This window comes from Magnolia sinica, chromosome 12 (assembly GCF_029962835.1).
Source record: "Magnolia sinica isolate HGM2019 chromosome 12, MsV1, whole genome shotgun sequence".
Classification (NCBI taxonomy): domain Eukaryota; kingdom Viridiplantae; phylum Streptophyta; class Magnoliopsida; order Magnoliales; family Magnoliaceae; genus Magnolia; species Magnolia sinica.
This window is the reverse complement of record NC_080584.1, coordinates 6,520,705-6,592,793: the sequence shown is the minus strand read 5'-3', so window position 1 is coordinate 6,592,793 and position 72,089 is coordinate 6,520,705. Positions and strand designations below refer to the sequence as shown.

Here is a 72,089-nt window from a genome sequence, read left to right as displayed (position 1 = left end):
ATATGAGAATATGCTAACTTATTATTGACATGATCTCTATGTAGCCCACAAAACCTGATAACCTGTAACAATGTCTATTCGATACAATCTATTTTCTTGTAATGTAGTTCATGTGACTGGTGAATGTTGATGATACTTTTAACCATGGCCTTCCATGAAATTCCAAGATTATTGGATGGAGTGGATTCTACACATATGTGATAGTGGACCCCACAGACGGTGTACGAATTTCTAGTGGTGTGGTCCATTTAAGAAGTTTCCGACGGTAAGAGTTCAATCATCATTGTTTCTTGTGGTATAGTTCATTTAAGCCTTTAGTCTGTTTCCTTTCAAGGTTCATGCTTTAAATTGTTCTATTAAGATATATCCGCATAGATAAATTATATACATCACGATGACCCATAACAACCAATAATAATGGCCGGTGGCCATTCACTCCTTACTATTTCCTTATGCTGAGGTCCACCTTATTTGTAGATGTAACCCATTCTTTGCCCATAGAAAGCATTGAGATTAAAAACCTACCATTGAAAACTTCTCGAGAGCCACAATTTTTTTATACAACTTATTCTTTGGCCGACCCATGACATTAAATTAAATTTTAAATCCAATTAATGAAGTATATCTTCGACACATATCCCATGATGGCCCCACAACCATTAACACATGATAACCTAAACCCCTGACATATGACAATCTCGACCCTTAAAACATACTCGATAGTGGGTCTCATAGAAGACGTCCTTATAGTGTTGAGGGTCGAGGTTGTCATGCATTAAGGGTCAAGGTTATTAGGGTCGAGGTTCTCATGTATTAAGGGTTGAGATTATCATTGGTTAAGGGTCGAGGTTGTCATGTGTTAAGAGTATAGGTTACTATGTGTCAACCTCGACCCTTAACACATGACAACCTCAACCCGTAACATATGACAACCATGACCCAAGCCCCTAGAACATGATAACTTAGACCAACACATGACAACATAGACCCTTAAGACATGACAACACAACTCAAACCCTTAACACATGATAACCTATACCCTTAACACATGACAACCAAGACTCTTAACATATGACAACTCATATCCAAATCTTTAACACATGACAACCTAGACCCTTAGCATAGACAACCCATACCCTTAACGCATAACAACCACTTCAACCAAGGCAATAAATTACAAAATCTAAATTTTATCTCATTTATTGTCTTTCACATGGCAACCGTAATCATCCTTATCTACCTCAATTCCCTTCTGACAATTACTTTTCCGTACAATAATCACAACCACAATCATTCCTTTATATTCACAACAAAAAGTAGCTTTCATCTCTAAGAAAATGCTATTAGGGCTTTAGAAGTTGTTGGCAGTGCACATACATTGGAGATGTTGATGGTGATGATCGTACACCAGAAAATGCAATCGAAAAGGGTGATGGTGGGTCCCTGGAAAACATGTTTGAAAATGAAGAAGAAGCCCTAGGAAAACAATAAAGAAAGAATAAAAATAAGCTCTGTATGGGAACTAGGTTCTAAAGTAGGGGCATTTTCGTCCACTAATTCTTTAAAAAATGATCAGAATGCCAACCAAGGGATATATTTGAGAGGTCAGATTTATGGGGCTTTTCGCAATACCATAAGGCTAGTACGGTGAAAATTCCATTATGTTATCTCTTTCTTCCATTTGCTACGTAAGTAGTGAACTATGCATCATATAGGGTGTATTTGTGATTATTTAAGGAGAGGATTTCGTACTTCTTAAAAAAATTCTTAGATGGATTTTGCTTATTTTTTGATGATTTTGCTTCTAACTTGGATTTTTGGAGAGAAGGCATTAGCTGGTATAAGAAGGGAAGGTTCGATCTACCATTTTAGATACTCTAGGAATTGGAGAATGGAGAAACTTGAAGAGAGAGAGAGAGAGAGAGAGGGAGAGAGAGAGAGAGAGATGAAGGGAGAGATCTGAGAGAAGGAGGGAGGGAGTGTTTAGGGCTGTTTCTCAGTTTCTTTGTCCTTATCAAACATGTACTTGAGCAGACAATATATGCCCATGGCTTGTTTCGTTGTTACTTGTGCTAACTTGAAGTTGTTTTAGGTTGTGTTTGGATGTAATATGGAATTGAATTGTAAGTAATTCTACTAGAGTAAAAGCATAGAAATGTTCGAATCGTAGTTGTCCCTCTTTACATCATGTTGAGTTATTGGCCTTCAAATCACAATGACATTCGATCCTTTCAAGTTAAAAGGATTTTTAACTACAATTTGTCTGCTAGTTCCTCATTATAAATACTAAAAAATATTGTCAATTTTTGTTGTTTTCTAGTGGTAAAAATAAATTTTCGCAATTCAGTTCATCTATATGTCCATGCCAGTGCTTGGCATGGAGGAATTGAAATACAAGAAGTGGATGTTGGTGTGTATAGTTTTCTAAAAATAAAATAAAGCAGACACCCTAATCTATATGAAGCCTCTATAAGGGATAGAACTCCTTTTTGTAACTTATAGAGAATATCATTGAGCTTGTATCTGTTATTAATAGTGAATACAAAGCAGTTATATCTTAATAAGTTGTTCACTTGTAGCTATTGAGTGATTTATACAATAGAATTTAGTAGCTATGAGTTGATCATTTGATTAGGTTGATGAATCTTATTATTTCCAAGAAAGCTTTAGACCTCTCTAACAACCTCATTCGTGACAATCTGAAGTTTAGACTTCTCTAACAACCTCGTTAATGATAATCTGAAGTTTAGACCTCTCTAAGTTTTTACGTGCTAATAGAATTACTCTTTTCAAAGTATAAGTGGATAATTTTTTTGAAAGATAACAAGATTTATTTAAAAGACATGGCCAATAAGCTAATAAAAAATACAATAGTGTACAATAACTCTACCCAGGTACTAGAAGACTCAAACACAACAAATTTCATACATCCTAACCCTTGAGCCATATATATAAGGATTACAACTATAGATTATTTCAACATGAGCAATTCAAATTGTTGTCCTTCAGCGAGGACAAAGAGGTTGCCCACTTAATGACGTGAGATTTAGCATTTGGAAAAATAACCCCAAAGTAAAAATAGATAGATTGTTAAAACATCTGTTACTTCTTTCCCACCATGATTCCTGCAAAACCACCATCAAAAGTATCTGACAAACACATTTCCTGGTTAGTATGAGAGGAAATTGTCATGTTACTTTGGAAAATTGGAAATGTACTATTTCAGTCCTGAGCATTCACCCTTGACTGAACTAGCTCAAAGCGCACCTAATTGGGCTCTTGATGAGAAGATGAAATTAGGTAACTTTGAAACTATATTCTCTTTATTTATTTGTGTTGATTGTAGGTTTAATAGCTTTAAGGACATGAGTTGTTGAGTTTGTTTGTTTGGAGAAAAAGAATTTGGCATTTTGAGTCATGTTTGCTTATAGGATTGAATTTGGCATCTTGGGTTTTGTTTTTGGGAGGATTTTGAGGGTGCTTGCATGATAAAGGTGAGATTTTTTGTGATTTTATGGGGTGAGATTTTAAGTTTTTGCATCTGGGTTTTGTTCTTGGGAGTATTTTGAATGGGAAGAAAAGGTGGGCAATTTAAATGTTCAAAATGGTGATATGATTGGGTAGAAATTCATTTTCTATTTCTATTTCTTTTTTTTCTTTTTTTCTTTTTAGAGTTTTTGCATGAAGAAGCTAAAAAGGTTCTCTTTTTTGCCGTAGTTCTCATGAAGATGGTGGTTCTGGGGTCAGAATTTCATGTGAGAGGTTTTCTTGTTTTTTTTTTCTTCTTTTTTGGAGTTTTTACATGAAGAAGCTAAAAAGGTTCTCTTTTTTGCCGTAGTTCTCATGAAGATGGTGGTTCTGGGGTCAGAATTTCATGTGAGAGGTTTTCTTGTTTTGATGAAGTTGTTTCTCTTTTAGGCATTTACCTTTGTGTTTATGTTTGTTTCGTGTCTGGAATTTCATGTGGAAATTGCTAGCTTTTGGGTTATGGTGGTTTTTGTTATATTATCTTTGATAGTGAGAGGTTTTTGGAGAGAAACAAATGATGGGAAGGAGAATTTTCTTTTTCTATAAGTGAGTTTGTTGATTTTTATATGGTTAAGAGTATAAACTGCATGTAAAATTGCAAAATAACCTTATTATGCATTGAGTATGAAGATCAGATGAATGGAATAACATACTTTGTTGGGACGTCATTGCTATAAGCTTGATGCCGTAGCCTTCCTTCCCCACTTTAATGCCATAGCCTTCCTTCCTCACTTTGACGCCGTAGCCTTCCTCTCCTTACACCCTTATAGAAGAATCACATCTATTGATGTGTTGGATCGGGGATCTAACCCTATTTTATAGCTGTAGAGGGTTGAGGAGTTTGGAACCCAACGAAACTCATCTCCTTAAGGCTCCATACGAATTTGATAATCCCAATCTCACTAAAACATTGTCTGTGTATACAAATGTAGTACACCACCCCTTACACGATTTTAGATGCATCACAACTTAGTGGGATCCACTAGTACACCTGATCACACTATCCAACCCTTACGATAATCCAAACTGTTGATCAATAAGGCCCACCTTATAGAATTCTTACATATAGAGCTCCAATGCAAGACTTCTCCTTCTAGCATAAACTCAAGGTATTCCGTAATAGCAATGGTGGCCGTAACAACTACCACCGATACCTTTACAATATGGGGTGTAATGGCCATTATGGCCTCTCTCTTTTTTAATTGAAGAAAATTTTAAAAACCTATATCGGCCTCGTAGCCATTACATAGCCAATATGGCCTTTACAGAATGTATAATGGGTTGTAATGGCCTTTACAAGTCATTTTTTTTGTAACATCATTTATGACCCCATAACGTATAACAGTTGCAACTGTTACGTTTATGTAACGGCTTTTACGACACACAATGCATAAACTATAAATGTCAATTGGGTTCCCTCCCCCCTTTCATGTATTATCTATTTGCTAGGTTAGTTGTAGCATAACTTTAACAATAAATTATATATGCTTATTTGGATTGGCATAAAATGATTGAGAGTTTTTCTCTTTCTTCAATTCATTTGTTTCTTTTGAGGTTACTATGAGAATTTGACAGTCAATGCCATGGAGAAAGTCCTTGGTTAAAATAGAGATTCTGTTCACCAAGCACCAAGTTCCATTTAACAACTGGCTCAGATGTGTATATGCACCAATTGAGATCTCAAAAAGAAATTACGAACTATACCCCAAACAATGGTACTGGTTGTTAAAGGGCAATACAAGGCTTTCTACAGATATTTTGTATTGATTTCTTGTATGTGCTAAATTTTCAAACATTTTATGGGAACAAAAGTGATGGTCATAACATTTGCTTTTAAACCTAGAATATATCAGACAATTAAATAGGCCTGAGAGTAATACAACAACTATTTAGCCAATGCCAAGAGCACCATTGGCAGCATTTGATGATGGATTCAATGGGGAGACATCATCATCAGCTCCATTTTAGAACTTGGAGAACTTGTGAACGAAGTGCTTGGAAGCTACAATATATTAGAAGATTTAGAGCAGTTAACCTATGTTAATATCCTTAATTTGATCATGATCTAATGGTCCAAAAGCCATAACTTTAGCAAAGATTGAACAATGATATTTAGCTTAAATTTTTAACAGTTCCAAGGGTATTTGCACATCTCATGCACTCGCCTTGCGAACCTAGGTTGAATGGTTCGAAACGTGATCTCGTCTCAATGTTTGCGATGGACATCAATTCCGCTAAGACGAACGTCTTTTTATAGTTTCGGATTCAGCAGTCCACTGACGAGTGGTCTAAAGCTGATTCAGTTAATCCAGGCATTTCTAAAATAAGTTGAGCAACGAGATTTTTCATGTACGACGATTAAAGTTTGGATTTGCTAAGCTCATAGTGTGACCCATTCATAATTAGCGGATACGGTAATTTGCTCATAATCGACCTAAATTCTTCAATTCTAGGTTAAATAGGGTAATTAATCGAACTTATATGGTTCTCTAATAATAATACTCGCGAACATACTAGGATCTAGTACATAAATTTATAGTCATTATAATGGATGTAAACTAGGGTTGAAAGTTGGGCGGGTTCAACCCGACCCAACATTGGGTTGGGCTTGGGCAGGATGTATCGAGTCCAGTCATGGGGTTGGGGTATACAGACACCAACCCGATAAAACTTGGGTCGGGCTCGGGTTGGGATATTGGGTTGCCCGATCCAACCCGAACTCGATCAATATATAAGTTACTTATAAATTATAATCAAGTGCAGATCATCTGTGTTGAAGACATAAGAAATTCCGGTGCTATGGGGTCTCATTAGTCCACATCATTTTTTTAACACATGCACACACACTCATGCTGTTGTGGGATTTCACCACCTATGGATACTCGAACCCTTGACCGGGTGTTGAAACTCCTGAAAGTCTACCACCAGAGCAAGAGTGGATTTCTCTCTGCCATATAGATTGGTTGCTACACAACATGACTTTTAAATGAGTAGTTGTTCTATATTTTAGCTTGTTTGTTTTTTAAAAAAATTAAGTTCTTCAGAATAAATAACTACATATAAAATTAATAAAATCATAGATATAAAAAATAAGACGTGTATTGAAATATAATAAACTAATGCAATCATGAAAATAGTGTATTGAAATATAATAAACTAATGCAATCATGAAAATATTAGCATGTATCCACCCGACGAACCCAACCGAATCCGCTTGGGTTGGGCTTGGGTTCGGTATGGATCATTGGACCATGTGCTCCTTGTTCATTTCCTTGTTACCGGCGTTCAGGGGTGTCGATGGGCCAGACTCGGGCCTAACAAAACCCAGCCTGAACAGTTCAAAATATGGGCCGAGATCAAACCCAGGCCCTGCCCATTGACATCAATGAAGCTGCTTTCCCTTGTACATTACCAACATGATGTTGTCCTCCGGGAGCACAATAGCTTTTAGCTCTCCTATTTAATACTAGGACACCTACTAAGTTCAATAGATTAATCTGGAGTGTCCATTATGTTCAGTACTCTTTTCATCATAACCCATGGAAAGATCACATGATCGAATGGTTCTGATCATCTGATCAATAACCTATAAAATAGAAGCCAGGATCAATCCTCGTCTACTGTGCTAATTCCCTATATATCGAAACATACTGCGTGGTGTAGCACACACCATCGACGTCCCTGGGGCCGACTGAACTCTGCCATGTCAACACACCACGCAAATCCTTTTCTCTATAAATCCTGGCGCTCTGAACGCTTTGGATCCTTTTTCCCATACGTGCGAAGCCGATCGCATGCCTCTGTGGGGCTTACTGTGATGTACGTATCTTATCCACGCCGTCCATCCGTTTTATCAGTTCATTTTATATCATTGGCATGATATTGAAGCACATCCAAAGCTCAAGTGGACCACACCATAGTAAATAGTGTGAATCTAACGCCTGCCATTGAAAACTTCTTAAGAACCACAGATGTTTTGGATCAAGTTGATATTATTGTTTCCCTCGTTTTTTGGTCAATATTGGGTTTGAGTTAAAATGACCCGGTAAAATGGATGGATGGCATGAATAAGACACATTCTTCACAGTGGGCCCCACAGAGTTTACTCGATACGAAATATGCTACCCACCAGGCGATCAACGCGGACATCTAGCTATCCACGAAGTGACATCACTAGGGCGTGTTTGGGCGGTGGGATTAGAAGGGATTAAGTGGGATGGGATTCAAAAAATATAATTATTACCCATGGCGGGATTGTCTCATGTTGCCATGGGGTAAAATTAATGCCATGCTTTGTTGGTAATACGGTGGTACATTGAATGGATATGCCCTCCATCATTTGAAATTACTGAGAATAACACACGTGTTATATCTAAACTGCTCATTCATTTTCTAACCTCATTTTATGGCATAGGCCTAAAAAAGGTAGATTCAAAACTTATGTGGCGCCAAAGAAGTTTTCAATGGTAAGTATTCAATCCCCATTGCTTTCTATGGTAGGGTCCACTTGAGCTTTAGATTTACCTAATTTCTTGGCCCATGCTCTAAAATAATCTCAAAAAATGGGTGGACAGTGTGGATATAGCCCACAAATCATAGTTAGACCTACACAACTTGCTAACATTGAGTGAAACTAGCACGGGACCCTATGCAATTTCATTCAATCTAATTCCAAGCTTTTCCATTCTTCCCAAATATGGATCAGAATTGGCGGACCAGATGAATCGATCCCACCTAATCCCTTCTAATCCCCCTGCCCAAACACGCCCTAAGTTCCGTGGCCCCTATGATGCATTTGTTGTATCCACACCGTCCATCCGTTTGAAAAAATCATTTTAGGGCATGAGCCAGAGAAGGAAGGAGATTAAAAGCTCAATTGATTCCCATTCCCACCGTAGAAAACGGTGGGGATAGGAAGCCTACCATTAAAAGCTAACTGGGGCAACAGAAGTTTTCAACAAAAGTTCTCAAATATTTGGTGACCTTTGGATCTGCTTCATTTTTGAGATCATGTCCTAACATGATCCCTTCAAATGAATGGACGGTGTGGATACTACACAAACATCCTAACGGGCCCATATAACTTAGTGAAATCACTTGGAAATTGGTAGGTAATGGGAGTCCCATCACTTCTTTACTGGGACACATGAGGGAGCACTTGGCAGCATTAGGTCAAGCGAACTTGTCCCATTGCCAAGTCGTGATCCATCAGTTCCGGGAGTGATGGGACTTCTTTATTTATATAAATAATTATTACACAAGCTGGTTTGGTTCTTACAAATTCAACAACATCATAATACTTGTTTAATAATTATTTAAATATCTCTTATATCACATATCGATATCACACAAGCAGCACTGTTTAATCAGGAGCAGATTAGCTGTTACCCGGGTAACAGCTTGGGTGTTATTCTTACCGTGTTGGGCCCACCTTGATGAATTTATTTTATATCCATGCTACTCATTTATTCTTTCAGCTTATTTAAGGAAGTCTTTCCAAAACTTAAGCAAATCCAAATCTCAGGTGGACCACACTACTAAAAAAAATGATGAATGATAATTAATTAATTTTTGTAAGCCACGAAATTTTGGATAAAACTAATATTTTTGTTTTCCCTTCATCCAATTTTGGTTGAACTTAGCAATGGGTTAGATGAAAAAAAAATAAAAATATAGGAATCTAATTACAATAGCCCTTGAGAAGTTTTTAATGGTGAACGTTTAATCATTACTGTTTCTCGTGTTGTGATCCACCTAACTTTCATATGTGCTTAAATTGTGGGACTGTGCCCTAATATAGTCTGTAAAAATGAATGAACTGAGTGAATATGCCACATATCATCAAGGTGGGTCCTGTCGTAAGGGTAACACCAAGCTGCCACTTAATCCCTGGCCTAATTAAATAATTAGGTGCCTTTTTAAAACCTTTTCTTTTAATTCCTTGATGTCTTTTTTTTTTTTTATTTAAATATCTTATAAGACTTTCAACCAAAATGCCCCTTTTACTTCTTTGTTTTAGAAACCAAAAAAAAAAAAGATAAATAAATTTAAAAAATACTAATAATTATCCTAAATATTTTTTTTTCAACTTTTTCTTTAAAAAAATAAAAAGAGAATGAAAAGAAAAAATATCAAATAAATAAAATAAATTATCTTCTATTTTTGTTGTTGCTCTCGGTAGACTTTCTTTTTTTAAGGATAAATAAATTATAAAAAATATATCTTTAATATTTTTTCTTTAAAAAATAAAAAAAATAAAAAAAATAAAAATATTAAATAAGTAAAATAATCTACCTTATTCTTTTTGTTCTTTTTCATTTTCCCATCCTCCTTTTTTTGAAAAAATAAAAAAGAAATCAGAAAATTAACTAATAAACAAGGAAAAAAAATATTATTATTATTTTTAAATAAATAAAAAAGAAAAAAGATGAAAATAAAAATATCAAATAAATAAAACAATATACCTTCACCTTCCCCTTCCTTTTATTTTTATTCTTTCTTTTCATAAAAACTAAGACCTTAACAATCAACAAAAAACTAAGCCTTAATACTAACAGAAAGTTCAAAAACTAATATTCAATAGGGATTGGAGACTTTAACAGCCAACAGAGAATTGATCAACAGAGAATTGGGACCCTAACATCAATAAAGAATTGAGACATTAACTTTTACCGGTAACTGAAACCCTAACATCAATAAAGAATTGAGACATTAACATCTACCGAATATTAAAACCCTAATATCAATAAAGAATTGAGACATTAACCTTTACCGGTAATTGAAACCCTAACATCCATAAAGAATTGAGACATTAACATCTACCGAATGTTAAAACCCTAATATCAATAAAGAATTGAGACATTAACATCTACCGAATGTTAAAACCCTAATATCAATAAAGAATTGAGACATTAACATCTACAGAATATTAATACTCTAACACTCAATAAAGAATTGAGATCCTAACATTAATAAAGAATTGAGACCTTAACACCTACCAAGTATTAAAACCCTAACACTCAATAGAGAATTGAGATCCTATCACTTAGTGAAAATTTAGGACCCATACATCAATAAGCCCTAACACTCAATATAAAACTAAGACCTTATCACTAATAGAGAACCAATACCTTAACATCAACAGAAGACAAACATGGAGAATGAAAAGATAAAGTATATTATTTTATTTATTTGATTTGTCTTCTTTCATATATATATATATATATTAAAAAAATAAAAAAATAAATTGAAGATATATATATATATATATAAATATATATATATATATATATATATATAGAAGAAGAAGAAAAAGAAGATAAATATTTTTATTTTCATTCTCTATTTATTTTTAAAAGAAGAAGGATAAGATATTGAAGATATATTTTTCTCATTTATTTATCATTTTTTTTAGGAAAAAAAAAAGAGAGAAAATATTTTACTTATTTGATATTTTTATTTTCATTCTCTTTTTATTTCCTAAAATGTAGAAGAAGATATTAAAGGTAATTATTAGTATTATTTCTTATTCATTTATATTTTATTTTATTCATTTATATTTTATTTTATTTTTTTTAAAAAAAAAGAAGATAAAACGAGAAGGAGCAAGGACATTTTGGTCCGAAAAAACGACATACAGCTTTTTGTTACCTACTTAATTAAGGCAGATAAGAGGCTTTTAATTTATACTTAAAGATCCCTCCACTTACGAGGAACCTTCGTTCGTGGAGACTTTCCCAACGACCCCAACTCCCTATAAATGGCGGCGTGCACTTCTCTTCCTCCCATCACCCCCTCCACCCTTCTCAACTCCCTCAAAAAAAACATGTCAGTCACAAAGCTAGCCCAGAAGGATATGTTGAAGGTAGCGGTCCTTTTAATTACAGTTTCTACAATTGAGATGGTTGGTGGTCTATCCATCAGGGTCTATGAAAACCCACATCACGAATTTCTCTTGAAAGCTTATGCCGTTGTGATTCTCGCCACCTTTGAATTGGGTATGGACTGTTTTTGCTCTCAGTGCTACTTCCACGAGTACCTGTATCCATTGTTGTGGTCAAGAAGCTAGTGTGGGTAGCTGTTGTACTGCTTCACGTTGCAGTTGCCCTGAAAATGGCTCTTCATTTCATATATTGATTTTGTGGGGGAGCGTTGGGAGCTATCAAGTAGAATTGCTATTGCTGTAATGGTTGTTGTAGTTGTCACTGATGTAGTTACTCAGTAGTGGAGTGTGTGGAGTGTGGTTGTTGTTGCTGCTGCTGCTGCTTTGTTTGTTATCCGTTGCTGCTTGTGTGATGGGAATACTACCCATTTTCTAATTTTAAAATAATAATAAAAGATATGTTCTCCTATCAAACTCATCTCCCTTTGATGGAAGAGGATTACGGTGACTCTGGTGGTGGCAGGATGTGACGTCAAATGATTGGCTGAGGTAGATTCGTCAGAAACGGGCCCACAATTAAGGGAAGTACCGAATTTGATTCGGTGAGCTTTGGGGAATAGTGAGTTTGGTGAGGACGGCACCATGGGGCCCACCTTGATGTTTGTGTTGTATATCCGAGCCGTTCATCTGTTTTTTTCAGATTATTTGAAGGTATGGGTAAAAAAGTCTCCTGTTGACCAGACTACAGGAAACAGTTGTTGATTGAATGCCCACCATTAAAAACTTCCTAGGGCCACAAAAGGTTTCTGATGGTGAGTGTTCAATAATCAATGTTTCGTGTGGTGTGGTCCACCTGATTTTTTGATTTACTTCATTTTTGAGACCATGCACCAAAAGGATATGGAAAAACGGATGGACGACGTGGATATATAACAATACATCAAGGTGGGCTCCATGGTGCTGGCCTCACAGAACCCGGCTTCGGTAAATACCCCTGTTAGTCGAAATTCTACTCGACCCAACGCGCAAGAACTCAAAAATGCGCTCTCAGATCTCTCTCTCTCTCTCTCTCTCTCTCTAGCAGATCTCGAAAGGTAATTTTCGATTTCTGTTTTACTATTGTATCTTTTAGTTTATCTCATCAAGCCTTCGTTCCTTCCTTCTGCTATGTGAGTAGTATAACTCTGTATCGTATAGGATGCGTTTGTGCTAATTTGAGGAGAGGATTTCGTTCTTTTATCGGAAAATCTCAAATGGGTTTTGCTTATTTTCTGATGATTTTGCTTCTGGCTTGGAATTTCTGGAGAGAAGGCACTTGAAGGCAGTAGAAGAAGGGAAAGGGTTCGAGCTGCCATTTCAGAAACGCTAGGAATTGGAGAATGGAGAATCTTGAAAATATTTCTATCAGAGAGTTTGATGAGAGAGAGACAGAAATGAGATGGGGTTGTTGTTCTGCATTTTCTTTCTCGTGGTTGACCATGTGCTCGGGCAGACAGCGTATACCCATGGTTTGAGTTTTGTTTGCTTCGAGAAAAAAAGGAATTTGGCCTATTGAGTTTTGTTTGGTTGGAGGATTGAATTTGGTATTTTGGGTTTTGTTTTGGGGAGGATTTTGAGGGTGCTTGTATAGCAAAGGTGGGATTTTTGAGATACTGTGGGGTAGGATTTCAAGTTTCTGCAACTTGGTTTTGTTCTTGGGAGGATTTTGAATGGAATGTGAGTTTCACTTCCATTATTCTGTTTCTCATTTTCTTTCTCCTGGTCGAACATGTACTCGAGCAGATGGGGTACGCCCTTGGTTTGTTTGGTTGTGACTTGTGCTAGCTTGAAGCTATTTCAGGGTATGTTTGGATGCAATGTGGAATTGAATTATAATATTCTAGTTACTCAATTAGAGTGTAAGCATGGAAATGATTGAATCATAATTACCTCCCTTTGCATCTTATTGAGAGATTGACCTCCGAATTACAACGACATTCCTTCCAAGCTGGAAGGAATTGTAACGGCAATTTGTGTGCTAGTTCCTCATTATGGTTTCTAAGAACCATCATCATTTTTCGTTGTTTCCTCTTGGTAAAAATAAATTTTCACAATTCAGTTTAGATAGGCGTCCATCTCAGCCCATGGCATAGAGGAATTGAAGTACAAGATGTGGATGTTGGTGTGTATAGATTTTCTGGAAATCAAATAAAGCAGACACCTTAGTCTGTATGAAGCCTCTATAAGGGAGAGAACTCCATTTTGTAAGCCTCTAGCATGGAGAGAACTCCTTTTTGTAACTTATAGTGAATATCATTGAGCCTGTGTCTGTTATTAATCGCAAATACAGAGCAGTTGTGTCCTAATAAGCTGTCCTACTTGTACCTACTGAGTGATTCATACAATAGAATTTAGTAGCTATGAGTTGAGCATTTGATTAGGTTAATGACTCCTGTTATTTGCAAGAAAGCTTTAGACCTCTCTAACAACCTCATGTGTGATAATCGGAGGTTGAGACCTATATTAAGCTATTTTGCGCTTTTGTAAGTACAGTATGACATGAAACATGCTGCTGGGTTCAGAAAAATAACCCTTCACTCCAGGACTATGTTATCTTGTTTTATTTGTTTTACTTAAGTGTTCACTGGAAGCTCTCATGGTTATTGTTAACATCTAGTTCAATTGCGTATCGTGCTTCTCCTTTGTCTTTTGACTTGTGCATCCTATATTCTTATTTACCAGGCTAACTCAAGTTCTTTCTTTTCGATGGTTCCTTTTCCAGTTCAGGTATGGTTAGATGTTAATATTGTTTCTCAACAAACATTCAAGCTCATCTTTCTTTTTTAGTGTTTTTATATCTTTTGTTTGCAAGAATTGGTGTTGCATCTAAGTTTTTACGTGCTAATGGAATTACTCTTTTCAAAGTACGAGAGGAAAATATATACTTTTTTTTAAAAAGATGACTAGATTTATTTAAAAGACGGGACCAAGAGGCCAATAAAAAATACAAGTGTACTACAGCTCTACGCAGGTGCTAGAAGACTCAAATGCAACAGATTTTGTACACCCAAACCCTCAGGCAATCATATAAGGATCACAACTATAGATTTTTCAACAGGAGCAATTAAATTCCTGTCCTTCAGCGAGGACAGAGGCTGCCCACTCAATGATGTGAGATTTGGCCTTGGAAAACACCCCCAGAGCAGAGACAGGTCGTTAAAACATTTGTTATTTCTTTCTTGCATAAATGCCCATGGAAATGCTTGTAAAAGTATCCGCCAGACACGTTTCCTGGTTAGTATCAGAGGAAATTGTCATGTTACCTGGGAAAATTGGACATATACTATTTCAGTCCTGAGCATCCGCCCTTGACTAAACTAGCTCAAATGGTACTCGATTGTGCTCTTGATGAGTCTGGCAATTTTGAAACCATTTTCTCCTCATTTCTTTGTGTTGATTGTAGGTTTAATAGCTTTAAGGACACGATTTCTTGAGGTTTTTTGCTTGGAGGAAAAGAATTTGGCATTTTGAGTTTTTTTTTTTGTTCAAATTAGGCATGTACTTCTATAAGAGAGTTTTCTTTTTCTTTTTTTTTGTCAATAAAATAAAATATAGAGAAATTCTCCACTTTCCATGGTACCAGATATTAGATATATTAAGCTTTCAAAAAAAAAAAAAAAAAGACCAAGAATAGTTTGGCATTTTGAGTTGTGTTTGCTTGGAGGATTGAATTTGGAATTTTGGGAGGATTTTTTAGGGTGTTTGTATGATAAAGGTGAGATTTTGTGATTTTGTCGGGTGAGGTTTCTAGTTTCTACGCATGGGTTTTGTTCTTGGGAGGATTTAAATGGAAAAAAAAAAGGTGGGAAATTTGAATCTTCAAATGGCGGTGAAATGGAGGTATGATTGGGGTAGAATTTCAGGTTTTTTTTTTTTTTTTGGGCAGCTGAATTTTTGCTGAGTAGTTTTCTTATTGAGTTTTTGAATGAATAAGCTACAAAGGTGATCTTTTTTGCTTTAGTTCCCGTGAAAATGGTGGTTCTGGGGTGAGAATTTCAGGTGGGAGGTTTTCTTGTTGTGTTGCAGTTGTTCCTCATCTGGGCTTTTACTTTTGTGTTTATATTGGTTACTTGGTTTTGTGTATGGAATTTAATGTGGAAATCGCTGGCTTTTGGGCTATGGTGGTTTTGGTATATTATCTTTGACAGTGAGAAGAGAGTGAAAGGTTTTTGGAGTGGAAGAGAGGATGGAAAGGAGAGATTTCCTGTTTTGAGAAATGAGTTTGCTAAGTTATCTTAGAACAGCTTTAACAATGAATTATATATGCTTATTTGGATTGGCTTGAAATGTTAGGGAGTTTGCTCTTTCCTCAATTCCTTTGTTCTTTTGAGGTTACTATGAGAGTTTGACAGCCAATTCTATGGAGAAAGTCCTTCTCTAGGCAGATTCTGTTCACATGTCACAAGGTTCCATTTAACAACTGGCTCTGATGTGTATGTGCACCGGTTGGGTACTCAAAAAGAAATTGGGAATTCTACTCAATGCATGGTGCTGGTTGTTGAAGGGCACCACAAGGCCCTCTATAAATTTTCCCATTGACTTCTTCCACGCACTAAATTTCTAAATATTTTATAGGAAAAAAAAATGATGGTCATAACCTTTGTTTTTAAACCCAGAATGTATCAGACAGTTTAATAGGGATTGAGAGCAATACAGCGGCTATTCAGCAAACACCAAGAGCACTACCGGCAGCATTTGATGAAGGATTTGATGGGGAGGTATCATCATCAACTCAGTTTTAGAATTTGGAGAAACTGTGAACGAGGTGCTCGGAAGCTACAATGTATTAGAAGATTTGGAGCAGTCACAGGCCTCTGTGACCCTCGACATGATTTTGAAGGAGGCAGGCAGCAGTAGCTTTTTGCAATACGCAGGAAACATATCCGGTTGGCCCTGCCCCAGTGGAGCTTTGGAGTCTGCCTGCAGCACGGTTCCAAAATGGATCCTGCGGTTTGTTTCAGACCCTTGCACGGTTCCTGTTCTCAGGTGCCCAAATCATCAGATGGGGAAAGCATTGCATTTTCAACCACAAAAGCTGGGAGTCTAAAACTGAATTCCATAAATTCATTAAATATTCAAACTTAAGCAGGCAAAGGAACAACATAGAAAGAGGGCGTTGAGAAAGGAATGCTTGCAGCCAAACTGATACTTCTGAAAGGAACGCCTGAACCAGTGATGGAAGAGATCTGCTTGAGTGCTTGACTGGGGAAGAACTTCAAACAACACCAAAGATGTTGCATTTTAAGTCCATACATGTATTTACTTTTGTAGATTTTCAGTTGATGTCTTTTTTTAGTAGGAAAGGAGGGAAATGGAAGTGTTTAGGCATAGTTGTGATGACAGTTTGAATTGCTGTTATGTAGTGTTTAAGCATAGTATGATGGCTGTTTGAGATGTGTATCAATTCCAAAGTGTGGGGCCCATGGTAAATGGATAGTGAACACAAACTATGTTTTAAGGGATGATCCTACTCCAATTAATGATTGTTTGTGGCATTCAGATTAATAGAACATAGATCACAAATTAGCGAATGCTTACATAGCGTTTCAAAGCACTTTGCAAAATTTTCTTCTCAATTATTTCCGAAAAGGTTATTTCTTTTATGTAAAGTGAGTTCAGTATGCAATGTGGCATACATTGATTAGTGTCTTCCTTGTTACAGTTAAATGCACGGGTGCGGCTTTGGTTGTGCCCTGTGGTGCCTTCCCTGATGTCTGTGCCTTGCATCCACACTGGCCATCTGTTTTTACAACTCATTTTAGGGCATGATCCCAAAAAATGAAGCAGATCCATTTTTTTTTTTGGTGGACCACACCACAGGAAACTGTGGTGATTGATTACCCCAATTAAAAACTTCTTGGGGCCATCGGAATGTTTATTTGCCATCCAACCTGTTGATAAGTTCACAAGGACCTGGATGCCTGGCAACCACCAAAATGTTTATTTGCCATCCAACTTGTTGATAAGGTCACAAAGACGTACATGATGGGACCACACAAACATCAACTTGATCAAAAAATTTGTGGCCCACTTTCAAAATGGATGGGTGCTGCGTATGTAAGGCATATGCATCGAGGTGGGCCCCACAGTCAGGGACTCACACTACCTACATGCATCAAAGTGGGCCCCACAGTCAGGGACTCGCACAACAATGGGTGCTTGAACCCATGACCTCAGTGTTGAAACTTAGGTAGGTTAAGTGAGATTATCAGTTTGTGTCTTTGCTCAGTACTCAGGCTACACAGCTCAAGCCCATGATCTTTTTGGGCTTAAAAGTCCAGCTCGACCCGGGAGAGGAGGAACTAAGAACACAAATGGGTCAGCCATGATGTATGTGTTTCATCCATGCGGTTCATCTATTTTTCTAGATCATTTTATAGTAAAAGACCAAAAATTAGGTATTTCCCGAACTCAACTGGACCACATTACAGGAAACAGTTTTGAATGAACGTTGAGCATTAAAAACTTTTAGGGGGCGATAAAAGTTTTGGATCAAGCTGATATTTGTCAACAGATTGGATGTCAAATAAATAGTACAGTGGGGCTTAGGAGGATTTTAATGGTGGATATCCATTTATTATTGTTTTCCTCTGGTGTGGTCCACCTAAGATTTATATCTTTCTAAGTTTTTGATCCAAACCCTAAAACGATCGGTAAAAATAGATGAACGGAATGGATGAAACACATACATCATGGTGGGGCCACAGAGAACCGACCATCAGCCACCGAGCTGGTGGCAGGCGGAGTAGCCAATCCGTTTCCAGCGCTAGCACTCCTCGAGCTCTGAGTTGTACGAACGGTTCAAAGGAGATCAAAGTTACGTGGGCCCCTCAATGACGTAAATAAAATGGGAACGGATCCCTGACATCAGCCCCGCGTGGTCGGTGCTCTGTGGGCCCCACCATGATGTATGTGTTTCATCCTTTCCGTTCATCCATTTTTACAGATCATTTTATGGGGTGATCCCAAAAAAATGAGAGGTATATAAATCTCAGGTGGACCACACCACATGAAAACAATAGTGATTGGACATCCATCATTAAAATCCTCCTAAGGCCCACTGTACTGTTTATTTGACATCCAATAGGTTGATTAGGTCATACAGCCCCAGATGAAGAGAAAAAACAAAAATCAGCTTGATCCAAAACTTTTATGGCCCCAGAATGTTTTTTAATGGTCGAACTCATTCAACATTGTTTCCTGTAATGTGGTCGACTTAAGATTGGGATATAACTCATTTTTGTTCTAATACCGTAAAATGATCTTTTTAAATAGATGGACCGAATGGATGAAACACATACATCATGGTGGGGCCCACGGAGCACCGACCATCAGCCATTGGCTGGTGTCAGGGGGAGTAGCCAATCCGTTTCCATTTAAAATATCCACGCTGTTCATTCATTTTTTGAGATCATCTTAGAGCATGAGACAAAAAATGAATCATATCCCAAACTCAATTAGACCACACCACAAATAGTAGCGGGGATAGTGATTTTTACGTTAAAACATTCATAAGGCCCACTATAAAGTTTATTTTCCATCCACTCTATTCATAATGTTACAAAGACCTAGATGAAGAGGGAAAAAAATATCATTTTGATCCAAATTTCCTGTGACCCCTAAAAGGGTTTTAATGGTAGACGTTCAATCCCCCACTTCTTTTTGCAGTGTGGTCCACTTGATATTTATATGTCGTATTTTTTGACTCAAGCCTTAAGACGGGCTCGCCAAATAGATAGACAGTTTGGATATAACAAATACCTCATGAAGGGACCCACCGAACTTGCTGACGTCAATACATCAGCTATATCGGTGGTAGACCAGCCAATCGGCTTCATTAATTCGATGCTCCGTACATTTACTTGTTTGATCTGAAATTTAGGCCCCACCACAACAGATCGCCCATAAGTGGGCCAGGATTGAGGCTTGGACCATTCCACGTGGACGCGGATTAGCTACTGACCGGTTCAATAGCAATCTGGCTACTGAAGTGTTCCGTGGGCCAGCATAGTCTGTGTGTCTATGTGTTGTATCCACACCGTCTATCCATTTGGAGAGACCATTTTAAGGAATGAGACAAAGGAGGCAGATCAAAATCTCAAGTGGACCCCACCAGTGAAAACAGTGGGGGGTGTTCGACAGAAGTTTTCGATCAAGCTCGTGTTGTCACTTAGGCTATGCCTTTTTTAACTTATAGATAGGTTGGATCTCAAATAAACATCGTAGTGGCCCTTAGGAAGGTTTCAACGGTGGGCATCACTGTCCCACTGTTTTCTGTGGTGGGTTCACTTGAGCTTTGGATCTGCTCATTCCTTGTCTCCGGCTGAAAAATGATCTCTATAAATGGATGAACGGTGTGGATACAACACATAAATCATAGTGGGCCCACAGAAGCTGATGACGTCACTTCAGTGGTGCATTTGCTACTGAACCAGTCCACAGCTGGTGTGGGTACGTGTCGTCCGAAGACAAGCGCTGATGTATTTATCAAATCTACACCATTCATTCATTTTTTTTCATATCATTTTAGATCTTGATCTCAAAAATAAGTAATTTTCAAGACTCAAGTCGACCATACCACAAATAGCGGTCCGACAATGATTCTTACCGTTAAAACATTAGTAGACCCCCGCTCAAACGTACAGTCGTTCTAAAGCTCAGGGGTGTGAATGGGGGAAACGGATTGGCTACTCTACACCAGCCAATGGCTAGTGGTCGGTGCTCTGTGGGCTCAAAATGATGTATGTGTTTCATCCATGCCGTCCATCTATTTTTACAGATCATTTTACGGTGTGAGACAAAAAATGAGATATATCCCAATCTCAAGTGGACCACATTACAGGAAACAGTGTTGAATGAGCGTCGAACATTAAAAACATTTTGGGGGCCATAAAAGTTTTGGATCAAGCTGATTTTTGTTTTTTCTCTTCATCTGGGCCTGTATAACCTAATAAACATATTGGATGTCAAATAAACAGTACAGTGGGCCTTAGGAGGATTTTAATGGTGGATATCTAATTAATATTGTTTTCAGATGGTGTGGTCCACCTGAGATTTATATCCCTCTCGTTTTTGATATTAAGTTATAAAATGATCTGTAAAAATGTATGAACGGAATGGATGAAACACACAGGGCACCGAACATCAGCCACGGGGCTGGTGGCAGGGGGAGTAGCCAATCCGTTTCCGTGAATGGGCAGGCTCGGGCCAACAAAATCTGAATTTTTATAGGCCTTAAAATCTGGGCCGAGACCAACCTCAGGCGCAGCCCGTTGACAGTATTGAAGCTGCCCGTTGACAATGATTCTCACTTCAGGCTCACTTTGAATGTATTCTATTTATCCACACCGTCTATCCATTTTTAGAGATCATTTTAGTGGTTGATCCCAAAATTGAAGCATATCCAAATCTCAAGTGAACCATACCACAGGAAAGCGTGGAAGTATTGATTTCCATTGTTGATACCTTTCTAAGGCCCCAGTGATGTTTATTTGTCATCCAAGATATTCATAAGATCACACCGACATGGATGAAGGGAAATCACAAATATCAACTTGATCTAATACCGGGACACCTACTAAGTTCAATAGATTGATCTGGAGTGTCCATTATGTTCAATACTCTTTCTTATCATAAACCATGGAAAGATCACATGATCGAATGGTTCTGATCATCTGATCAATATACCTAGCAAATGGAAGGCCAAGATCAATCCTCAACTACTGCACAAATCCCCTATGTATCGGAACATCTTGCATGGTGTAGCACACACCATCGACGTCCGTGGGGCCGACTGAACTCTGCCACGTCAAGACGCCACACAAATCCTTTTCCTATAAATCCTGGCGCTATGAACGGTTTGGATCTTTTTCCCAGGCGTGCAATGTCACTATGGGAATCTGATCGCGTGTTCATTAAACTTTGTGGGGCCTACTGTGATGTAAGTGTCTTATCCACGCTGTCCATCCGTTTTATCAGTTCATTTTATGGCATTATCACAATATTAAAGCACATCCAAAGCTCAAGTGGACCACACCGTAGGAAATAGTGTGAATTGAACGCCTGCCATTGCAAACTTCTAAGGGGCCACAGATGTTTTGGATCAAGTTGATATTTGTGTTTCCCTTCTTCCAAATAAATATCACCGTGGGCCCTAGGAAAGTTTCAATGGTGGACGCCATTATTCCCACTGTTTTCTGTAATGTGGTCCACCTGAGCTTTGGATATCATTTAATTTTGGATTCATGCCGTAAAATGATCAGATAAAATGGATGGATGGAATGGATAACACTCGTTCATCACAGTGGGCCCCACAGAGTTTACTCAGTACGGAACATGCGAACCACCAGGCCATCAACGCGAACATCCGTTTCCCTTCATCAGCTATCCTCTAACGAAGGGAAACGGATTGGTTACTCCCCCGCCACCGGCCAATGGCTGATGGTCGGTGCTCTGTGGGCCCCACCATGATGTATGTGTTTCATCCATGCCGTCTATCTATTTTTCTAGATCATTTTATGGTATGAGGCAGAAAAATGAGGTATATCTCAATCTCAAGTGGCGACATTACAGGAAACAATGTTGAATGAGCATAGACCATTAAAAACTTTTTAGGGGCTTAAAATTTTGGATCAAGCTGATCTTTGTAATTTCCCTTCATCTGGGCCTGTATGACGTAATCAACAGATGGGATGTCAAATAAACAGTGGACCTTAGGAGGATTTTAATGGTGGATATTCAATCACGATTGTTTTCCGGTGGTGTGGTCCACCTGAGATTTATATCCCACTCGTTTTCGGAAGCAAGGCCTAAAATGATCTGTAAAAATGGATGAAACACATATCATGGTGGGGGCCACGGAGCACCAACCACCAGCCATCCGGTGGCGGGGAGTAGCCAATCCGTCTTCCTAATGAAGTGACGTGACTATGTTATGTGGCCCTGTGATGTATGAGTTGTATCCACATGGCTGATCCATTTGGAAAGATCATTTTAACGCATGAGCCTGGAGAGAAGGCAGATACAAAGCTCGAGTGAATCCCACCATAAATAACAGTGGGGACTGACCGACTGCTATTAAAAGCTTCTCCAGGCCACAGAAGTTTTCAATCAACTTGATATCATTGTTTTCCTTTCATCCATATTAACTCATGAATCAGTTAGATTTCAAATGAATATCATGGTGGGCCCTAAGAAGGTTTTCAAATAAATATTATGGTGGGCTGTAAGATGCTTTAAATGGTGTGCGTCACTGTCCCCACTGTTTTCTGTAACGAGTCTACTTGAGATTTAGATCTACTTCATTTTTACGATCATGCCCTAAAATTATTTTACAAAATGAATGAATGGTATGGATATATGTAATATCCTGGATTTTCACTGTTTTGGATTTTCAAAAATTCTTGAATTTTTTTTAATTAACTTATAATACCATTTAATGACTATTAGCATTCAATGTTAGTTTATACAGGGTTGGTACCGGTAAAGAACTGCATAATTCCTATTAATCAACCGCAAGAAGTCAACGAATCCGCCCGATTATTTGAACATCAGGTATAGCCCCATCATTTACTCACATAGGGCCCAAATCTAACCGACCTATCGCTAATTAATCAAGACGATCATAACCAAATTAAAAATCTAACCGAAGCCGAGTCAGATAAGGCCCGGATCTTAGCTAATAGACCAAATCAACCCTGTTACTCTTTTAACCTAAAACCGATGGTTTAGAGTTATCATGACCAAATCTCCACTTTCACTAGTTACAAATAGACCACACTATGAACGTAGTTAATCCAAACTCTAATCATTGCCCACGCGAAATCTCACTACCAAATTCATTCCAAAAATGCCCCGATTTTCTAAACAAGCTCTAGATCGCTCATTAGTGGGCCACTAGTTCCAAACCTATACAATGATGTCCGTCTCACTGGGCTTAATGTCCATCACGAGACATCCAGTCGAGATCGTGAGTCGGATCGCTCAACTTGGACTTACAAGGTCGGTGCATGAGAAGTGTAAATATCTTAAAGGAAGAAGTTGAAACTTAAGTGAATTGGATCGTCTATTCTTACGCAAATTTGAGGATTTTAGACCGTCAGTTTATGACTAAACTTCACATGTAGAATAAGGATATTTTCTTGCTCATATCCGTATAGCTGCGGCCCTGATCGACCATCGATGACCGTTTAACAGACTTCTAATCATATCTGTCGATCGGCGCGTTAAAATGGCGGGCCGATTGTGTCCATGCGTAGATCATCACTAGGGCCAACTATCCAACGGTGGGTGTCGACTCATACGCCCCGTAGTAGGCCCTAAAGCTTAAAAAGACCCTCTCATAGGTCTAGTATAGTAAAAACCTAGCCCTTGGGGCATTTACACCAAATCTGACATTATAAAAAAGCCTCATTTGGGGCACCCCTCTTCCTATACGATTTTCCATCTTCAAATGGGAGAAAGAGAGAAAGAAGGAGAGAGTAAAGAGAGAAGAGAGAGAGCAAGGAGAGAAAGAGAGAGTGAAGGTGAGCAAGTTGGACCCTAGATCGAGGTGGGGCCCAAGGAAATCAAACCCTACAACTCCCCACCTCTTCTCCAAGAAGAAACCCTCCTCCACGACCGCCCATTCATTCCGTTGATTGTTTAGGTAAGATCCATCACCCCTTTTTTCTTGAAACCTTTGAGATGAGAGGAATTTACATTGGATTCTAACATACAAATGTGTGCTCTAGGAATTCTGGTCGTTTGACCCCAAAAATCCACACTCCTAGGTCATTTTCCAAGTCTTTAACGATCCGAAGGTGCGGACTATTATCTTTAGGTGGCCTAGCACCAATTCTATTACGAGTCTAATGATTTTGATTGCTTGGATGCTATATTTGGAGAATCTAGAAGAACCCTAGGATTTGGATATTTGCTTGAGGATTGTATGGGATTGTTTACTTGTTTAGTTCTCATGTGATATTGTTCGTGCTTCTCACATGATTCGGCTACCATGGATGATTACATGTTTTTGTCTTGCTTAATCTCTCATATGATGTGTCTTATAGCATGTACGATTCTTTGATTCTTATGCATTTTGGTTTAAAGGGATGTAGGAAGTGCTTAACTTCCTCACCAACCCACATAACACACACACACCCTGTTCATGATATTGCCAGCTTTGTTTAAATGGAGAATCTAAATTGTATGTTGAGAAGAATGAGAACATGATATTGTGTATGCTAGATGATTCATTGCTAGTTGGCATATTATGAGTTACCACCCCACTCTTGGGTTGATCAGGAATATGAGGAGAGCGAAGGCGGCCCCGTTGGTAGGACTGTCTCGAGGCTAAACTCTTGAATTTGGGCGAGTGCGTGTGGGCCACAGTAGTTAGGCTAGATGGGTCGCTTGCACCCGATGCCGTTCTGCCACGTACTTGCCTGGACTCGTGTAGTCTAGTCTACTGGCTGACCAACCTTGTTTGTTAACCTTATTTGCTTACATATGTATGGAACCTGGAACACTCTACAACCGTTGTAGCCCACCGACAACCAAATTGAAATCGATCCACCGTCTCGTGAGCCAGGCATGGTGGAATGGGACACTGTGCCCGAGCTGTCGGCCTACGCTGGGGTGACACGCCTCCCTGTAGTGATCGCGAGCGATCCCTTTCTCTCAACACTCCCCATGTGCTTGAAGTCAGGGATGGAGAACCCGATGGGATCAAGGATCGAGGGGGTCTCGGCCTCACATACTGGGGGGCCTTGGCCTCGCAACCAATTCAGGGCATTGATACGTGAGGTGTATCAGTTTTTCTAACCTGCTAGATGAATGGAATTAATTAAGAACTTGGCTGACATTATCATCGCATCGCACTAGCTAGGTTGGAGACTCGACAGTTGAGGTCACTCTGAGGGAGTGTTGTGGCGAGGGCATGCATCATATCATCTATCATGTATATGCATTAATAAAATTAGTTAGGTCTTCCTGAATGACTGTCTTTCATTAAATTCATAATATAATTGATGTTCGTTACGACTTAAGACTAATAGCACCCACTGAGTTGATCACTCACTCCACTCTGGGACGGTGTTTTAAAACACCAACCAGACTCTCCCGTAGTTGCAGTTGACGAGGAGTATGAGGAGCCTAGCGGCACAAGCTTAGACGAGGACGAGGAGTTGTCTTACTTCCAGCTGATGGGTAGTTCTCCATCAGCTTGATAGGTAGGATTTGGATCGCTGAGCAGTGGGCTCAGCTTTATTCTTTTGGACGTATTATTCTTTTGCAGTTTTTGGTTGGGCAACGCCTTGTGTGACCCATTTATGTTTTGGACCTGTATATATATATATATATATATATATATATATATATATATATATATACTAGATCTCTTCCGTTTCAGTAGACTTGTGTGGTTGTGCTTCATGTTCTAGGAAATTTCAGGCTGCGCATTTAAACTTGATTTAAGCACATATTAACGAAACCGGTTATAAGTGACCCCGGGAACTCGGGAGTTGAGTGTATGCACGACCCCCGATTTTCAGGGCGTTACAAGATGGTATCAGAGAAATAGTTTGGAATTAATTGGGTCATGGGTCATGAACTCACTAACGCGGTCGCTGACTTAAGAAGAAACGCAATAGAAAACACGAAACGCTAGGAACCATCCCAGACCTTGAACCAACAATTGTAGACAGAGGGTAGGACTTGTAGGGAGCTAGGAATGGGTAACGAGAGAGGGAATAGTGATGCTAGAGAAGGAAATCTGAGAGTCTTACAGTGCCATGACCCATTCTCGGACAAGAAAATGAGAACTTGACGACAAGATTCAATTTGATTAACTAGAAAATTTAGCTAGTCTAGTCCACCAAATCCCTAAGGGACTGTTGGGCCAACTGAAATAGGTGAGATTAGGGTGAATGAAATGGTAAGAGTAACCATAGATGCATGTGTAAGGTATTGTCCCTCGATAGAGTGTATCCCATGTTTTACAATACCCTGTTTAGAATGTATTCAATTAAAGGTAAATCCCGGGATTTCCTTTCAAATTACACTTGGAAATTCATCATCATAGGATTTGGAAATCCCATATTACACCTTCCAACACAAGGCTCATTTTGCAAAGCCTATTAAATTAATTTTAGATCCCATCCCACACTTATTCCAGACATGTCATTCCCAATCTTGAGTTGGGATTAGCATTGAAATCTCATTTAGTACAGCTTAATGCCACTAGCCAAACGGGCCTAAGTTTAAATTTCCTCTCCTATCTATCTCGTTAAAATCTTCACCTGCCATCACTCTGTTCCTTAATCCCCCTAATACTTTGTTAGGAGCGAGCCAAAAATTAAAAGATTGAGCGGACAAACCCGTCGTCCTAGACCAAATGGGCTAATACCGGGCCAAACTTGATAGTTCCGACCCATTCAGGGATAAATAAGTAGGGGTGAATGAGAATTTATCGAAAATAGTGAAACTGTAGAAGAATTAGTTTTTTACTACTAATTGGGAGGAATATCATGAAACTACTAATCCCATTGTGTAGATCGGCTTCTCGTACCCCAAATTCATATATGGCACGTCACGTAACTCATTTTGGTGTGTGAGATGTGGCCATCGCAAGACGACCCTCCAGGGACCGGCGCCACAGCGCTCGCTGTCCAAAGCCCCGGCGCCACAGCGCCCGCTGTCCAGAGCCCTGGTGCAGCAGCGCCCAGCCCCGGCGCCGCCAGCGTCCGCTATCCAGAGCCCCGGCGCTGAAAATTCCTGCAATTTTGGTTCGAATTTAAAAATTTATATTTCCTTCGTTACAACTCCGATTTAGGTGATTCAAAAGTTAGATTAAAGCTTAACAAGTTTAGTTTCATATGAAAAAATAAAATAAATTTATAATATAGTTATATTTGGAGTGAATTGACAATTATCCAAAAATTATTAGTTTTAGATGATGGTTACTTCTAGAATTTTTATAATTTATTTACAACTCCAAATGATATGAAATTTTGGTAGGATAACTTAAAACTTGATGGTAAATCATCATAAAAAGTTTAAAAATAATCCAGTTACTAAAAGTATAAGAAACGTTACAAGATAGGTCCCCTCCTCCCTTTCAATGTACACACGAGTGGGGCCCATTTCCCTTACTACTTAGGACTATCTAGAGTCCATAAAACCTATCTCTACTACTCCCATTACCCTCCACCATCCCTTCTAAACCCTAGAGAAAACTCTTTCACTGTCAATCTCAAAACCCAATCCCCAAACCCACCATCTTCTTCTTCACTCTAACCCATCTCAATTCTCATTCTCTCAAACCCTTTCCAAACTTTTCTCAATATCATTTCTTTAACTCATTCCTAATCACTTCTCAACTTCATCCCTTAAATCTATTTTCTTAAACTCATCTCCAGATTCATCCAATTCAACATCTCCAAACCTCCCAAATACCTTAAAACCTCTACTATTCCTTCATTCTTGAAATTTATGAAATTAAAGTGTAGTCTGCAATTAACCCACTAGCCATAGGATTGAAACGGTAATTCATATAAAATTTTGTGCCTTTAGAAACTTGTTAAGGTAATCTTTGACCATAGGCATACCGAGAGATTTGTTAACCCCCAATTTGGATACAAATTAAAACGATGACTCTCGTAGACCAAGACCCAAAGGACAACCTTATAAATAAGAGAGTTAAACTTTCCAATGATGGCTAAACATTTAAATTGATCGGACTATGGAATTACGGAAGTATACACCTGCGAAGCATTGGTGGCTTGACTCAATTCTCAATCCTGGGCGACTACCAATGGGCTCACTGCTTTAACCGAGCAGAAGACCAGGATCCACTAGGACGAAGAAGGAATACGATGAGCCTTCTACCCTGGTTAGGTAGATGATCGGCGTATCGAGTTCAAGCCCACTACAACCGTCTCTCCGTATTGGTCTAACATTGAAAACAAATATTTTTACTCCAAATAGAGGAAAATTGTCGTTATGAATCCAAATCTTTAAAAAAAATAGATAATTAAATAAATTGTAGTAAACCATCAAGGTGAAAAAGAAAAGTTTTAAGGGGAGTAAACAAAAATGAGTCAAACTAGTATAGATAGTATGCACCCTACTAGGCATATAAACTTGAAATCAATAAATCTTAGGCAAATGAAATAATAAAATCTTTGCTTATTACCCTTAGGCAATTTCAGGGATGAAATTATTTTTAAGGGGGGTAGATTATAACATCCTAGATTTTAACTGTTTTAGATTTTCAAAAATCTTTGAAATTTTTTTATTAATTAACTTATAATACCAGTTAATGACCATTAGTACTCAATGTTAGTTTATACAGGGTTGGTACCAGTAAAGAACTGCATAAGTCCTATTAATCAACCGTAGGAAGCCAACGAATCTGCCCGATTACTTGAACATCAGGTGTAGCCCCATGATTTACTTACATAGGGCCCAAATCTAACTGGCCCATCGCTAACTAATCAAGACGATCATAACCAAATTAAAGATCTAACCGAAGCCGAGTCAGATAAGGCCCGGATCTTAGCTAACAGACCAAATCAATCCCGTTACTCTTTTAGCCTAAAACCGATGGTTTAGAGTAATTATGACCAAATCTCCACTTTCACTGGTTATAAATAGGCCACACTATGAACGTAGTTAATCCAAACCCTAATCATTGCCCACGCGAAATCTCACTACCAAATTCATTCTAGAAATGCCCCGATTTTCTAAACAAGTTCTAGACTGCTCATTAGTGGGCCACTAGTTCCAAACCTATACAATAATGTCCATCTCACTGGGCTTGATGTCCATTGCGAGACACCTAGTCGAAATCGTGAATCGGATCACTCAACTTGGACTTACAAGGTCGGTGCATGAGAAGTGCAAATATCTTAAAGGAAGAAGTTGAAACTTAAGTGAATTGGATCATCTAATCTTACGCAAAGTTGAGAATTTTGGACCGTCGGTTTATAACCAAACTTCACATGTAGAATAAAGATATTTCTCTGCTCATATCCGTATAGTTGTGGCCCCGATCGACCATCGATGATCGTTTAACAGACTTCTCATCATATCTGTCGATCAACGCGTCCAAATGGCGGGCCGATTGTGTCCATGATAGATCATCACTACGGCCAACTATCCAACGGTGGGTGTCGACTCCTACACCCCATAGTAGGCCCTAAAGCTTAGAAAGACCATCCCATAAGTCTAGTATAGTAAAAACCTAGCCCTTAGGGCCATTTACACCAAATCTGGTATTATAAAAAGGCCTCATTTGGGGCACCCCTCTTCCCATACGATTTTCCATCTTCAAAGGAGAGAAAGAGAGAGAAGGAGAGAGTAAAGAGAGAAGAGAGAGAGAGCAAGGAGAGAAAGAGAGAGTGAAGGTGAGCAAGGTGGACCCTATATCGAGGTGGGGCCCAAGGAAATCAAACCCTGTAACTCCCCACCTCTTCTCTAAGAAGAAACCCTCCTCCGCAACCGCCCATTTATTCTGTTGATCATTTAGGTAAGATTCATCACCCATTTTTCTTGAAACCTTTGAAATGAAAAGGATTTACATGAGATTCTAATATACAAATGTGTGCTCTAGGGATTCCGGTCATTCGACCCCAAAAATCCACGCTCCTAGGTCATTTTCCAAGTCTTCAATGATCCAAAGGTGCAGACCATTATCCTTAGGTGGCCTAGCACCAATTCTATTACGAGTCTAATGATTTTGATTGCTTAGATGCTATATTTGAAGAATATAGAGGAACCCTAGAATTTGGATGTTTGCTTGAGGATTATATGGGATTGTTTGCTTGTTTAGTTCTCATGTAATATTGTTCATGCTTCTCACATGATTCGGCTACCATGGATGATTATATGTTTTTGTCTTACTTGATCTCTCATATGATATGTCTTATAGCATGTAAGATTCTTTGATTTTTGTGCATTTTGGTTCTAAGGGATATAGGAAATGCTTAACTTCCTCACTAACCCACACAACACACACACCTTGTTTATGATATTGCTAGCTTTGTTTACTAGGAGAATCTGAATTGTATATTGAGAAGTATGAGAACATGATGTTGTGTATGCTAGATGATTTATTGATAGTTGGCATGTTATGAGTTACCACCCCACCCTTGGGTTAGTCAGGAATACGAGAAGAGCGAAGGCGGCCCCATTGGTAGGACCGTCTCGAGGCTAAACCCATGGATTTGGGCGAGTGCGTGTGGGCGACAGTAGTTAGGCTATATGGGTCGCTTGCACCCGATGTCGTTCCACCACATACTTGCCTGGAATCGTGCGGTCTAGTCTACTGGCTGACCAACCTTGTTTACTTACATATGTATGGAACCTGGAACACCCTACAACCGTTGTAACCTACTGATAATCAAATTAAAATTGATCCACCGTCTCGTGAGCCAGGCATCGTGGAATAGGCACTGTGTCCGAGCTGTCGGCCTACGTTGGGGTGACGCGCCTCCCCGTAGTGACCGCGAGCGATCCCTTTCTCTCGGCACTCCCCATGTGCTTCAAGTCGGGGATAGGTAACCTGATGAGATCAAGGATCACGGGGTCTCGGCCTCACACATTAGAGAGCCTTGGCCTCACAACCAGTTCAGGGCATTGATACGTGGGGTGTATCAGTTTTCCTAACCTGTTGGATGAATGGAATTAATTAAGAACCTGACTAACATTATCATCGCATCGCATTAGCTAGGTTGGCGACTCGGCAGTCAAGGTCGCTCTGAGGGAGTGTTGGTCATATGCAATCGTTATACGGAGTCGCTCGAAGGAGTGTTGTGGCGAGGGCATGCATCATATCATCTATCATGCAAATGCATTAACAAGATTAGTTAGGTCTTCCTGAATGATTGTCTTTCATTAAATTCATAATATAATTGATATTTGTTACGACTTAAGACTAATAGCACCCACTGAGTTGATCACTCACTCCCACTCTGGGACGGTATTTTAAAACACCAACCAGACTCTCCCGTAGTCACAGATGACGATGAGTATGAGGAGCCTAGCGGCATGAGCTTAGGCGAGGAGGAGGAGCTATCTTACTTCCAGCTGATGGGCGTTTTTCCATCGGCTTGATAGGAAGGATTTGGATCGTTGAGCAGTGGGTTCAGCTTTATTCTTTTGAACGTATTATTCTTTTACGGTTTTTTGTTAGGCAACGCCTTGTGCGACCCATTTATGTTTTAGACTTGTATATATATACTAGATCTCTTCCTTTTCAGTAGACTTGTGTGGTTATGCTTCATGTTCCAAGAAATTTCAGGCCGCACATTTAAACTTGATTTAAGCGCATATTAACAAAACCGGTTATAAGTGACTCCGGGAACTTGAGAGTCAAGTGTATGCACAACCCTCGATTTCTAGGGCGTTACAATATAACACATACATCATGGTGGGCCCATAGAACTTGTTGAAATCACTTCGAAGTCGGTAGGTATTGGGAGTAGAGGTGGGCACCGGACGACTCGATCTGTCTAACTCGACTCGTCCGACTCATTCAAATCCGATTCGACTCGAACTGAATGGGTGAGTCGATCTGAACAAAGTAGGCTTTGCCTAATCTGAACTCAAACTGAGTCAAGTTCGAGTTACCCAGTAACTCGACCCGAAACTTGATCCGGTTAGACTCGACCCGATCTGAAACCCGACTCGACCCGACTCTCTAACCCTATCCGCCGCACCCTACCCCGACCCAACTCTCTAACCCTATCCGCCGCACCCTACCCCGACCCGATCCCAAACTCTTTCTCTCCCCCCCTTATCCTCCTCCTCTTCCAAGCCCGGCAACTACCCACCACCATCACCCTCCTCCTCCTCCTCTGCTCTCTCTCTCCCCTCCCTCCCTCATACTCCTCTTCCAAGCCCGACAACCACCTACTACTATCACCCTCCTCCTCCTCCTCCTCTCCACTCCCTCCCTCGCTCATCTCTCAATCCGAATCGGTGCCAACTTGACTTGGCTCAGTACTTCTGATGGGATCAGATTGGGTCCAAATCAATCCAGGCCAGATCGAACTTGGAAGGCATGCTGGACTCGGAATCGAGTCAGGTGGAGTTTGGATCTGGCCTATTTCAAAACCGTATTGAGCTGAGTCAACCCTAACTTGGTCCGACTGGATTCTATGCCGAGCTCTAATTGGGAGTCCCATCAATGCGTTATGGGGACGGAGGAATCACTTCCTACACGAGCACGACTTGGCGGCCATAGGTCAGAGAACAACGCCGGTTAGGTTCTTACAAATTCAACCTTATTGTATAATACTTGTGTCATAATTATATAAATATCTTCCTGCTTAGATCACATATCACACCAGTCTGCACTAATTAAATGGGAACATATTAGCTGTTACCCGGATAACAGCTTAGTGGGTGATAGCCTTACCGAGTGGGGCCCACCTTGATGAATGTATATCATATCCATGCTACCCATACGTTATTTCAGCTCATTTAAGGTTGTTATTACAAAACTTAAGTAGATTCAAATCTTGGGTGGACCACACCATGGGAAAAAGCGATGAATAGCAATTAAATACTTTTTGTAAGCCACAGAATTTTGGATAAAGCTAATATTTTTGTTTTCATTTCATCCAATTTTGGCTGACCTTATCAACGGGTTAGATGACAAATAAACATTACCAATCTGTATATAGTGGGCTTTGGGAAGTTTTTAATGGTGAAATTTCGATCATCACCGCTTCTTATAGTGTGGTCCACCTAAGTTTTATATGTGCTTAAATTTTGGAATGGGGCCTTAATATAACATGCAAAAACGAATGGATGGAGTGAATATGCAACATATCAACAAGGTGGGCCCTATGGTAGGGTAATACCCACTAAGCTGCCACTTAATCCGTGCCCTAATTAAATAATTAGGCGCCTTTTAAAAACATTTTCTTTTAATTCCTTAATACGACTTCTTTTTTATATCTTATAACACTCTCAACCAAAATGCCCTTGGTTTTCATTCTTCTTCCTTTTTACTTGTTTTATTTTAGAAAAAAAAAAAGATAAATAAATTTTAAAAACTATTAATAATTATCCTAAATATTTTTTTCTTCTTTTTCCTAAGAAAATAAAAAGAGAATAAAAAATAAAAATATCAAATAAATAAAATAAATTATCTTTTATTTTTGTTATTGTTCTTTTTCTCCTTTTTTTAAGGATAAACAAATTAGAAAAAATATACCTTCAATGTCTTCTTCTTTTTCTTAATAAAATAAAAATATCAAACAAATAAAATAATTTACCCTATTATTTTTATTCTTGTTCTTTTTCCCTTCTTTCTTTTTCTGAAAAAAAAAGAAATAAAAAAAATTAACTAATAAACAATAAAAAATATTATTAATATTCTTAAATAAAAAAGAAAAACAAAGAAAATAAAAATATCAAATAAATAAAACAATGTACATTCATATGCTCATTCTTTTTCTTTTTATTTTTTACTTTCTTAAAATTGGGACCTTATCAATCAACAAAAAACTAGGACCCTAATACTCAACAGGCACCGGAGATGCTAATATTCATCAAGGATTTGAGACTTTGACCATAAATAGAGAACTGAGACCCTATTACTCAGCGGAGAATTAAGACCTTAACATCAACAAAGAACTATACTTCACATTTGGAATTGCACCGAAAAGACTATTGATCTCAAGGAGGTCTGCGGAAAACTTTGGGGAAACGTAGTAGATAATTTAGTCCGAACAGTACGAATATACCGAGTTGAGTAGTAGCCTCGTGGAGGAAGACGAGGAAATGAATATTGAGTGGATAAGATAAGATGTTTATTGGGGAGTAGGCTTAACCATGCGGAGGAGAAGTAGTTTTTAATGGCCAACATTCAATCACCATTGTTTCCTATGGTGTGGTCCACTTGAGATTTTAATCATTTAAATTTTGGGACCACATTCTGAAATAGGCTGCAAAAATGGATAGACGGAATTGATATGCAACACATTGTCAAGATGGGCTCCACTGTAAGGGTAACACATAGTCCACTTCACCACAGGACCGAAATCGAATTGCCTACTAAGTTACACTCTTATCATACTCAGCAAACTCTTTAAAGCCCACCGTGAATGCATGTGGTTTATCCACACCCTTCATCCTTTCTTACAGATCATTTTATAGGTTGAGCCCAAAATTGAAGTATATCCAAAGCTCAAGTGTACCATACCACAGGAAACATTGGAAGTATTGATTTCCACCGTTGAAACCTTTCTAAAGCCTTCAGTGATGTTTATTTGCCATCCAACCTGTTCGTAAGATGAAACAGACATGGGTGAAGGGAAAACACAAATATCAGCTTGTTGTAAAACTTCCGTGGCCCCCAAGAACTTTTCAACGGTAGAAATTCAATTCACACTGTTTCCGGTGGTGTGGTCCACTTGAAATTTGAATGTGATTCATTTTTAGGCTAAAGCCATAAAATTATCTGTTAAAATGGATGGACGGAGTGGATAAAAGACATGAATGACAGTGGGTCCCACAGAGTTTACTCAGTACGCAATCCGCTTCCACTTATGGCATTATTCGATGAGGCACTGGCCCAACTCGACTTGGAACCAAGGTCCTAGAAAAAGAGACACATGGACCCAAAAGGACCGAGAACAAGAACAAGAGACACCCGAACTGATCATACAAGGTCTGGGTTGTTTAGGATCCGACCCACTGACAGCTCCAAGCCAAATCCCAAGATACAGAGCCTGAGCCTGATGCCTGACCGAAATCATAAATGGGCCCAGTTTTTGTAAACCCAGAGCCCAACCAATTGAATCGTTAGTCACACCATAGTCCAAGCAGTATGTGATATGCATAATACACATTAGAGTTTCCATGGTTTGGTGAACCTACTGATGGACCAGCAAGCTTTACATGAGCCCAGGCCAAGTACCTATTTAGTCACACTTGTAAACTTAATGCAATTTGACAGGCCTTGGAATCTAGGGCTGAGCCCAACTTAAGATGGCCTAGGGCCAAAAAGCTACAGTGCTGGGCTGATGGGCGTGTTTGGCCCGACGCATTGGACGGAACTTGATGGTATTAAGTGGGATTTGATCCCGATTTCTATCCAATAGTCTGTTCGGATGGCTGGATGTTACTCCAGCACATAGTGCCTCTTAAACTGCACTGGCCTCCCAAGGGATCTGTGAAATCCTTCTTACAGACTTCACCCATCCCTCGATACAGCATGGGATCACATGCAGCCTCACAAACGGCCCAGCGTGATGTATAACTTCGATCCATACCGTCCATATGTAAGGTCCATTCAGTATAGAGAATTGGACCAAAACAAAGGTAGATCCAAGGTTGCAGTGGACCACACCGTACGAAGCAGTGGTGCTAAGGATGCCTACTATGGAAAAACGCTTGCATTTCCAAACACTCCCACAAGTTTGCAACTGGAAGAGGGCTAAATCCTATCACTCATACAAACAGAAAATCCAAATCATCGTAGGCTCTTCCAATCCACTGGAAGTCCTGGACAACTACTAACAGTCCTCTCATTACCTTAAATCTAATTCCATCCCTTTGAATCCACTCTAATGCATCGTTCCAAACTGGCCCTTAGTGTTCTTAGTTCCTTGGGTCCTCTCCAGGGTTCTTAGGACTTTTAAGCCCAAAAAGATAATGGGCTTGAGATGTGTAGTACGAGTACTGAACAAAGACAAACAATAAAAATAAACAGAGATAAAGACGGGAGAGACATTCACAGTCAATGAAAAGGGTTAATCTCACCTAACCTAGCTGAAGTTTCAACACGAGGTCATCACGAGTGTGTGAAAAAATTAAAAAAAAATAAAATCTCTCGCTTAACCTGAAGAAAAATAGGAGATATGATAAGATGGGTGTTTAGGGCATGGTTTCGGTGGATCCCTGACTGTGGGGCCCACCTTGATGTATATGCCTTACATAAGCGCCGGCTGTACCACAATGAACAGTGGTGATTGACCTATCATCCATGTCTTTTTGACCTCAAATAAACATTCGGGTGGCCCCCAAGAAGTTTTAAATTGTTGGTTTTCAATCACTACCATTTCCTATGGTGCGGGCCACCCACCAAAATTTGGATCTGCTACATTTTTTTTTTTTTGGGATCATGCCCTAAAATGAGTTTCAAAAACAGATGAACAGCCTGGATGTAAGCCACATACATCAGGGTGGGCCCCAAAGAGCTCAACCGACCTCAAATCCATCGAAGCCGCCGGTGTGTTTAAATGTAACAAGGAGACACCAATCAATGTATGCACATTGCATACTGAATGCAGTTTTCATAAAAGAAATAACTTTCTCAGAAATAATTGAGAAGAAAATTTTGACAAGTGCTTTGAAATGCCATGTAAGCATTCGCTAATCTGTGATCTATGTTCAATTAATCTGAATTCTACAAACGATCATTAATTGGAGTAGGATCATCCCTCAAAACATAGTTTGTGCTGACGACCCATGTACTGTGGGCCCCATTGAAGTTTGTGTTCACTATCCATCTATCATGGGCCCCACACTTTGGAATTGATACACATCTCAAACAGTCATCATACTATGCTTAAACAGTACATAACAGCAATTCAAACTGTCTTAAATGCAACATCAACAGAAAATCCACAAAAGTAAATACATGTATTAACTTAAATGCAACATCTTTGGTGTTGTTTGAAGTTCTTCCTCAGTCAAGCACTCAGGCAGATCTCTTCCATCACTGCTGCAGGCATTCCTTTCAGAAGTATCAGTTGGCTGCAAGCATTCCTTTCTCAACGCCCTCTTTCTGTGTTGTTCCTTTGACTGCTGAAGTTTGAATATTTAATGAATTCATGGAATTCAGTTTTAGACTCCCAGCTTTTGTGGTTGAAAATGCAATGCTTTCTCCATCCAATGATTCGGGCACCTGAGAACAGGAACTGTGCAAGGGTCTGAAACAAACCGCAGGATCCATTTCGGAACCGTGCTGCCTGCAGATTCCAAAGCTCCATTGGGGCAGGGCCAACCGGGTCAGTTTCCTACGTATTGCAAAAAGCTAATGCCGTGCCGCCTGCCCCCTTCAAAATCATGTCGAGGGTCTCAGAGGCCTGTGACTGCTCCAAATCTAAAATAGAGTTGATGATGATACCTCCCCATCAAATCTTTCATCAAATGCTGCTAGTAGTGCTCTTTGCATTTGCTGAATAGCTGCTGTATTGCTCTCAATCCCTGTTAAACTGTCTGATACATTCTGGGTTTAAAAACAAAGGTTATGACCATCATTTTTGTTCGTATAAAATGTTTGGAAATTTAGTGCACGGAAGAAGTCAACGGGAAAATCTATAGAGAGCCTTGTGGTGCCCTTCAACAACCAGCGCCATGCATTGGGTAGAGTTCCCAATTTCTTTTTGAGTACCCAACTGGTGCACATAAACATCAGAGCCAGTTGTTAAATGGAACCTTGTGGCCTGTGAACAGAATCTCTATGTCTAGCAAAGGAATTTCTCCATAGAATTAGTGGTCAAACTCTTATAGTAACCTCAAAAGAACTAAGGAATTGAGGAAAGAACAAACTCCCTATCATTTCAAGCCAATCCAAATAAGCATAAGGGTTGCATTGGAGCCCTCCATCCATACCAAAACCAGAAAACTCATTTCTCAAAACAGGAAATCTCTCCTTTCCATCCCCTCGTCCACTCCAAAAACCTTTCACTCTCTTCTCACTGTCAAAGATAATATACCAAACCCACCATAGCCCAAAAGCCGGCAATTTCCACATTAAATTCCATACACAAAACCAACATAAACACAGAAGTAAAAGCCCTGATGAGGAACAACTGCAACACTACAAGAAAACCTCCCACCTGAAATTCTCACCCCGGAACCACTGTTTTCATGAGAACTAAAGCAAAAAAGATCGGCTTTGTAGCTTCTTCATTCAAAAACTTAATTAAAAAAACTACTCAGCAAAAACTCAGCTGCCGAAAAAAAAAAAAAAAAAAACTGAAATTCCACCCCAATCATACCTCCATTTCATCACCATTTGAAGATTCAAATTTCCCTCCTTTTTTTCCATTCAAAATCCTCCCAAGAACAAGACCCACATGTAGAAACTAGAAATCCCACCCACAAAATCATAAAATCTGACCTTTATCATACAAACACCCAAAAAATCCTCCCAAAATGCCAAATTTAATCCTCCAAGCAAACACAACTCAAAATGCCAAATTCTTCTTCTTCTTCTTTTTTTTTTGGAAGGTTAATATATTTGGTACCATGGAAAGTGGAGAATTTCTCTATATTTTATTTTATTGACAACAAAAAAGCTCTCTTATGGAAGCACATGCCTAATTATTATTATTTTTAACTCAAAATGCCAAATTCTTTTCCTCCAAGCAAAAAACCTCAAGAAATCATGTCCTTCAAGCCATTAAACCTACAATCGGCACAAAGAAATGAGGAGAAAATGGTTTCAAAATTGCTGACTCGTCAAGAGCGCAATCGAATGCCCTTTGAGCTGGTTTAGTCAAGGGCAGATGCTCAGGACTGAAATAGTACATGTCCAATTTTCCCAGGTAACACGACAATTTCCTCTCATACTAACCAGGAAACGTGTCTAGCGGATACTTTTTGCTGGCAATTTTGTGGGCATTATGGTGAGAAAGAAATAACAAATGTTTTAACAATCTCTCTGCTCTGGGGGTGTTTTCCACAGCCAAATCTCACATCGTTGAGTGGGCAGCCTCTGTCCTTGCCGAAGGACAGCAATTTGAATTGCTCCTGTTGAAAAATCTATAGTTGTAATCCTTATATGATTGCCTGAGGGTTTGGGCGTACGAAATCTGTTTGTATTTGAGTCTTCTAGCACCTGCATAGAGCTGTTGTACACTTTTATTTTTTATTGGCCTCTTGGTCCTATCTTTTAAATAAATCTTGTCATCTTTTTTAAAAAAAGTATATATTTTTCTCTCGTACTTTGAAAAGAGTAATTCCATTATCACGTAAAAACTTAGATGCAACACCAATTCTTGCAAACAAAAGATATAAAAACACTAAAAAGGAAAGAAATGGGCTTGAGTGTTTGTTGAGAAACAATATTAACATCTAACCATACCTTAACTGGAAAAGGTACCACCGAAAAGAAGGAACTTGAGTTAATCTGGTAAAGAAGAATATAGGATACACAGGTCAAAAGACAAAGGAGAAGCACGATACGCAATTGAGCTAGATGTTAACAATAAGCATGTGAGCTGCCAGCGAATACTTAGGTATAACAAATAAAACAAGATAACATAGTCCTGGAGTGAAGGGTTATTTTTCTGAACCCAGCAGCATGTTCATGTCATACTGTACTTACACAAGCGCAAAATAGCTTAACACAGGTCTCAACCTCCGATTATCATGAATGAGGTTGTTAGAGAGGTCTAAAGATTGCCTGCAAATAACAAGAGCCCTCAACCTAATCAAATGCTCAACTCATAGTTACTAAATTCTATTGTATAAATCACTTGGCAGCTATAAGTTGGACAGCTTAATAGGACACAACTGCTCTGTATTCACTATTAATAACAGACACAGGCTCAATGATATTCACTATAAGTTACAAAAATGAGTTCTCTCCATGCTGGAGGCGTACAAAATGGAGTTCTCTCCCTTATAGAGGCTTCATTCAGACTAGGGTGTCTGCTTTGTTTGATTTCCACATCTTGTATTTCAATTCCTCTATGCCATGGGCTGCAATGGACACCTATCTAAACTGAATTGCGAAAATTTATTTTTACCAAGAGGAAGCAACGAAAAATGATGATGGTTCTTAGAATTCATAATGAGGAGCTAGCACACAAATTGCGGTTTAAATTCCTTCCAGTTTGAAAGGAATTTCGTTGTGATTCGGAGGTCAATCTCTCAATATGATGCAAAGGGAGGTAATTATGATTCAATCACTTCCATGCTTCTACTCTAATTGAGTAACTAGAATATTATAATTCAATTCCACATTGCATCCACACAACCTGATCCATAGCTCAAGTGGTAGACTGAGTGAAAGATACCTCGTTTCAACACTGAGGTCTTGGTATCGATTCCCTAATGGGGGTGGCTAACAGTGATGTGTGAATTGACAGTGGGGTGTACTAACAAGCTAATGGAAAAAAAAAAAAAACATACCCTGAAATAGCTTCAAGCTAGCACAAGTCACAACCAAACAAAGCAAGGACACATGCCATCCGCACGAGTACATGTTCAACCAGGAGAAAGAAAATAAGAAACAGAACAATGGAAGTAAAACTTACGTTCCATTCAAGATCCCCAAAAGAACAAAACCCAGATGCAGAAAATTGAAATCCCACTCCACAGTATCACAAAAATCCCACCTTTATTATACAAGCACCCTCAAAATCCTCCCCAAAACAAAACCCAAAATGCCAAATTATTTTTCTCAAAGCAAACAAAACTCAAAATGCCAAATTCTTTTTCTGAAAGCAAACAAAACTCAAACCATGGGTATACACCGTCCGCCCAAGCACATGCTCAACCAGGAGAAAGAAAATGCAAAACAGCAACCCCATCTCATCTCTCTCTCTCTCTCTCTCTCTCTCTCTCTCTGTCTCTCTCTCTCTCTCTCTCTCTCTCTCTCTCTCTCTCTCATCAAACTCTCTGATAGAAATATTTTCAAGATTCTCCATTCTCCAATTCATAGCATTTCTGAAATGGCAGCTCGAACCCTTTCACTTCTTCTGCTGCCTTCAAATGCCTTCTCCCCAGAAATTCCAAGCCAGAAGCACAATCATCAGAAAATAAGCAAAACCTATTTGAGATTTCCCCATAAAAGAACGAAATCCACTCCTCAAATCATCACAAACGCATCCAATACGATGCAGAGTTATACTACTTACATAGCAGATGGAAGGAACGAAGGCTTGCAGTGTGGCCAGCACCATGGAGCCCACCTTGATGTATTGTTATATATCCACGTCCTCCATCCGTTTTTCGATATCCTTTTGGTGCATGGTCTCAAAAATGAAGTAAATCAAAAAATCAGGTGGACCACACCACACGAAACATTGATTATTGAACACTCACCATCAGAAGCCTTTTGTGGGCCCTAGGAAGTTTTTAATGGTGGGCATTCAATCAACAACTGTTTCCTGTAGTCTGGTCCACAGGAGATTTTATCAGCTTCATTTTTGTACCCATACCTTCAAATAATCTGAAAAAAACAGATGAACGGCTCGGATATACAACACAAACATCAAGGTGGGCCCCATGGTGCCGTCCTCACCAAACTCACTATTCCCCAAAGCTCACCGAATCAAATTCGGTACCTCCCTTAATTTGTGGGCCCGTTTCTGACGAAACTACCTCAGCCAATCATTTTACGCCACATCCTGCCACCACCAGAGTCACCATAATCCTCTTCCATCAGAGGGAGATGAGTTTGATAGGAGAACATATCTTTTATTATTATTTTAAAAGTAGAAAAAGGGTAGTATTCCCATTACAGAAGCATCCCATTAAAGAAGCAGCAACAGATACCAAGCAAAGCAAAGCAGAGCAGCAGCAACAGCAAAAATCATACTCCACTACTAACTAACTGCATCATCATCGATAATAACAACTATAAAAACCACTACAGCAATAGTAATTCTACTTGATTGTCCCCAACGCTCCCCCACAAAATCAATATATGAAATGAAGAACCGTTTTCAGGGCAAGTGCAACGTGAAGCAGTACAACAGCTACCCACACTAGCTTCTTGGCCACAGCAATGGATACAGGCACTCGTGGAAGTAGCACTGAGAGCAAAAACAGTCCCATACCCAATTCAAAGGTGGCGAGAACCACAACGGCATAAGCTTTCAAGAGAAATTCGTGACGTGGGTTTTCATAAACCCTGATCGATAGACCACCAACCATCTCAATTGTAGAAACTGTAATTGAAAGGACCGCTACCTTCAACATATCCTTCTGGGCTAGCTTTGTGACGGATATGTTTGTGATGCCGTCTGAGATGTTGATGATGGAATGGTCCACCGCCATCTCAGCCGTTTTTTTGTTTGAGGGAGTTGAGAAGGGTGGAGAGGGTGATGGGAGGAAGTGAAATGCACGCCGCCAGTTATAGGGAGTTGGGGTCGTCTGGAAAGTCCCCATGAAGGAAGGTTCCTCGTAAGTGAATGGATCTTTTAGTATAAAATAAACCTCTTGTGGATGGATCTTTTAGAATAAAATAAACCTTTTGCCTACCTTAATCAAAGGTCTGTTGTTACGTGAGCGTAGATGGGATTAGGTGGGATACGTTTGATCCCGTACAGATTTTATTCCGCTCTCCAGGGTTGGGATCAAAATGTCCTTGCTCCTTCTAGCTCTTTTTCCTTTTCTTCAATTTTTTCTTTTTTGAAAAATAAAATATAAATGAATAAGAAATAATACTAATAATTACCTCCAATATCTTCTTCTACATTTTTAGAAAATAGATAGAAAATGAAAATAAAAATATTAAATAAATAAAATATCTTCTCTCTCTCTCTCTCTCTCTCTCTCTCTCTCTCTAAAAAAACTTTTTTTTTCTGAAAAATGATAAATAAATGAGAAAAATATACCTTCAATATATTATTCCTCTTTTTCAAAAAATAAAAAGAGAAGTAATTTAAATATCAAATAAATAAAATATTTATCTTCTTTTTTCGTTTTTTTTTTTTGTTTTTTTTTAAATGAAAGAAGACAAACAAATTATAATATATTTTTCATCTTCTTTAGAAAATAGAATGAAAATGAAAATAACACATAATTAAAACAACTTACTTTATTCTTTTTATTTTTCCTTTTTCTTTTTGAGAAAAAATGACAAATTAATTATAAAATTAACTAATGAATAGAAGGAAAAAAAATCTTATTAATCTTCTTAAATAAAAAGAAAAAGAAAAAGGAAAAGAAAAAGAAAATAAAATGTACTTTCATATTTTCATTATTCATCCTTTTCTTCTTCTTCTTTAAAAATAAAATAAAATGAAAACTAAGACCTAAGCACCCAATAGAGAAATGGGACCCTAATATTCAACAAATAACTAAGACCCTATGCTGATAGGATATGATCTCATTTCATTTTATTGAGTGGTAAGATTAAAATTCCTTTAAAAGTTTAAAGATAAATTTGTCCAAACTTTTTTTAAAAAATTGTTTACTCACTTAAGCTAAATAAGTTCTTAGAGAAAAAATGATCTCCCCATCATTTATTTTTTAAGAAATTTTTTCTTAATTTATATATCTATATATATATAGCTTTATCAAATAATTTATTTTTAAAATAATTTTTTTAAAAAGAATAAGTAAATAAGTCTTAATCTTTTATTAATGTTAGGATCTCAGTTCTTTTCTTGTGATCATATCTCAGTTTTATACTGAGTGTTAGGGCTTCAGTTCTATGTTAATATTTGGATCTCAGTTTTCTATTAATTGTTAGGGTTTTAATTGTCTGTTAAATGTTAGGGTTTTAGTTCTCCGTTGAATGTGGGGGTCTTAGGCCATGTGTTGTTAACGCTGAATTTTTGCACTTAACACGGAATGGGAAAATTTTCCGTGTTTAGTGGTGTTTGTTAATGCGTTATTAATGCGGAAGACGGAAAGCGCTAAGTGATTTTTCACTGAATTCTTTCCGTGATAGGAGTCTAGCTTAATGGTGAACACGGAATGCGCTCCATGATTTTTTATTAAACAAAAATTTTTTGCTTCCAAAAGTATCCCTTTTCAAGTTACTACGGATATTTTTTTCTTTTAAATTGTTCGCGCAATACAAAATCAACCTTTAACCTATGAAACTTCTTTATGCCTTACCATGATTTACGCGTTTGATCCACACCGTCCATCAACTTTTTCAGATAATTTAAGGTGTGATCCAATAAAAGAAGCGGGTCTAATGATTAATTGGACCATAAGGTAGGGATTGAACGTCCACTGTTAAAAACTTCTTGAGAGCTGGAGAAGTTTCAGATCAAGCTGATATTTGTGTTTTCACTTCATCCATGTATACATGACCTAATGAATAGGTTAGATGGTAAAAAAACATCACAGTGGCCCTTACAAAGGTTTCAACAATGGATGTATACATGAATTTTTTAATGGTGAAAATCATTATTCCGCTGCTATTTTTGGTGTGGTCCACTTAAGCATTGGATCTACATCATTTTTGTGTTCATGCCTTAAAATAATCTGAGAAAATGGATTGATGGTTTGGATGTACAGATACATCACGGTGGGCCCGCCCACAGTTCGGAGCTAGGGACGGGCGGTGGCAGTACGCAATCCGCTTCCTGGAAAACGGATTGGCTACTCCCACTGCCACAGGCCAATGGCTGGTGGTCGGTGCTCTGTGGGCCCCACCATGATGTATGTGTTTCATCCATGCCGTCCATCTATTTTTATATATCATTTTATGGTATGAAAGAAAAAATGAACTATATATCAATCTCAGGTGGACCACATTACAAGAAACAGTGTTGAATGAACATTGATCATTAAAAACGTTTTAGGGGCCATAAAAGTTTTAGATAAGATTAATATTTATTGTTTACCTTCATCTGGGTCTTTATGAACTAATTAACAGATTGGATGTCAAATAAACAGTACAGTGGGCCTTAGAAGGATTTTAATGGTGGATATCCATTCATTTTTTTCCTATGGTGTAGCCCACCTAAGATTTATATCCCTGTAATTTTTTATAACAAGCCCTAAAATTATCTGTAAAAATGGATGAGCAGAATGGATGAAACACGTACATCATAGTGGGGCCCACAGAGCACGAACCACCAGCCGGCTGGTGTCAGGTGGAGTAGCCAATCCGTCTCTGAGCCAGGTACGGGATTGGAAGTGGATTGGCTGCTGTATTGACATCAGCAAGTTATGTGGGTCGCATCATGATGTATTTATTATATCCAAACCGTCCATTCATCTTGCGAGCTTGTCATAAGACTTGAGCCAAAAAATAAAATAGATCTAAAGATAAATTGGACCACACTGCAAAAAGCAGTAGGGGATTAAATGTCTACCGTTGAAACCCTTTTGGGGTCACAAAAGTTTCGGATCAATATAAAATTTGTTTTTCCTCTTTATTCAGATATTTTTGACCTTATGAATAGATTAGGTGCAAAATAAACATTACAGTGGGCCTACAAATTTTTTAACGGTGAAAATCATTATCCCGCTGCTATTTTTGGTGTGGTCCATTTGAGTTTTGGATATGATTCATTTTTTTGGAAAATGCTCTAAAATAATCTCGAAAAATTTATGAACGGTGTAGATATTATAAATACATTATTGTGGGGCCCATGTAACTTTGATCTCCTTTGATTCCCATGACTAGGACCTCGAGGAGCGTCTTGCGCACCACACGTATCTACACCAGCGATATAGCTGGTGTGTAATACGGAAACGGATTGGTTACTCCCCAGCCTGGTGGGTGATGGTCAGTGCCACGAGGCCCATGATGGATGTAATTCATCCATTTTTACATATCATTTTTTTTCTCTATCCCAAAAATAAGATGGGTATAAATCTCAGGTGAACCCCACCACAGGAAAACAATAGTGATAGGATATCCACCATTAAAATCCTCCTAGGGCCCACTGTACTGTTTATTTGACATCCAATATGTAGATTAGGTCATACATGCCCAGATGAAGTGAAAAAACAAAAATCAGCTTAATTCAAAACTTTTATGGCCCTCAAAAAGTTTTCAATAGATAAAGCTTATTCAATATTGTTTCTTGCATATATCCCGACAGATAAACAAATACCTTATAGAGGAAGAGGAATGGGTGAAAGTGCTCAGAATATTATGATCATGTGTGACTTTAATATGATTTTTACATATATCATAACTGGATGGGAATGGGTGGCATATAATTCAAGGGTCTTTATGGATGTTGAGCTTGATCCAACAAAGAAATTTCTGTTGCCTCTTCCTAGTAATATTATATATATATATATATATATATTTCATATAACTTGGTAAAATTATAACTTGAAATTTTGTTAAAATGTTATTTGTTTTTATGTAGATAAATATTATCTGGTTGATGCTGCTTACACTCACACAAGAGGATTTATAGCACCACACCGTAGTTTATTTGAATTAAATAGAATAATTTTATTTTCATTAAATAAAAAATAATTTCTTTATAATGTAAAATATTTTCAAACAGAAAATAGGGGCAAACGTGTCAAATTAACATATTTCAGACATTTCAGATATTTGTTAACAAACAAATTGTTTCAAATTCAGTATTTAATTTTCAGACTTCACTCATAATTACCAAACAAGTTTTTTGACTTCAGATTTCAGATTCAGCTTTCAGATTTCAGATTCAGGTTCAGATTTCAGGTTCAGGCTTTAGACTTCAGATTTAACAAACGAGGCCTAAGTCTCCGTATCTTATTGGTGAAACTGCCCCTCACTCTTGGTGAAACTGCCCCTCACTCTAGTTTGCATGTCCTGAATTCCACCAGTGGCTGTGCAAGGAAGTGTCTCGTAGTGGTCAAATGGATCTCTCATAATGGTCAAATGGATCATTGCCAATGTAAACAGTCCGGCCGCAATTCCGAATTCAATGAGAAATTGGGCAAGGGTGGACTAAATCATATCATATATGAGGTAAAAGAGCTAAATATGTAGTTTTTTCTTTCATCCATCCAACCTGTTGATAAAGTCAAAAAAACATGGACGAAGGGAAAATAAAAATATCAACTTGATCCAAAACTTATAAGGCCTACAAAAATATTTTTATGGTCATTCACCATTTTTTACAGTGGTGTGGTCAACCTGAGATTTGAATCTTATTTAGTTTTGAATTAATAACGTGGAATGATCTGATAAAACGGATGGGCGGAATGGATATACAATAAAATCATTAAGGTGTTCCACACATGGTAAGGGTAACACCCACTGATTGTGTTTCCCGCGGGGTGACTTGTCTGCGATTCGTACGATCCTAACCGTAGGGCTCACCTCCATATATGAATCCACGCCATCCATCTTTTTTTTCCCCCTCATTTTAGGGAGTAGTTATGGAAATGAAGCAATAAAAATTTCAAATAAACCACACTACAAGAAAAAGTGGTTATTGAACAATAAAAACCTTTCGTGGACTGCAAAAGTGTTGGGTTTTCTTCCTTTCATCCATGTCTGTATGATATTATCACAAGATTGGATGCTAAAAAAAATCATTACAGTTGACTTAAGCTCGACCCAGACCAACAATGTTGGTGCAGGCCTACCTCGATGTATGAAATTTATATCGAAGCCGTCCAACTATTTTGTCAAATTATTTTATGACATGGCTCAAAAAATGAAGAAGATAAAAATTTTAGGTGGACCAAATGATAAGAAATACTGACTCAGAGCGTCATCATTAAAAATTATGTTTTTTAACCATCCAACCTTTTGATAAGGTCAAGAAAACAAATATCAGATTGATCCAAAACTTTTGCAGTTCATAGAAGGTTTTTATCTGCTGATGAGGTGGCCCACCTTATTAATTAATAAATAAATAAATAAACCCACTTATTAAAAACAAATTAGATAGTACAGAAGCCTCATTTTGAGGGAAACGGATTTGCCACTAGGCCGGTGGCCAGTGGTCGGTGGTATGCGGGCCCCACTATGAAATATATCTTTCATCATTGCCGTTCATTCATTTTTACAGATCATTTTAGCGCTTGATCCCAAAAATTAGAGGGATATAAATCTCAGGTGGACCACAGCACAGAAAACAATAGTGATTGGATATCCACCATTAAAATCCTCCTAAGGCCCACTGTTTGATATCCAATCTGTCGATTAGGTCATTAAGAATCAGATGAAGGGAAGAAACAAAGATCATCTTGATCCAAAACTTTTATGGCCCCCAAAATTTTTTTAATGGTCGACATTTAATCAAAACTGTTTCCTGTAATGTGGCCCACTTGAGATTGGGATATATCTATTTTTTGGTCACATACCATAAAATTATATAGAAAACTAGATGGACGGCATGGATGAAAAACATACATCATGTTGGGTCCCACAGAGCACCGACCACTAGCCATTGGCCACTGGCAGGGGAGCCAATCCGTTTCCCATTTTGAGGGCTAGTGTACTGTGGACCAGCAATGCAGTGATGTACGCTATCTTCCTAACGGCCGAGAGGGGCAACTGCGGTAGTGCCGCCGCGAGGAGGAGCAGCAGCAGTCCCATGAAGAAACTGCCATAGACCACAAAGACGTAGAGCCCCACTGACAGTGACTGCCGGAAACCCCACCTTCAGCAAACCCGTTCGTGATGGGTTTCCATTCACAGCTTGGACAGGTTATGATTTTATTCTGTTAATTCGTATTTTCTCTCTCATCTGTTTGTCAAGACGGTTGATGGGTGTCTCACAGAAATGAAAAAGATTGAATTTTTCTTAGAGATTTTGCTTAATTTTGTCATTTTATTCAGTCCCAAAGAGATTGTATAGAGATGTTTTTAGCAAATGTGCAAATGGGTACTTTTAATTTGGAAAGAAATGGGTTTTTCCTTTTCGATGCTCGCTCGAATCCTACTTTTGTTAATGGGTTTTCGGTTTCTCCGAAACCTGGTTTTGGTATTGCCTTGAATGCGAATAGGGCAAGAAGGATTCAGATTTTTAATGTAAGAGCACCCAATTGTAGAATTGTTTGTGCTCTGTCGAGGACAGAGTCGGAGAAATGTACAATTAGTGGTGGGTTTCTTGAGAAAGAGTTCAAATTCGAGCCTGCGTTCGATGAGTATTTGAAGGTTATGGAGTCTGTTACGAATGGTGGGGTGAAAGAGGTAAGTCGAGGAAGAGATGGAAATCGTTCGAAGAAGAGTTTGGTTGGAGAAGATGATTTGGGTGGATCAGATAGAAATTTGCATCGGGTGAAAAGTATTGATTCTGTGGAGCAAGGTGAGGGCCGGATGGATGAGAAAATTGATGGTCGGGATCAGAACACTCGTCGGCCAGATAAGTTGGTGGAGAATGATGGTGGTGGGACTCACCGAGTTTCAAGTGGAGGGAGATTAGTCTACAAAGAAAGAGAGAGGGATATGGGAGGGGAGTTTCCGAAGAAGGGTCGTTCTGTAAGTAGTCGAGATTCAAGTAAAGGTAAATGGGGTTATAGAGAAAGTGAGAGGGATTTGAAGGATGATAGAGGACTGAGATCGTATCAGAAGTTAGCTGGTGTTAAAAGAGATGGGAGTGATGGTGATCCAGAGAGTAGAAAACCAGGTTATTTCAATGTTGGTTACTCCGTAGTTCGAAGAAATCGAAAATGGACAAAAGACGAAGTCAGAAGTGTAGGGAAGAAGATGGGTGAGTCAGGTATCAGTAAGAGAGTGGAGGATGTGAGAGGAAAAGGACACTATGGGAAATTCAACGTTGTTAAAAGGGGTGAAAGTAATGGGCATTTAAGGGAAGGAGAACCCGGTCACTACAAAGATTCTATAGAAATGAGGAAGAAACAGCTGCAACAAGATGGAACATGGGCAAAAGGTTGGATTGATAACGCAGAGTGGAAGATGGATGAGTTCAACATTAATGAGGTCATGCCCAGACGGAAGAGTGTTTTTAGGACAAAGGATGAAACAAAGACTAATGAGTCCAATGTTAATAAGGGTATATTGGGAAGTGAGAGTTTTTATAGAAGTGATGATGAAACCGACATGGAGTCGAAGATTAATAACAGTATTTTGGGAAGGGGGAGTTTCTCTAGTAGAATGGATGAAGGAAAGGCAGACAACTTCGTAAGAAACAGATATGAGATAGACAGCGACAATGAGGAGAATGAAGTGTATGCAGATGAGATAGAAATAAACACTGCCAACCATGGCACAGTGGTGCCAAGATTGGATCCGCGTGACAGTGGAAAAGAAGTTCGTGCACAAAATAGAAGCGAAAGGCAGGTCTGGTTGCGTAAGGATGCTGTTGAAGCCAGGAAGGTGGGCCCCATGACTAACGAAGTGCATGTAAGGTCGAGCGGAAAATATGTTCAAGCCAAGAGGAATAAGGAAGTGTTTGGGTCAAGACGGGTACTCATGGAAGATGATGATCGCAATGGGTTGGTAATGGAGAGGAAAGCTTTTCAGTCTTTTGAAGTATTCACGGACATCAGGAATAGGCCGCGGGTCCTACGGATGGAAATGGAAGAGAGAATCAAGAAATTAGCAAAGTCGTAAGTGTTCTAGGCCTTTATTTTCTTGTTTAGATGTTTTTCTAATAGGATTATGAACATAACATCTCAGTATACATCTATGGAATAGATCAATGTCAAGGGAGCTCACCTAGTCCAGCCAAATGGTGATCTGCACTGTTTATCTGGAAGGTCCCACTTTTATAGCGCACATGGCAAAATATTTACTTATCTGAGATCTTCACTGTCCATATGAAGATGAGTTCAAATCTGCTTTTGCAGAATGCTGTTCTAACTCTCTTTATATGAAAGGTGTAATGCGGTCTTTGATGAGTGAAGTGTTTTCAGTGTTGGTGCATCTATGATGAGAACCTCTAGTTAAACGGTCCGGATCATTGCACGGTGAGGCAGAAGGTGCAACCTGCTTTGTGAGCCTCCTTAGCATTTCTCGTACTAAAGACTTCAGTTGTACTGATTAACTACAAAACCTTTCTGTTGTTAAAGGTTGAACGGTACTGATGTCAATTTGCCGGAGTGGCAGTTCTCAAAGATGATGCACAGTGCGGAAATCAAATTCACAGATCATTCCATTTTGAGAATTGTCCAGATATTGGGTGCACTTGGGAACTGGAGACGGGCATTGCAAGTTGTCGAATGGCTTCAATCACGTGATCGTTTCAAGTCCTACAAGAGCAAGTAAATTTTTTCCCCAGTCTGTTATATGCTTAGCTTTCTTAAATGATGTCATAATCATTATCGAATCACAAATCATAATAGGGGTTGATTCAAAATGAATTGCAAATTGTATTGTAAGTTATAAGATTTTTTAAAAAAAAATCCTTAGAAAAATTGAAAGAAATATGAAAAGATATAAATAAATGAAGAAAAATTTAGAACGAATCAATCATCCATTTTCCATCAACATGCACCAACATAAGTAGTGAATATCACGATATTGGCAAATGAGTGTGGTAACATATGGTGATAGTGTTAAATTATTCTTGACTTTACACCGTCTTTCAAGAAATTTACCATAAAACATAAAAGAACCCTTGAATAATTTATGTTCTTTCTACCTTTTGCAAGTGTGAATCACATTGGAAAAAGCAGCATTTGATTATCTTGACCGATGAAACAGGTATTTTGATTTCTTTGATTCGGGTTTTTGAATATCAAAATCCCCAAATCCTCTCTCTCAAAAGAAAAAAATGAGGATTTTTAACAAAAGGGGAAAAAATATGAAAAATGGATAAAAATGGAAAAAAAATGCTTTTTTAATGTAATTTGGGCCCCATTAGGGTCCACCGTTATTGTCTGTTTTGTACGAGTCCATAAGATAATCATGCGATTATGGCATACTAGCGATTTTGGGCTGCATATGGCATGTACACAATGCGATTCGAATAATAAATCTTACAATTTGACAACAGTGCTTAATACCAGCATGAATTAAAAAAGAAAAGCTGATACCTTATATCTGGAGCTTAGAAGCTATGCTGAGCATTTTCATGTACTTGGGATGTTTTCTAAGTAACATCATCATTGTTGTAAGTATCACTGAAGATAAAGGGCTAGATTTGCGTTTGCCATGTTGTGTTAAATGCTGGTGATTCATATGCCGTATACATGATATGCATGCATGCCAATGCAGATGGTCTAAATCATGGGGCATTTTGTGGATTGCGCGTGGCCCAAAGAGCACACTGATCTAATGATCCAACTGTCCAATTGGTGGCCATCGAATGAGTTGTTGAAAGAGAAAATGATCAATGGGAAAATTCAGATGTTAATTTTATCTGGTCAGGGTGATATTCTGGCTGTGCTCAATCCACAATAGAGCCCGCTATTTCACCTCTTTCAATTGACTTACATGTATTCCACTGCACATTAGATGGATCACCACCATTTAATATGGTGCGGCAAAAACAGAATCCAGCTTGAAGATAAAATGACATCTATCTTTCTCCACAGATATATATATATACACAATTCTCTTTTCTTCTATGCCTTTGTGTGGTTGTGCCTTTTATCCTGAATCCCATGTATTGAATTGATGCCATCATTCCATAAAACCATTCCTAGTGGTGGCAATAGGTTCAGTTGGGTTGAGCTCAGCACGAGCCCTGGAATCCAGTCCCGAGCGTGACCCATGGCCCAAAATGATATTACCAGGCCTGAGTCCTGACCTGTTACTAGATTCTTAAGCTCAAGTCTGGTCGACCATATCCACTGACCCAAAAAAAAAAAAAAAAAAATTGAATGGAGAAGGCTCAAATTGGAGAGTTTCACAAGGTTCCACACATCTCTACCAACAGAGCAAGTGCATGGTTAGTGTATACTGCTCTTTATATATATATATAAAACCTCCACAAGGATCGCAAAATGCAAACAAAAATAACCCCAATCACTCATTATGTGGACATCACTTGTAATTTTATTTATCAGTGGCTATACATTGTTTCCTATGGTGTGGCTCACTAGATCAGTGGATGGGGATGGTGAGGTTGGATGTTGTTGGCTGGGTGCAGTAAGTTATTGTCCAACTGGTTGGAGTTGAGACCTTCTCGATAAGATAGGTCTGGCCGGTTCGGGTCAGTGTCAGCCCAACCCAAGCCTGATCTGAAAAAATCAGACGTGGCTTTCAAGTGCTCAGTTTGGTTGGTTCGTGGGTCAACCCCGCTCATTGTCAGCCATAACTTGTTCCTTCCTACTTCCATCATAACTTTGTGATCTTTGACATTCAATCACATCCTTCGATTAAACAGCACTCATATTTTGCAGATATATTTACACGTCAGTACTTGATGTGCTCGGGAAGGCGAAGCGGCCTGTGGAGGCACTTAACGTTTTTCATGCTATGCGTGTAATACATGTCCTATTTTCTTATAGCATTTCCACTAATTGTGTGTGGAAATCAATACCCACACCCTATGCATTTGATAAATTCTCCAATTTTTCTACTTTTGGTATTAGAATAGTGCACTTTTGGTACTAGTCTACTGCCGAAAGTAGAAAAAATGAGGTTTATTTGTCAAATGCATAGGATTTAAATATAATTTCCTGAGCTTCGATAAGCACAAATGCGTGTCCAATCCATCCATTAGTTGGTTCAACCTTGTACATGTTTTCCCAAAAGTAGATCTGGTCCACTCAGCATGTGGGCCCCAATATTGGAAACGGGTGGATGGTTAGAAAACTTCAGCCAAGTTTCTCAGAGGTCAGAGCCATACAATGTTTTGCAAACTATGGCCCACCTGACCAGTGGGTCAACCTGATTCTTGTAATGGGGCATCAATATAGTGGTGCAGTCCCAACAGATGGATTGGATCTTGAACCTATCATGCCAGGCTGGCACGTGTGGTGTACATTAGCTTTATCGTGCTTAGCAAAGCTTTAATTTCCAATGTATATAGTCTGCAATTCATTTTACAAACATTGGAACTTACAGTTTTTTCATTTAATTTTCTTTTCTCCAGCAACAACTATCATCATATCCTGACCTGGCAGCTTATCATTGCATTGCTGTCACTCTTGGACAAGCGGGCTATATGAAGGAACTTTTTGATGTTATTGATTGCATGCGAACCCTTCCTGAGAAGAAATTCAAGATGGGGATGCTCGAAAAGTGGGACCCACGGTTGGAGCCAGATATTGTCATCTACAATGCTGTAAGTCAACTGTGCTATTCATTCATCGTGTGACTGTGGCTTCTGCAATTCTATCTAAAAGTTTTTGTTAGATGTTTATCTTGTTTGTGAGGAATCTTTGGGTCCTGATCATGGATTTCAGTAGCGGTTTCAGAGTGCGACTAGCCTGGGGAACAAACTCGCCCCAAGTCAGGCCCATTTCAGCGTAGTGACTCATTTCATTTTGGACCAAAACCAATTCTACCTCAGGCGATACTGAGTTGTATCAGATTATTTTTCAAACTATGGTCTTTAGTGTCCCGATGTGCCTAATCTGTATAGGTGGAACCTATAGTTTAGTGATCCAGACCATTGATTTGATGAGCTGTACCATACCTCTCAGATTAGAAATCATAGCCTTTTGATCGATGGCCTACAAATAGACGGTTAAGAATGAATACAGCAATGGTCCTGAAAAAAGCCAAAGATGGTTAGGATTTCCATTCTGGGAGATTTGTGGGCGTTCTCATCCACTATGGGACCCATTAGATAAAATGTTTGGATCATGGGCCTGACTTGGATGGAATGGGTGCATAGGGACAATATTGGTGTCTATCAATAAAAAGTTCATAAATCCTTCTTGTTTGCTGTTTATTTAAAGGTAAGATGGATTCTGTTATTAGTTTCATATGGTGATCAGTGGTTGTTGCCTGTCCATTGTTCTTGTAGGTTTTAAATGCATGTGTTCGGCGGAAACAATGGGAGGGAGCATTTTGGGTATTGCAGCAGTTAAAGCAGCGACATATGCCGCCTTCTAGTACAACATATGGCCTTGTCATGGAGGTAATAGCTGCCTTCTCTCATTGCTCTTTCACTAAGACCCTTTTGGAGAGGTGCGATACTGGGATTGTTGCTGGGAAAAGGGACCCTATAGGTCATGATGCACCTGAACGCAAAAGTATTGGTCCATACATTTATGGCCCCATGGTTTGACAGTCCAGGCTGTTGATCCGATGCTCCATCATGCATGGGGAACGCACCCAAAAAAAAAAAAAAAAAATTCCCTAGATTGGAAGACAAAAGTCCTATCGGTGTTCTGAAAATAGACAGTTAAGGAAAAAAGTATAGCAATGGTATGGATAAAAGGTAAGGCGCACTTGGGTCCCATTGTCTGAACTGGTCATTGGACCTGGTCTGACAATAAATGGGTTTGGATCTGAATTTTGATCATTTGGGTTGGGTTTGGGTCCAAAACATCATCCTGGTTATTAAATGAAAACAGTAGCATAACTTGTTTATAACTTCTGCTAACGAGCGCCACAAGGGGGCATAGACACCAATACTAGTTTTGCACTATTTAAAAAAAGGGTGGTGACTGTTCAAACATGCAAATGGCATAGTGATATGGCAATCCAGACCGTCCAAATCTCTTAGCCAACTGTGAATGGAGCATAACTTAAAAATTGCACCAAGAAGACAATATCATCTGATTTTTCTATTGAAATTTGGAGCGCGCACACTATTTAAATTTCAACCATCCATTTGGTAGGCATAAATAGATGGGTAGGATTGATTGATCATGGTGATTTCTCATCCAAAATTCCACATGTGAACCACAATTTGGATGTTCTGGACATCACCATGTCAGTGCCAATTGAGAGGATGAGTCACCTCCAGTTTCTTTATGGTGCAAAACCAACATACGAGTCTAGCCGTTCTCCATAAAGTGATAACCCCATGCAGCGTTCCCCTTTAGCAGAGTCATCCCTCCGTGTACCTACACGAGGTATGCTAGCATGGTCCGTAATTAAATGGGTTGGACCTGGAACCACTTTAAACTGATTTGACCCTAACCCCACCTCACATCTGATTTTTAAGTTGCTTGGTTTTGGATGACTCAGACCCGGATCCTGCCTATTAGACCAATTTTTAACACCCTTTCGTACATACAACAAAACGATTTATACAACCATGTGTCTTGCATGATGCACGTCTTCATGCATTAGTTTATTATTTGATAATAATAATATATCATTGCATATATGAGATCTTTCTTGCATCATTCCCTTGATCCGCTTCATGGCATGAAGTTTTCATTGTAATTCTTAGACCCAACCTAGACCTTAATTGGACCTGACTCACTACAGAAATGGGTCACCTTTGTAGTCTCTTAGACCTGACCTTGCCGATTTAATACATTGTCAAGCTTATGTTTCTTGGACTTGAGCTGAACCCAACCCAATCATTAATTGGTCAGGCTTGGGTCTAGTATGTAAACTCATTATGAAATGGGTTGTGTTCCAGAGCTCCCCTCAATGGCACCGGACCCAATCCAACCCCTTTTGTGAAACTGTCAAAGATTGGATGGCTAGGATCTTCGAATCTGGAAGACTATTGATACATGTACTGTCCACATTGTTGCCTATCTGATCAACAATCTGGATCACTGAACTGTAGGGCCCTCTTGTACAAACAAAGTGCATCGTGACACGATACATGTCCCTTGGCATTTCATGTTGTGAATTGTTGATTTGCACGCACAAATTCTGAAGATACAGGAATGTTATTGATCATTGTTATTACTAAAGCACGTGTTACTTCAACAGGTAATGTTTGCATGCGGCAAGTACAGCTTGGTGCATGAGTTCTTCCGGAAAGCGGAGAAGACCTCTATTCCAAATGCTTTGAATTATAAAGGTACTTGAGTGGGCCATAGTTACGCATTGATTGTTACATTTCTATTCAGGGTTTAAACTATTATCTGAAACCAGTACGTGTCGCCCGATATGAACTGGTCTCAGCCATAAACTATATGAATGTATTGGCCCGACATGGGGCGATACGAACTAGTTTTGGTGGTGAATGATATGGTAGGGCAAAACCGATTTTCAATCCTTGTTTGTGTTCTTTTATATGACAGCCTTTCTCTCGATTTATCTTTCTACAGTTCTTGTGAATACTCTTTGGAGAGAAGGGAAAACAGATGAGGCCATATTGGTAGTTCAAGATATGGAAAGACGGGGAATAGTGGGCTCTGCCAGCCTCTATTACGACCTCGCACGATGTCTCTGCAGTGCTGGAAGGTGCCAAGAAGCACTGCAGCAGGTTTATCTCATATTTTGTTTTGTCATACACAGATGTGCAATGTTGTGTGATATGAAGACCTACAACCGGTTCATCCATGGTGGGGCCCACCTTATGCATGACTCTGATGCCCCTACAAACGCAACACATTGGCATTTGAACTACATAGAAATGCAAAAGCTACTTGGGAGAGTAGTTTGGAATCCTACTCGCAGGTGTCTGATCCGAGTTGTTCCTTACGTGGGTACCACCATGTATGCATACTGGGGTCTGGAAATCAGCCATGTACAGTCATCAGGTGGGCCATACATCTGCGGGAAAAAAAAAAAAAAAAAAGGCCAGTTAAAAGGAACTGCCAGCTGTCTGCATCCGTCATACACATCGTCTACCTGATGACCAGACGTCCAATTTTCTGTCCGCGTTGCACACGTGCTGGACCCACCTGATGAATGGACTGGATCTTGCACACGTGCCTTAGCAGGGTTCCCTAATTCTAGACTCCTATGTTAGTTCTGGCCCATTTTAAAGTGGTGGTTGCTTCTCAACCGTGTGCTTAGCATGGTTGTGTGGCAATCCGGATTGACCAAACACTGACCCAACTGTGTATGGACAGTAACTGGAAATTTACATAGAAGCTAATAATACCTACCACCTGATTTTTCCCTTCAAATTTGGACCATTGCTATTTTTTCTTTAAGGGCCTGTTCGGAATGTAGGACTAGGTGGTATGGAATTGCATTTTGTCCAATGTAAATTCCAGCCGGCATTTGGAAACGACAGGAAGGATTGGATTAATCCAGGTATCATATCATCCTGTCCTGGCAGGGGATATGGCGGGATTTCTGGTGGATTTCGAATTCCATTACATTTGTGGGCCCAAGTTGATGCATATGTTTTATCCATGCCATCCATCTATATGCATCCTTTACATGCAAAAATTGAGTTGCATATGCATATAGGTGACCGGCATCAGTTGTGAAATCTGGTCTGTTGATTACAATTCCATGGTACACCAAACGCAGGTTTCACATAATACAATGTTTTTTCCAAAGGAAGAATTTGATCCCAAATGTGTGTTTGGGCAGTCAAAATACCATGGTATTTCCAGGCATATAATCATTGTACAATGTGTTAATTCCACCTAATGCAATTCCACACAATTTAATCCGGCATTCCAAACAGGCCCTCATTTGATAGGCACAGATGGTTAGTGTTGTTTGATTAGAGTGCTTTTAGATATATTCTCCATCCTCAATGGGACCCACAGTTTAAATGGTCTGGATAGTGGGGTGTGTCCGCGTGCCTGTTTACCAACAAATTATCATTTTTCTTTCTCAGGTAGAAAAAATCTGCAAGGTGGCAAAGAAGCCACTGGTTGTGACGTACACTGGATTGATTCAAGCTTGTCTAGAGTCAGGAAGTGTCCAAAACGGAGCGTACATCTTTGATGAAATGCACAAGTTCTGCTCCCCGAATGTAGTCACTTGTAATATCATGCTGAAAGCGTATATAGAACACGGCATGTTTGAAGAAGCTAAAGATCTATTTCAGAAGCTATTGGATGGCTCGAATTGCTTAAGCAGCAGAGCTGATACTAGAGAGAGAGTACTGCCAGATAACTTCACATTCAATACCATGTTGGAGGCAAGTGCTGCGGAAAAACGATGGGATGATTTTGGGAGCTTCTATCGAGAGATGCTGCATCACGGGCACCACTTCAATCCGAAGCGCCACCTACGGATGATCTTGGAAGCTTCAAGGGCTGGAAAGGTATTTTCTGCGGATTTTAATTCTATGTAGTGCTTGTTGATTTAGTTATAATGTCGGGTTGGAGGAAGTACATGATGTTAGGTCCATACTAGCAGCCTTTTCACTTGGGCCCGCTTCTTTACAGATGGTCCCGCCTTTCAGTGGTGTGGATGTGGATGTACAATGCTGCTGCAGCAGACAATGCCTCGTGTCGCTAGTTCTATTCCATATGTGATACTGCCTATTGGCTGTGGGCGGTGGAGAAGTCCCCTGATTTGGACGTCTGGAGTTCGATAGGCAAACTAGATGGACTGTCCAGATCACTGAAAGGTGGGCCCAGCTGAATGATGACCTGATTGGAAATGCTGCAGCTTCTATTTTTCTTGCATAGTAATACCAGTCATGCATGACTTTTCATCCACGAGTTCCATCGGGACATGCAGCATATGTATGAGATTTGGATCACACATCCAGTGGACCAATTAGGCCCATAAGACAATCCTAACCTTTTCACCCAAAGACAGGCGGTGGCCATCTTCTCTTCAGATGGAGCGATTTGGATTGCTCGACCATGCATGAATTTTTGGCCATGGTCCAAATGTGGTGGGTCCATGTATCAATTGCATAGGAAGCCATAGGCTATATTATGAGGAATCACTAACAAAGTCTTCTTCCAACACCATTCAGGGCCAGTCATTGGAGGCGACTTCAGATCACTTGATTCGATCAGGCCGGCCTGTGCCACTTCCTATTATAAAAGAAAGGTTTTGCGCGAAACTACAAGATGGCAAAGTCTCTGCAGCCATTTCCTGCATTTGTGACCATCAGATTAGTGGCCCACACACTTTCTCTGAGAAGGTATGGTTGGATCTATTCAATGGGAATGCTGATCGCTTTCAGGAGGATGATCTTGTTAGGTTGGTTCATGAGGTGAGTACCCTTACTGCTGAAAATGATAGACCAAACTCCATACTTGAGAATCTGGTTTCTTCTTGTAGAGAATTCATTAGAACCCATGTAAAAACAGCTGCAAGCGGCCCGCTAGAGATCAGACAGACGCCGTCTGATCTGGAGGGGATGTCTTATTGAAATTCAAGATTTGGGTCTTGATGGAAAGAATTGTTTGTTCTTAAGGTTGCATATGATGTTGCTTGTTGATCACTGGTTATTTTAAGGGAATGATCACATATATTCTCATATGGTAATTTGAGTAGTTTGGGCCCACTGTGATGTGTAAGTGAAATCCAACCCATCCATTAGATGCACTCCGAAATTTTAGCCCTAGATCTCAAAATACAGCCTGATCCATAAATAAGGTGGGCCACAGCAAGAGGGGAAATGGGAAACATTGGTGAGGGGGACAGGACGCCCACCTTAGAAACTTCCAGATGGAATGTGGGGTCCACCATGTTGCGTATACATCATCCAAACCAGTCGTAGGTGTGCCCCCACTAGCATGAAGGGACACCAAAATTTAGGTGAGCACAAGAAGTTAATATATAGGTTTTAGGATTGATTTTACATTGCTCCCTGTCGTGTGTCTCACCTGAGTTTTTGATAGAGATGATTCTTTGGATGTATGATGCACACGATGGGGTGCACCAGATGCACGGTTCTGATTCCACATACATATCAAGGGTGGGCCTTTCACGGTTTGAGCACATGTGATCACTCCCCATATCTGAAATCGAGCTTTTTAGTTGTGCCCACCAGCGAATTGATAAAAGAGCATGAAAGGTACTGATTGGATGGTATTAACCAACCGACGGTTATGATGAAACCCAAGGGCCCAGTAGGGTGACGTGTAACCCGGGGATGGATACTGTGTAACTTGCATTATAGGTGGAGGGGTATTTTCATAATTCGGTCGTTGAGGGTATTTTGGGCATTGAAAAATTCTGAAACAGTATATAGATTTTTGCTGATGTCCCATCGAAAGAACGGCCCCAAACCTTTTGAATGCTACGTGGGACTCCCACCCAATCACAGATCCAGATAGTTGATTCCATAGTACGGTACATTTGGATAGAATCATGTGGATAAGATGATCTGAACCCTTTGAATGGAGCCAATTTGTTACAGCCGTCCGTTGTCTATGACAAACGTGGTGTGCATGTCCGACGGAAACGGATTGGCTACTCCCCCTGCCACCAGCCCGGTGGCTGGTAGTCGGTGCTCTGTGGGCCCCACAATGATGTATGTGTTTCATCCATGCCGTTCATCCATTTTTACATATCATTTAGGGCTTAATCCAAAAATGAGAGTAGTATAAATCTCATGTGGACCACACCACAGGAAAACAATAGTGATCGGATATCCACCATTAAAATCCTCCTAAGGCCCACTGTACTGTTTATTTGACCTCCAATATGTTGATTAGGTCATACAGACCCAGATGAAGGGAAAAAACAAAGATCAGCTTGATCCAAAACTTTTATTGCCCACAAAATGTTTTTAATGTTGGACGTTCATTCAACACTGCTTCCTGTAATGTGGTCCACTTGAGATTGGTATATATCTCATGTTTTGTCTCATATCATAAAATGATTTTTTAAAAATAGATGGACGGCATGGATGAAACAAATTCATCATGGTGGGGCCCACAGAGCACCGAGCACCAGCCATTGGCTGGTGGCAGGGGGAGTAGCCAATACGTTTCCGTGTCCGACATGCCACATGGTGGGGCCCACAGGAGTTCCCGTGAGGTCAATCTCATAGTACCGTTGCCCCTAATCGGCTTCTACTTTGGGAAGTGACGTCCAAACATGGGAGTTATTTCACCTGACTTTGGACGCTCACCCTTTTGAGTTTTTACTGCGTCCACTGTGATGGGTAACATTCAAGATGCGTTATCTCATTTTAGGCCAATATCCAAAAAATTAGTCCGCTGTGATTCAAGTGGGCCACAAAATAAAAATAGTTGAGAGAGGCATCCACCCTTGATTTTTACAAGTCCCACCATGATGATTGTATTGAATCCATTCCCACTATTAAATTACACATTAAAAATTAGTTATGGGCATAAAAAAAGGCTCATTGGTGATTCAGATGGGCCACATTAAGGGAAATAGTTTGGAAGATGAGCTTCGTCCTGTGTATTGTTTCTAATTGTGTGGTCCACCTTAATCAAAGATGAAGCTGATTTTTGGGTCTTGGGTCTATATGGGGTGACTTACGTGGTAGTTGCAGATATTCCCCATCGGATTCACCCAAACCAACAACTCCCTTTCTGTCTCTACCTTGCATTTATAACATTAATTAAACATAATTCTTTATGCTGGTAGGACATAAGGTATAACTCAATTGGTTGGATTTGAGAGTGCCTTTATGTGTGTGCACGTGTATATATGTGTTTGGTTTAAATTTTGGATGGTGGTATTGTACTAAGTGTGCCAAAGCCTTTGACATCAAGCAGCAAGATAAATAGAGAGACCATGGGCAGTCGTCTATGATTGAAAATTGAGGTAGTTTGGCCTTCTATTTGGCAAGTTGTATGTGCAGTCGAACGATTTGTGAAGGAGAGGGATTGTCCTTCTAATGAGTTCTTTTTCACTTTCAATTGAAATGATTTTTTCTCGTCATAATGGTAGAGATAATTTGATTCACATAATTTAAGAGTAAAAAAAAAAAAACTCAATTGCATTGATTGGAATAAAAGTTAAAAAAAACTAACAAAGTATCCATCGGCAATCCAATGTCTGTGCTATAGATGGCGAGGCTGTAGAAGTCTTCCTTAGTTTAATGAATTAGGCGTAGACGAAAGAAAATATACTATTAGAAAACATAAAATAAAATCCATTCCTTATGATCTAGCGCTTGGTTCAAATGGAAGCGAATTATACCACTCCTATTCAAGTTTGGTCTAACGTAGTAATGTAAACTAATGGATTACACTATTCCTATGCTAAAGTTGGTCCAACATAGCAATGTAAACAATTTGTCATATGCTAAAATAAGCTAAGATAAAATATATGTAGGATTGCAATGTAGATTTGATTTGATATGTGTTGAGTTGGTGAGAGCCTAGAACTTTTCGATATTTCTCATATTTTTAACACTTCAAGACGGTTGCATAGAGAGGGAGATCTTTATAGTCACTCTTCTGGTCTGATGATATAGAGATAACCATCTAAACTCTAAGACAGTCGTGGCATATCAAACGACACTACATATGTTAGTTTTTCGTTATGTGTTAGCCATTTCGATTAAACGTGTGATTATTGTTGGTTCTTTGATTTACAGATTCAGTCACATGATAAATATAGGCATGCTAGAATTGAATGTGCGGCCTAATTCAAATTGAACAATTATGACCCCAAGCACTAAGATGGGTAGATACGTAGTTTGTGACCAAAATCAAAAATATCAATCGCATATTCAACCACTCGCAGTGTTTTAAATGATAATTAGGCGATAGTTAGAAGATAGAGTTCATCCTCTGAAAATGGGTTACACATTTGTCTTTTATACAAAAGAATTTTTTATACAAATAAAAGAACCAAAAATAAAAAATAAAAAAACCTTATAGTCAGTCACAAAGAACAATTGCAAAACACCTTCTTAAATAGAAAACTTTGTTTAATACTTGAACTATACCAGCATATGATTGTAGACTCAAATTACAAATAAAGTTTAATAACTACTTGATTATTGCTACAAATTATAATAAGGAATGTGAAAAGCTTATTACACTATAGAATGTAATTGATTGGTAATGTTAAGGATAATACTAAAATATGTAAATGACTGATAATTTAAAGATAAATTTAGTTGATATGAAACGATTTTTTCTGCTGAATTATCTTGCTATTTATAGCCTTAAGTTGTACATCTAAATGCTTCTCACGTTTTGGTAGTTATAACCATTTTAGTACTACTTGACCTTCTTTGCTTCTAAACTTGTCATCTGTCCTGTAACCGCTTCAGCACAATAAATCTTCACTTGACTGCTTAGTGGATGCATGGCATTGCCCAATGAATACTAGTTGTATTGCCGCAAAACCTCTCCATCCACCCTTGAAAATTCTCTAATAAATCATGTAAATCCTTCCTAATTACACATAATACATTCTAATTGGCTCTCACAAGAATCGGTGACAAGAGGAATGAACAAGTATGTTAAGTGATGGTCGCACCAGAGTTATATTCGACTCGAATAGAATAAAATACCTTGTGACCCTAGGTGCAGAGATAGACTGATTAAGACCAAATCTATAAAGATTAGCTATTTATTTAGCCACCAATTAGTAATGTGATCAAATGATTTGCGAATGGGAGGATTAGTCTTTTTAATGGATTCTTTTTGTCTTGAAAATAAAGACTTTTCTTATAACGGTGATAGCTTGATTGCATACCTCAACAAAAGCAATAAAGATTGAAAAAATAATAATAATAATAATTGGCTCCAATTCTATTAATATAGAAACAATCAACAAAAGATAAATAAGTAAAAGAGATTACTAAGAATGGTCTAAGCTAGCGAAACGACAATAATCGTGACAATCTTTCAAACTTAGACAATAGTGAGACAGTTGCTAGAAAAAAAAAATCAGATGGTCATGAGGCGATTATCGTGTTTGGTTAACAGATCGTGATCGAAGAATCACTAAAAACTCAGCAAATTTAGAAATCCGAAAAGAAGGTTATGGATATTTAAACTAAACTAACCGACTTGTTGCAGTGGTTCACTAGACAGAAGCCGAAACTAAACTTTTTTAAAAAATAAAAAACTACACTTTAAAAAACTATCTAAATACTCCGAGCTTACTGCAATACAATGTTGGACATAAGTGAAAAAAATTTGAGATTAAACTAATTAAGATAAGTATCAATGAGACGAAAGATAAGCAATATTGGACTGAAAGAGTCATGTGATTATGTTGGCAAGAGACCTAGAGTTCTTCTTTTTTTTTTTCTTTTAATTTTGCTTTTATAAGTTTAGAGAGGCGATGGTCATACATAAGACTCCATAGCTTCCACAAGTAGTCTTCTAATTAATAGCGACCTTTTTTTTTTTCTTTTTTATTTGTAATCGAATTGGCAACCTTCTCGTGATACATTTATTAAAATTTAAAATCTTCTATACATTATGCTACCATAAGCGACAATATCTCAATCTTTAAATGATTTTTTGATCTTTGAGTATGGCTTCATAGTCTCTAAGAAAGTCACGTGCTCTCTCCAAATGCAAACTCTCTCCAAATAAGAATCATGTGGTATTGCTTCTGCCTAACCAAAAATCTAATCTAACATGTCTTGTATCTATCGTTCATGGGTTTATGTAAATGATTGTCTCTAGAGTTTCTATCGTACCTATATTTTTAAGCTTCCTGATAATAAGATACATGTCGAATAATATAAGTAATCTTCCTTATTTTGTTCCTATACTTTTATACAAGTGTACTACACCTAACGGCATCTCGTTGGTTGGTTTGAGCCATATCAGCCGAGTAAAAACAGTATCACTATCATCCGATCGTAGGATGGTTACACCATAGCTTGCTCACAGATGTACCATTGTATCAACCGTCTGGAAAAATGCAGCAATTTAGATTTTTTTAATACCCAAAATGCCTTTAGAAAATTATGAAAATACCTCAGCATCACTATGCCTGTTTCGCATTATCCATCCACGGGCAGCACATCACCCTGCTGGGCCCTTTGGTATCATCATAATCGTCGGTTGGTTAATTACCGTCTATCATCAATCAGCTACAGTGGCCATGATTTTGATATTCGGTGTGGCCAAAATAACAACGTCATATAACCACAAAACCAGTTTTAGGTCGTGCCCATATCACGGAAACGGATTGGCTACTCCCCTTGCCACTGGCCAATGGTTAGTGGTCAGTGCTCTGTGGACCCCGACATGATGTGTGTGTCTCATCCATGCCGTCCATCCATTTTTCCAGATAATTTTATGGTATGAACCCAAAATTGAGGTAGATCAAAATCTCAAGTGGGCTACACTATGTTGATTGAAATCTCACCATTAAAAACTTCCTGGGGCTACAAAAGTTTTAGATCAAGCTGATATTTGTTTTTTGCCTTTATCCAGGTCTGTATGACCTAATCTACAGGTTGGATGTCAAATAAACATTACAGTGGGCCCTAGGAGGTTTTTAATGGTAGACGTTCAATCACTACTGTTTTCCCATGGTGTGGCGCACCTGAGATTTTGATCTGCCTCATTTAGCAGATATGTTATTAAAGTGATGTGTGAAAATGGATGGACGGTGTGGATAAAACACATAGATCACGGTGGGGCCCACATAGCACCACCACTAGCCAACCGCGTCCATCCCATATCACCGTCCGATGTGGGGCCGATCCGTACCGATGATGTTACTCAATCACCGATACTCCCGACTGAGAAAGAGACGGTATTTCTCTCAGCCGTAGGAGTAGCTGGTCATTAATCAAGATGCGGCTACAGGTGGGCCTTACTATAAATGCATTGACTTCTTGGAAAGGCAGACACTAATGTATACGCTTTATGATGAGAGGCTGGGTTTAGTAGGGTCGTGTCGTGTATCACAGATCATGAGTTTTTGAGTTTAGTAGGAAATGGTGTGCTGGGGAGTTGATCCAACGGCTCTGGAGACATGGGAGGGGACCATGTCATTTTTGTACATCGTGCCATACGTGGATTAAATCATAACCGATCATTCCATAGGCTCTTTAGGGGATGAGCCATGGACCAAAAAAACATACTTTTTTGCATTACCCTGACCTTTTAACGGAAGTGTACAAATGAGATTTAATGGTTAGAATCCTCGGATTATCTTCGTAATTTGGAGCACTGGGACACGAAGGACATTCACTGGGCACAGTTTGCATGTTAAATATGAATATGAGCCACTAATATCCATATTCATACACGATCAACGGTTCAAATTCAACCGTGTCTTATGATGTCCCTGGCAGCATAGAGATCAGAACATGAACGGTTCGGATCATTATTTAAATGAAACAATCAGCCCATAAAACACCCCAGCTCTGTGAGGCCCACCATATTGTATATGTAAAATCCATTCCATCCATCAGGCCAGATCCACAGTTTAGATGGGCCAAAAGGCAGAAATTTGACAGCAACCGTAAGTTTGTGCTTGGGTAATCATGTGTATCTTTCTTCAAACTCATCACGTGTGACTCACATTTAGATATTATTATTTTGGCCCTCCCTTGGCTTTTTTTTTTTTTTTTTGGGATGAAAATGTCCACGTGCCAACCATCCAATAGTACAGTGGTAACTTTTTATGGAAGTTGAGAAAGCCTTTTTATAGTGAGGCGTAGCCCCTCTAAATTAACGATGGACCCTTCGACTGATCTGATCTGTTTACTGTAATCGAACAGCCATTAACTCATACTAGAATTATTTCAAAACAAATGGAGTTATCTATGACCCACAATTGTATAAGCATTATGCGCAAATTTCATATTGTTTCCATGATATAGTCTACCCGTGATGAGTTTTTCCCTTAAATTTTGGTATATTGAATGAAATAAAAAAACTCTTTCATGTGGACGACTTGGATATGCTCCAATATGATCAAGTGGGTCCCACAGCACACAGGGTCTCATGTGGTTTCAAAAGGTGGGGCCCATGCGGGGGAAGGCCTTTTGGCATTTATTATTATTATTATTATTATTTATACGGGAGGAGGCCATTTGGCCGTTAGGACCGTTGCCACCTACACCTTTGTAGTACCCAAGCTTCCATCATCATTCCTTCTATTACAATGAGCCTCAATATAGATGATATAATATTTGTTGGAAAGGTAATTTGATGAAATTTTAACTAGCTTTGAAATCACCTCATTCTAGCACCATTTGATTACCTAAAAGTGGACCAAAAGTTTATCAAGGATTGTGAATAGCTAGTATGCACTATGGATCATCTGTCCCACAAAAATAATCATAACTCCCTCATTACATGTCCAATTTTGATAATCTTATACTTGTTAGAAAGATAATTTGATGAACTTTCAAATGAATTTATAATCACCTTATTTGAATATCATTTGATTACACAAAATATGACTCAAAGTTTATCAAGGATTATGAATCGTCGATACGCATTATGGATTGTCGATACGATGAAAACACCGTAACTCACTCGCTACATATTTGATTTAGGTCATATTACGCTCATTGGAAAGATAACTTGATGAACTTTCAAATGGATTTGGAATAATCTCATTTGGATACCATTTTCTAGGATTGAAAGTTGGGTAGGTTCAACCCAACTGATCTGTGACCGACCCAACACTGGGTTGGGTTGGGCAGGATGTATCGGGTTTGGTCTCGGGCTTGGGCCATACAAACACCAACCCGATAAAACTTAGGATGGGCTCGGGTTGAGTTATCACGTTGCCCGACCCAACCCAAACCCGATTAATATATAAGTTCCTTATAAATTAATTATAATTGAGTGTGGATCGTCCGTGTTGAAGGCACAAGAAATTCTAATGCGCCAGGTTTCATTGGTCCACATCATTTCCGATGACTCCAGCTAATAAGATATGCTAGATTTCTATCTCCCAAATAGATTACTTGATACACAATACGACTTTTAAAGGAGTAGTTGTCCTATATTTTAGCTTGTTTTTTTAGAAAAAATGAATTTCTTTACGATAAATAACTACATATATAATTAATAAAATTATACAAAAAATAAGATGTTTATTGAAAATATAACAGACTAATGTACTAATGAAAATATTAGCATATATCTAACCGACCGAGCCCGCTTGGGTTGAGAATTCACAACTCGAAGTTGGGTTGAGTTGGATTAGGGTTAAGGTATAGGAACCTTTGGTTGAGCTAGGGTTGAGCGCCAACCTGACCCAATCCGCCCGACTTTTAGCCCTACCATTTTCTGTTATAATATTCATCTATTATAACATTTATTAATTCATTCATAACAACATTTTTCATTATAAAAGTTATATATTACAACATTCTTCAATTGTAAAAATTCATCTATTACAACATACTTCCATACCCTCCCCTCTTTTTTGAACTCTCACCATTCATATCCAACCAAAATAATAATAATAATAACTACGAAGAGAACTACAAAACCCTCCTCCTTGTCACAAACTCCCACCATTGAAACCCACCAACAAACACAACACACAAAAGGACCCACATTTAACCGTCATAACTTCTACATCGAAGATTGTGACCGGAAAACTTTAAAAACTTTCTTTTTTGTGCCTGGACCTTCGCCAAAGGTTGGTCAGAGTTTTTCATCGTCGCCGGGAAGTATAGTGTCCGTTCGTACAACTACTAACCGAGGCTTCAGCTCTTTGTGTGGTCCCCTCCTGTGAAAAAAAAGAAAGAAAGAAGAAGACAACAATTTTAGGGCTCATGCCCTAATATGATCCGAAAAATTTTAAGGTCATATAGGAATAAATGAAATGAAAACAAAAATTTTAGCTTGACCCAAAACTCCTGTGGCCCCAAGAAGTTTTTAATGGTCTGCGTTCAATCCCCACCGTGTGGTCCACTTGAGCCATGGATCTGCAACATTTTAGGACTCATGCCCTGATATGATCTGAAAAATGGATGAACATCATGGATATAACTCACGTATCATGGTGGACCCCACAGAGCCCCTACCTGGACCGATTCTGTCCAGGCGAGACAGGACGAAATCCGCTTCCAAATAAAAGGGTAGGATACACACAAGGTACCACAAATACCACAGTTTGTGGTACCATACCATCTTTCTCACTTACCGAGAATATCCCTCCCATGAAAATGGTGGGACCTACATGAAGATCACCTAGATCAAAAGGTTGCTCTATCGACCGCGCATTAATATCAACGGCTGATCGATGGTCTAAAACTCAATATACAAATGTTGCCCACCTATTGAGCGGATTATCCTCATTTTTATTAGGAGTCATATGGATGCCTGTAAAAATTTTAATTATAAGTACTTTAATTAAAAAGAAGAATTTTAAGTGTAAATTAAATTTTATTTAGATTTTAAGTGATAAATATTTTATGTGTTTGGCTAACTTGTAAAGTGTTTATAGTTTATAAATAGATATTCATCTCAACATAAAACTTAAGACATAAATTGTGCTAAAAAAATTTATCACATAAAAGGGCTTGATTTTTTTACACTAAAGAAAATATCAATGGGAAGTAAATGATATATGAATTGGATATACTGCACCTATCATAGTGGGCCCCGTGTACAGTATGGAAGGTTTTTAATGGACGCGGATTGCGTCCTACACTCGCCTATCTCTAGCCCCGAACGGGCAGTTCTGTGGGTGGGCCCACCGTGATGTATCTGTTTATCCAAGTCGTCCATTCGATTTATCAGATCATTTTAAGGTATGAATAGAAAAATGGCGCATGTCCAACACTCAAGTGGGCCACACCAAATAATAAGCTTGGTTGCATCAAATGCGAGTTGCATTAAATGGTTATCTTCGATGTGGTCCATTGGAGCATTGGATCTACCTCATTTTTATGTTCATGCCTTAAAATGATATGAGAAAAGTGATGAACGGATTGGATAAATGGATACATCACAGTGGGCCTGCTCATTGAATTGCCCATTCAGGGCCGAGACAGGCGGGGGTAGGGTGCAATTCGCGTCCATTTTTAATGATGATGTATCAACTACCATAGTTTGCTATATATAATGCATTTTTAGCTATTAAAACTTAACATTTTGCCTGGAAAAAAACAAACAAACAAACAGACGGAAAGTCTGTCCATATGGTGTTTACCTAAAAACCCTTTACAATTGAGTTTTCAAGCTTCCAAATTACCCTCAAAGGTGATTGTCATAGTGGTCTTGCTATTTCACATTGGTGATATATATCCTCCCCAAATTGCATGTTGGTGGAAAAGATGGTATGACAAGTTGTTGTACCAGTGCTTGTATGAGATATATTTGCCTACTAAGAATAGAAATAGTTTGATAAAGAAAGCGGTTGTTTGGCATAATCTCAGAGCGGATGATCAAGTGTTCGATTCCTATGAGTAATAAATATGCCTCAGTTAATATATTTTTCCACTAGGGCAAGCTTGTCCTATTTATAGTGTGAGTGTCCTTCCACCCAACTCATTTATGTTGTGAGTTGAGTGTTCATCTACCCTTGCCAAGCGTGTTCCCATGTGGAGTTCTTCTCGCACGTACATTGTAGTGGTAGAGTGTTAAGTCTCCTGATATACATTGATACGCCATCCTCTAACAGCTCCAGCTCTTAGAGAAAGTGGTTAAGAAATGACGTTCGTAGCATATTAATTTTAATAAACAGTACAAATTATAGGAAATGACCAAAATTAATTAATGCATGCTGATTTTTTAAGTAGAATATCTAAGCATTAATTTCACCTCATGAAAAGCTCAATTCTCATGCATGTGTTCCACATTTGCATATGCATTGGCATGCGAATATTTATGGCTACATAGAGGTGTGGAATTATCATAACTCCCTATATTCAATCTTCCCAAGCAAAAACAGAGTTAAAGAAGGGGTTTATCATGTAGGAGATGATATGGTAGATCCAAAAAAATTGGAATATAGCAGAGCAATCTCTTAATAGGCCGCATGGTAGGGTTATGCATTGAGTGAGTTCACCCACACATTTCATATACAATTATGTAAAAAATTCACTGATCAAATGATTTAATTAGCTCTGTTTTCTATAGCCATCCTTTTTCTAAGTTATTGATGGAGTGAATATAATGGCCTAACAAAAGTGATTCTTTACAATGATAAGCAACTGTGATGGGGTCAAACAAATAGATGGATTAGATTGTTGATTAGAACTATTTCTAAGTGAGCAATATTGACCATCCATATTAAAGGCCATTGATCGATGGTTAGCATTTGTTGGATTGGTGTAATACTTGCATAGTAGCCCATGAAACGTGAGTACTAAGTGAGATTGATGAATTGGATTGAATTAAACTATCTAAGTGGACCAAAACAGCTACAAACATGTAAACACCCCACTTAAGTAGACCGTTGGCCAATCACTGGCCATTATCACTGGCCAATGGCCACCTG

General features: G+C 38.9%; 1 protein-coding gene and 1 long non-coding RNA gene across 2 annotated transcripts; one reads left to right on the top strand and one right to left on the bottom strand.

Moving 5' to 3' along the window:
* Positions 1-36,979: 36,979 nt before the first annotated feature.
* Positions 36,980-41,343, bottom strand: LOC131220847 (uncharacterized). Its single transcript, XR_009158863.1, has 2 exons — positions 39,540-41,343; positions 36,980-37,676 (listed from the first exon to the last, which is right to left on the bottom strand). It is a non-coding gene; the product is annotated as an uncharacterized LOC131220847 (long non-coding RNA).
* A 7,195-nt stretch (positions 41,344-48,538) lies between these two features.
* Positions 48,539-60,228, top strand: LOC131220846 (pentatricopeptide repeat-containing protein At1g30610, chloroplastic). Its single transcript, XM_058215692.1, has 9 exons — positions 48,539-50,626; positions 51,089-51,280; positions 53,366-53,447; positions 54,061-54,252; positions 54,940-55,053; positions 56,817-56,907; positions 57,158-57,315; positions 58,633-59,064; positions 59,731-60,228. The coding sequence occupies exons 1-9, from the start codon at positions 48,915-48,917 to the stop codon at positions 60,130-60,132; spliced, it is 3,375 nt and encodes a 1,124-aa protein (XP_058071675.1). The 5' UTR covers positions 48,539-48,914; the 3' UTR covers positions 60,133-60,228.
* Positions 60,229-72,089: the final 11,861 nt, after the last annotated feature.

Bases quoted from the DNA above. Each gene is read 5' to 3' on its own strand.
- LOC131220846 (XM_058215692.1), top strand. From the start codon at position 48,915: ATGTTTTTAGCAAATGTGCAAATGGGTACTTTTAATTTGGAAAGAAAT. The intron at 54,253-54,939 runs GTAAGTCAACTG...TTGTTCTTGTAG, and splicing joins ATATTGTCATCTACAATGCT to GTTTTAAATGCATGTGTTCG. The intron at 56,908-57,157 runs GTACTTGAGTGG...ATCTTTCTACAG, and splicing joins AAATGCTTTGAATTATAAAG to TTCTTGTGAATACTCTTTGG.